At 37.3% G+C, this 72,089-nt stretch overlaps 1 non-coding gene across 1 annotated transcript; it reads left to right on the top strand.

Annotated features, from left to right (window-relative positions):
* Window positions 1-38,069: 38,069 nt before the first annotated feature.
* TRNAA-UGC (transfer RNA alanine (anticodon UGC)) lies at window positions 38,070-38,145 on the top strand. Its single transcript has one exon. It is a non-coding gene; the product is annotated as a tRNA-Ala (tRNA).
* Window positions 38,146-72,089: the final 33,944 nt, after the last annotated feature.

Below are 72,089 nucleotides of genomic sequence, written 5' to 3'. Positions count from 1 at the left end.
AGTTTAATTTTTTTAGAATTTGCAATGATCTGAATGAGAATCTAAACTATCATTTTTTTTCTAAGCATAGGAGGTTGGGCTAATGATGACAGAGGACCTTTTAAACCTGTGACTTCTCATTTATTCTTGATACTGTACTTTCTCTTTCTTGGTTCCATCTTTCACATTAAATATCCAGTTTTAAATTCTGTTGTCTAATTGATTTAATGATTAAGGAAATGTTCTTGATATTCAGGCTAAATTTTTCTTCCTAATTTATTCCCATTACTCCTGGTTAAGTCTCAAATAACTAGGATTGATGAGGCACTGAGAACTAATTAATTGATCGCTATAGCATCATGGTTTTCCAACTCCACAGTGAATTCTCTTAGTTTTAGAAACACTTTTAACAGTAAACTTCATTGTAAAGCTGTTTATTTGTTGTTATTTCTGGGTGTTTTTTACAGAGAAGTTAAGTTTAACACTTTCCCCCCAAAGACCATACATGTAACCATAAACAAAGAAAAAGCTCAACTTTTAGACATTTTCACTTGTTCTTCTATAGCAGGGTTTATCATATTTGCAGAGAAGGCTTTCAAATCTTAGTGACTATCAGGGAACCACATTCTGGGTGACACCAAATGGGTTCCCGTTGAGTGTCAAATGACTCTCAGGGAGCATGCTGCCCACTCCTGGATCCAAAGCTCACTCAGTTGCTTCTTTCTCTGAATTATTCTTGCACTCTGCATTGTAACATTGAATATAGCCCTGAACAGTTTTCCTTGGAAAATTTTACAGCCCCAATGTAATTAAAGCTCCTTGAATGAGAATCTTGTGACATCTTCCATTTTCTAAGAACTTTGATAGAAAATGCAGTAAGTTCTTACTTAGTTAAGGACAAAGTGTATCTTGACTATCCAGAACAGTGACAGTAACTTAGATTCTAAAATAAAGAAAGATTCTATAACGGAAGTGGGGTGTGATGGTAATCTAGATGGTGAAATAAGATTTAGGCAAGCAGAGAAGTCAAGACAGGCTTTTTAAACCAAGGGCACAAACTGTGGCAATTCACTGAGGCATGGAATGTTAGGATAATTGCTGGTGATGAAACAATGTGTACGTGGGTGAGGCAGGCAGGGTCAAGTCACAGAGCATGTTGGGTGCCATTAATTAGAATTTAGATTTTATCTTGAACGAGATAGAAAGTTCATAATAGGAAGCTCTGTAATATTTGTTGTGGATAATAAAGAGATTTTATACTCGTGTTTCAAAGGAGTGGTTTGAATGGAAGAAAAACCATTGGATCTTTTATTTGCCACACATACTTGGTTTGCAAGTTGTTAGATTCCACATCCACACCGCTCGACTTTTCCCTGTTCAGATATTTTTAATGTACAATTTTGAATGAAGGTCTTGTGGGAACTCCAGCTCAGCCCGTTGCCCTCCTCCCTCCCCACACCAATGAAAATGAAGCATGACCGGGGAAAAATAACAAACAAAACAAAAGGATGTGGACTTGACAGTTCTGGTATGTACTATTCTGAGGCAGCTGTCTGGTAGCGATTATTAGGCATTGCTTCTCACATCTGTTTGACAGGTGAGACCATCTATCACTGCATTAAAGAAAGAGCTAACCTGAAAAAGGTGGACTAACTTGGGAATTTGACTGTTATTAATGTATGGATGGAAATGGGATATACTTTTATAATTTTCTTTTAAAATTGTATTTGTAAACTTAAAAAAAAATGGCTTCCTTTATTTTTTCTCTTAATAACTATTGTATAGTACTAAAGTCTGTCTTTTCAGCAGCCTTCTAGAATTTTAAGTGTTCTGTCTTCATTCTGATGAGATCTGGGAAATGTTGCCTAGTAAGATAATGCTTAACTCAGTGTTATATTAAAACATGACTGTGGCATTTCTACAATTACCTCAGAGCAGTGCCGAAAGCGTCCTTCCTTTCCCTGCTAATGAGCAGTTTGTGGGAAGTGAGCAGGGACAAGGTTATTCAATAATGTTTTGTGTGTAGCATTTGTTGACCATTGTGGGATTTACCATGATACACTCTAAAATTATTGGTTCGTAACTATATTAATAAAGAAAAATATCTTTTTTTCCCTCCTAGGAGTCCTGTTGGAATGGCTATATGTTCTTTTATGGCTGTTAATTTAGTTTTGAATTAGAGAGTTGCCAATGTTCCACCCTTTCTTTCCCTCCACTCTTTCAGACTGCTTACAGATATGGGAGGAGAGGGGAGAAAGAAGGCATTCAGGGAGAGAGAGGTGGAGGGTGACAGGTGGGGTTGGAAGAAGAGAGGAGGGAAAGGAGGAAAAAGAAGGAAACAAAAAATAAGAGGAGAGAAGAAAAAAAAAACAAGAAAAGAATTTCTCTTGTTCCTCTTCCAATATTTCAGTTTACAGAGCACACATTCCTAGAGCAGTACCTTGAGAGCATTAGAGGAATAAAGGTTGACTTACTGGTTACTTAACAAGAAAATTCAAACTAACTCATGGCCTCTGAGACACTTTGAGACAGCAGCTGTAAAGAAAAGTAATAGGACTAAAATACATTGGGCACGTGGTTGTAACTTTCATTTGTATGAAGGTAAAGTGTATGCATGATTTATATCCTTTTTGATTAGCACCTTGAGATATATATGTGGACATGTGTAGGCATCATATATTTACAGCTCTGTTTCAGCAGTCATCTGGCATCTAAACTACCTTTTGAAATATTGCATAAGGCCAAGGAAACAATTCTAAAGTTGGTACTAATAGAAATTAAAAGGTAAAGGAAATGGAAGAAGGCAGTTTACCACAAAGACATCAAATTTTATTTTAATTTCTCAGCCTGAATTTTAACACAAAATACAAATCTTCCCTGACAAGATATGCTAAATAATATATCATCTCAACTTGTAAGTTATTAACTGAGCTTTTTTTTTTCTGAGACAGATATCACCTCAGTAACTCTTCCAAATGCATTTACTTTATTTTAAAGGTTGATCTTTCCATTATTAATGCTACACTGAATCCCAGAACCGTTTATGGTGAAATGTGCTACTCCAAAAATCCTGTAAGTGCATCTGCAATGGTCACTGATGTTTCAACTCATTCCAAAATATACTGTAAATTTTTGGAAGATTTTTTTATCTTACAGTATATTCTATTCTCTGCAGACTATTAGAATCTAGTTTATTAACTCTCTGGAAGTTGAAAGCTATGCTTGAATAAAGTGCTACCAATACAGGTGAGGCAAAAGTAGGTTTACAGCTATTTGTATGGAAAATAATGCAGTGATTAATAAATAATAATACAAGAATAAACTGTGTGTTTCTCATACTGACAACTGTAAACCCACTTTTGCTCCACACAGTATTTGTCAGGATTGACTTAAATGATGTGTTTTATGAGATAAACAGCACAATGTCAGACTCTGAATATCTTACATCAGTAATGATTCTGGTGGAGGTAGTATGGACAGGTTTTAATGAGAAAAATTTATTTGCTCTTTAAATACATACAATATATCTCCTCTAGTACTTGCATCGCCCCCACTAAAATTAGGAAATTTTACTTAAGTAAGGCTTTAATTTATCCCACAAATGATTTTACAACTTACCCACCGGTAAAGATGTAGGAAGAAGTGGTGTAGAAAACCTCAGCTGGGATCCAAGAGACCTGAATTCAAGTACAATATGTTTCTCTTACGGGCAGGACAATTTAGGCTAGTCAGTTAAGCTCTTTGAGACTCAGTTGCCTTAAGTATAGAACAGGGAAGCTGAATGTGCTGGTCTTTACTTCAGGACTCTTTAAATTTAATTTAGAAATTTAATTTAATGTGATGACATTGATCAGTAAGAATATATAGGTTTCAGGTAAACATCTCCATAGCATTTGAACTGTTGATTGTATTGTGTGCCCATCACCCAAAGTCAAATCATTTTCTGTCACCATATAATTTGTCCCTCTTTACTTCCTTCCCCTCTAACTTTCTTCCCCAGGTAACCACTTCACTTATATCTATGTAAAAAGACTATTCATCTGTTTAGGCCATATGAGATTTAAAACTCTAAAAGAGCAACAAGGGAGTTGGTGGTGACTAAGGGAATCACGTGTATCTGCATAATATCAAGGCTAAGAAAACCAGGAAAGCAGATGGTGTTCATCTAAATTCCAGATTTGATCCTGGAACCATAATATGTAAGAGGACTGGTTTGGGAGCTCTTCTCCAGATCACCAGGATTAAATTTAAATTCATGTTTCTCATTTTACAGATGTGAAAGTGGAGTCCTAGAAAGAATAAGGGCTTTCAAGATCTTGCACATAAGTCAATGTTGATGAGGCCTTGAATCCAGACTGCCCTCGTCTGGATATTATTTGCAATCCATTTCCCTTTCTGCTCCCCTTTCAAAGCTTGTTCTAAGGAAAGAGCATCATGCCATTGTTTTAGATGCAGATGTAAATGACTGACGAGTCTTCGATTATTTTCCTATGGGCACAATAATGAAATTTGGTTACTGAGAGCAATAAACTGGGAGGGGGTCTATATTTGGAGAGCACACGAACACTTTTTTCCCAACATCTCTCAATTTGGCCCTCATGCGTTCTTAATAACCTTATCATAACTTTCCCCCTCTGCTTGCTGTTCCAGTAAAAATAGATATTTATTCAGGCATTAACTGAAAACTTTACAGGCCTTGATCTTTATGTTTCCAGAGTAAGAAGAGCAAGCTTTCATTTCTTTAACAAGCATTTATTGAGGATCTATTATCCCCATTTTGTTCCCCTCACCTGCGTTTTTCAGAAATAGACATTCCCTTAGGAGGGGTAAAATGTAAGCAATAATAGATTCTCACTCTGTGTGTGTGCATTCTAAATATCAGAAGATTATCCTAAAAGAAATGACATTATATCAATTTATTCTTCCCAATATATTACAATGAATGTTGAATTTAAATGGAAGAGTACAAAAGTGTGCATCTTAGGAATGTCAAGGTTCAGAAAGGATGTATAGCCCTGGCTGGCTTAGTGGTAGAGCATCAGCCTGGCATGCAGAAGTCCTGGGTTTGATTCCTGGTCAGGGCACACAAAAGAAGCGCCCATCTGCTTCTCCACCCCTCCCCCTATCACTTCTCTCTCTTGCTTTCTCTCTTCTCCTCCCTTCCTGGACATGGCTCAATTGGAGTGAGTTAGCCACAGGTGCTAAGAATGGTTCCACGGCCTCTGCCTCAGGCGCTAAAAAATGGCTCCAGTTGCAATGGAGCAAGGGCCCCAGATGGGCAGAGCATTGTCCCCTAGTGGGCTTTCTGGGTGGACCCTGGTCAGGGTACATGCAGGAGTCTGTCGCTGTCTCCCCTCCTCTCAGTAAATATATATATAAAAGTATGTATAAATATTCAATAAGCAAAAGAAAGCACAGACAGAGACTGTATCTAGAATATTTTCAAAGCCCACAGCCCGCAATCATTGTTACTGCAATATTTTGGTTCTGTTTCAAATGATTTTTCTACCTTGTATAATCATGGAACTGAATAAATGTTCAACATTAAGACAGTTACTGCCTTTCAGCTCCAGGATGGCTGTGTTTCAAAAGTGAAGGAAACTTGTGCTTCCTGGATAAAAGCAGGAATATAATGTGCTATAAATGAAACATTACCATTTTAGGCATAATTCCCAGGATGGCATTTAGCAATTAAAAAAGCAAAGCTAAACAAGCCCAGGAGATCAACATTTCCCTTTCTTCCCACCCAAGATGCTCAGCTATTGTGGACAAAGAACTATATAGAAGTCCCTACTGTCCTTATTGGCTCTCTTTGGAGTCTTTATATGCATTGCAGGCAGGAAGTGAGAGAATTATTTTTTTCCATTTCTATTAATCAATAGAGAGTCTAAATGAAGAGGTACAAATGACTCTTTCAAGGATTTGTCAAAACAAAATTCACTTCAGGAAAGATTTACTAATTTTTTCCTTTCAATTAAAAAATCTCTCTTGATATTTTCAAGCCTTTATCTTCTCTTCAAAGGGTACTCGTCCTGTACTTAGCTTTGCAAGGTGCATGGTTGAGTGAAAGATTACCTACATAGGAAAACAGAGTTAGGAAGATATACTTCTGGGAAAGCATGGTTTAGTAAAATAAACATTTCCCTAACTCAAAAAAAAAGAAAAAGAAACTCAACATTTTCAAAACCTTATATACCGGTAATTTCTCAGTGATGGATGAAAAATACTTTCCTCAGAGATTTACTTTCTTCTCTGTTTGGATGCAGGACTTTGCCATGAGACTTTTTTTTCCTCCCAAACATGGTTACCTTTAAATATTCAGTATTGAATTCTGCCTATTCTCTCTCCCAAATTTCATGGTTATGCACTCTTCGACTAGTTTGTAAAGTAACTGTACTTAAGAAAAGGTGAGCTCTCCTTTCCAGGGATTGCTGTAATATTCTCTAATTCTGTCAATATAATCAATCTGGGAACTTTAACCTTAAGGCCAAGTAATTGACAATTAGTGGCCTGTATTTAAAGAAAACACACTAGCAGAGAGATGACAATAATTTTTGTCATCAAAACAGGTACATTCGTTATAAGTATATGAACTTAAATTTTTCTTGAACATATTTAAGACTCTTTTATTTATAAATTTTGTCAGGAATAAGCAACAATAAAATAGAAGTATGTACTAAAGAAAGTCTTTCAAATGAAAATCTTGTTTTCCTTTTAACACTTTTGTTCTTCTTGCTGTCTATTAGACATCATAAATGTGAACTGGGTTTCAATGTTTCAAGTCCTAAGCTCAGGTGCTTCATCTGGTCTTTCCCCTGGAGGGCAGCAACCCACTAGGTTACGTACTAAAGGACACGTATGAGTGCTGCATACCCAGAGAAAGGCACATACAAATACTCCATTACAACTGTTACTTTAAAGTTAATACTTGTTATTTGTCTGTTGCTCTAAGGCTTAATGACGATTAGATTGAACAAAGCAGGCATAGGGAGGACATTGCATCCACTAAAACATTTGAATGATGCAAAAGCACAGAATCTTAAGTCTAGCTAGAACCATCCTGAATGACACTACAATGATGAATACATGCCACTACACATTTGTCAAATGCCCATATCACAGCACAAAGAATAAGACTTAATATATGCAATTAAAAAATTATTTAGGAGGTCAGAGGATTCTAGATGAGACACAATATATGACAAAAGAATCTAACTGCATTACATATGTATGAAATGACATCACCAAAGGGGCAGGAGGAAAAAGGTGCCGACAGTGACCCAGGTGAGGTGGTCCATCTAAGAGAGGACTACGTGCATTACAGTGGTTTCTGAGTAAGTGTCTGCATCAAAGTCACCTGTGCAACTCTTTAACTATATTTGGAAATAAATGTGAACCTATCCCCATTTTCAGAGATTCTGAGTGAGTAGATGTTCAGTGGGTCATTCATTAAAGAGGTCAATAAGTGTTAATTTAACAGGGGCCTATTGTTAGTCACATAGAGCTTAATAATTATATAAAATTGGGGTGAATTATGCAGAAAGATCTTCTATCTGTTTCTTCTCCCTTTTTATCTATGCTTCAACCAGGAATCTATGTGAGTTACACACCCCTTAAGGCCTAATTGACTTGTTTATGTAATTGCCCTTTTTCTTCTTTGAGTTCAAATTTTTATTATAGAAAATACCTTTCCGCTTATTCTGTCTTTTTTTTTTATTCTATCAAGGCAAATTTTTGCATTAAACTGTGATGGTTACAGAACAGAAAAATTATGCATGTTTTCAATTTTGTTCCAAAAATATATATAAAATAAAATTTGTGATACATAGGTACAGATTATTATAAATAATATATAAAAAACTGAAACATTCAAACAGACCAAGAATCGAGAATGGTTATAAATGTGATACATGTAGGACTTCATTTATAGTTTTAGAAATGGTGAAGTCATAAAGAAGGTCAGACCCCTGACCATGCAAACTTTACAAAGCCCCTCCCCATCCTGATTTTGGTGACTAATAATTATAGCTGTTTTCAGTGAAATTTAGATTATTTTAGTGATGAGGTTAGGGAGGAATTGGGAAATAACAGTTAAAAATCTTGTAATATTAGTCAGCATTTCTTCACAAGAAGTTTTTCTTTTTTTCCCTTCTGTTAGTCTTGAGATGGGGCTGTGTGAGGCAGCTGTGTTAGGCTTGCTTTAGGTTTACTGGCTGCAGGCACTTTGCTTGATTAGTGCATGAGCACGTGGCACAGGCACCTGTGCATAGCTGATATAAGGCAATGGGTACTTGTGGTTGAGAGAGATGAGAGATGGGAAATTGTGGATGGTAGGTTGCCTGCTTGCCACTGTGAGGGGCCATTCTTGCCGTTTGTCTGCCAGAGAAGAGACTTTCTCCTGCCTGCGTGCTTGTTAGCTGTTGTGAGACTTTATTAAACAGAATGGCCCAACCATTCCTGGCTCCTCAGTTTTTCTACTGTCTTCCCAAATCCAGTGTGGACCTGCCTAGCCTTAGCCACCAGCATTACATCTGGCATAATGGGCAGGATTCGGAGCAGATGGGTTTGGAGCTGCAGCCACCCTTGAGGGGTGGGGTAGAGGACTGGTCATGGTTATGGCTCCCCATGGCTGTCCTTCTGGGGATCGTGGGCTCGCTGTTTTTTACAGCCCTATGAGAGAAAAACCGAGAGCTCTGTGCAAGAGGTGGCCCGAGGTTGAGAGCTCCAGGGTGAGTGGTGGACCCAGCAGCATCAACAGCTTGAACTGAAGTGAACACTGGAGAAGGAGGCCGAACAGGTTCATGAGTTACAGTTTTCCCTGAGAGTTGAACATTGGCAGTGGCAGTTGTTGGAGGAACAACTGCGGATACAGCTTCAGGCCAAGAGCTGGTGCGCAGGATTTGAAGATGGAGCTGTGCCAGTGGCGTGGCTCTGAGTCAGCAGGAGCAGGCATTTCCAGCTTCTCTTCTGAGGATGAGGAGGCTCAGGATGGATGAAGCTGCTGTCCACACACTCAGAGCTTGGCCAGTGGTCATCCAGAAGGTAAAAACCCAGCTGCAAAGAGTAGCTACTGAATCTCTGTTAGGCTTGCTGTGATTGTGGGACATAGGAGTGGATGGCATTATGCTCTCTGGAGCAGAGGTGGAGAGGTTGGACACTGTTGCCACATGCTCCTCCTTGGGGCAGCACCTTCAGAACTGCCATGACAGCAAGAATGAGGGGTAAGGCCTGAGGCCCATGTGAACCTAGGTGCCTATAATGGACCTTTACCTTGGTGATTTGCATAGACAGCTAGGCTGTCTATCATGGACTGACTCTTGGACTGGCACCAGCTCCCTTGTTGAATGGACATGCCACCTTTGGAAAGTCTGAGAGACCCTGGTGGGGGGGCCATGGCACCTGTGGAGGCCCTCCTACACTGGGAAGCTGCTCTGCACCAAGGACACTTTTTGGTTTCAATGGACATGGCTCTGAGCTGTACAGAACCCCCCACCTACAATGGATGGCCTTGTTGGCACTATGGGGTGAGGAGTTGGAGGTGGGCCTCCCATTACCTCCCTGGGTAGAGTGTTCAGGGAGACATTGTAAAGGGCATACCTTTGTAATTGTCATTTTTGGCACCTATTGTGAGGTGAGCAACCCTAAAAGGGTGGAATGTGGGACAGCTCATGTTAGGCTTGCTTGAGGGTTTACCAGCTTCAGGCACTTTGCTTGATTAGTGTGTGAGCACATGGCAGAGGCACGTGTGCATAGCCTATATAAGTCTGTGGGTGCTTGTGCTCAAGGGAGATGAGAAATGGGGGATTATGGATGGCAGGTTGCCTGCCCACCACTGTGAGAGGTCATTCTTGCTGTTTGTGTGCCAGAGAAGAGGTTTTTCCCTGCCTGTGTGCTTGTTTGCTGTTGTGAGACTCTATTAAACAGAATGGCCCAACGCTTTCCGTCTCTGAAGTTTCTCTACTGTCTGCCTGAATCCAGTGTGGACCTGCCTGGCCTCAGCCACCAGCTTTACATGCTGAATGGTTTAAATTGGGGTTAGCCATCATGAAGTCAATTAAACCTCTGAAAACTCGGTGTCCAACTGGCCTATTATCTCTTCTGTGCTGTGGAGAGCATCCCTGTGGGGCCAAAGAAGAATTCTGATATTACCCCTGAATCCATCTCTGTACATGTATTTGTGTGATGGCCCTTATCTTCGTTAAATTGCTATAGAGCTGTTTCTGGTAAACAAACACATACTTCAACAAGCATATGCACATACTATATAGTAAAGAGTCACAAGTGTTTTATACTACACTTTAACATATAATATGGGAGTGGCTTTGGAAATCATCTATTCAGGAAATCTATTTTACAATGAGGCAATTGAAATTTTTGGAAGAAATACAGTTGCAATTCTTATTCCCATTAGAATATGGGAAGGCAGGGATTGAACTTCCAGTACAGATCTCTTCTGCCATGAAGCAATGTGTATGCAATTACATAGATGTATAGATACAAGGCTGTAGATATATATCTGAAACACAAAACTGTTTGGAAACAAATGTCCAAATCTATATAGTATATAACAAAACCTACTATTTCTAGCTTGAGTCTAAGTGGTTAGCTCTTTATTATTTTTCCATACTGAACACATATAGCCTATAAAAAAAAGGACACATTGGGCCAAAGCGGAATCTTGGGCCGCCCCAGCGCCTTGCAAAAGCCACGCACGGGGACGGAGCGAGACTCAATTCCAACGCTGCAACTTTTCCCTACGGTTGGGGGTTTCACTCAGAGCGTGAGACTGCTGGCCGGATATCCTGGTCTGTGCGCGCAGCCAGTGAGTGAGAGTTTTCTCCAAGCGCCCCGGAAGTGGGCACCCGCTTGTGTTACCGGACAGAGTGGCAGAGCCAGAGGTCTGTGAGTGGGTGGAAAGCCCGCCTGATTATGCTAGCAGCTCTGACTGACTGAGCCTTACCCAGAGCCCTGTGCTGAGTGGAAATAGAGTGGGGAGTTGCCAGCTCTTTGAGCCTCTTACTATCCAGGCAGAGGCAGCAGCATTAGTAGCTGGATTATCAGGCTACTAATTGAGGAAGGAAAGACTAGGAGAAAGGCTCCAGGAACACGGACTCTCTCACTGTCGGAGCCTATAAATGCTAATAGCCTCGACTGCCAACGAGACTAAAGCACAATACATGACATTGCCATAGAGACTTATCAACTGCAAACCTCCACCTGAGCGTGGCAAAGGGGCAAAACCCGGGGTACAGAGTCACCGACCAGGAAGAGGGAGAGAAAAGAAAAAGCAAGAAGATAACCTCTCAAAATCAAGAATAATCTGCAGACTTTATAACCTATCCCATTTTATTATATTTGTTCGTTTGTTTCTCTTATCTTCATTCTTGATACTTTTTTTTTCTTCCTCCAATTTGGCCGATTAACTCTCTGCCGGTCTTACTCTCTCCTCTCCTTGAACTACACTACCCATAAGTGTTACATCTCCCATTATCTTTTCTCTTCTCTTCCTTTCTCTCTATGAGGGTTGCACTCCAAAACCCTTAACTCTCTCTCTCTCTCTCTCCTTTCTTTTTTCTTCTTTTAGTGGTTCCCTCTTTTTTTTTCTCTCTCTCTCTTTCTTTTCTCCCTCTATATTAGTTTCTTCCTTTCTCCTTTACATCTCCTCTCATTCAAACCTCAATAACAAACAAATTATCTTATCTGGGACTCAAACTCATGTTTGTGGCATTTTGGGGGTTTTTACTTCACCTTTTTAACTCACTAGCAGTGCTCCCATCCCTGGCTCTCCATATTATCTAGTTCTTGTTCCACTAAATACAATAGTAATTTTTAAAATTGTCCCCCCATTTTTCCATTTTCCTCTTAATCCTCTCATCATAATTCTTGGACAACCAACACCTAAAAGCAAATCATTTTATTCTTGACCCAAATTTTTTCCTTATTTGCTTTTTGTGGGTCCATACGCTCTTTTTTTTCTTTTTTCTTTCTTTTTTTTTTTTTTTGCCCCTTTATTACTTTACCCCAATTCAGGCCCTCCATCACAGGCATTGTTTGTTATAATTCACAGTCCACCACAAGATTTTATCAAGAAAGAGGGGAGAGGAGAGGAGAGGAAAAAAGGAGGGGGGGAATAATTTCCTTTTTTTTTTTTTTTTTTTTTAAATTTTTATTTTATTTTATTTTTCTTTATTTCATTATTAATTTTTTTTTAAAAAAACAACTCTTTTCAATTTTTTTTTATTATTTTTTTAAACTTTTTATTCTTTATTAAATCTCATTAATACTATCAACAAAACCACCCTCAGATGCCATTAAGGAAGAGAAAATCGAATATCATGGATACAAAAGAAAGAGAGGTAACACAGCTAGATGAGGAAAAATCTATGGAGAAAAAATTTAATATATTGGAAACCTTGGAGCTAAATGACAGAGAATTCAAGATAGAAATCCTAAAAATCCTCCGAGATATACAAGGAAACACAGAAAGACAATTTAGGGAGCTCAGAAAACAACTCAATGAACACAAAGAATATATGTCCAAGGAAATTGAAACTATAAAAACAAATCAAACAGAGATGAAAAACTCAATTCACGAGCTGAAAAACGAAGTAACAAGCTTAGCTAATAGAACAGGTCAGATAGAAGAGAGGATTAGTGAAATAGAAGACAGCAACTTGAGGCACAACAGAGAGAAGAAGAAAGAGACTCAAAAATTAAAAAAAATGAGATAGCCCTACAAGAATTATCTGACTCCATCAAAAAGAATAACATAAGAATAATAGGTATATCAGAGGGAGAAGAGAGAGAAAATGGAATGGAGAACATACTCAAACAAATAATAGATGAGAACTTCCCAAGCCTGTGGAAAGAACTAAAGCCTCAAGTTCAAGAAGCAAACAGAACTCCAAGTTTTCTTAACCCCAACAAACCTACTCCAAGGCATATCATAATGAAATTGACACAAACCAACAGCAAAGAAAAAATTCTCAAGGCATCCAGGGAAAAGAAGAATACAACATATAAAGGAAGGCCCATTAGATTATCATCAGATTTCTCAGCAGAAACTCTACAAGCTAGAAGAGAGTGGACCCCAATATTTAAAGTCCTGAAAGAGAGGAACCTCAGCCACGAATACTATACCCATCAAAGCTATCCTTCAAATATGAAGGAGAAATAAAAACATTCACAGATACAGAAAAGATGAGGGAATTTATCATCAGAAAAACCCTCACTCCAGGAATTACTAAAGGGGGTTCTCCAATCAGATACAAAGAACAAAAAAAAACAGAGCCACAAGTAAAAGCTCCAAGAAGAACACAATAAAACCAAATTTAAACTGTGACAACAACAAAAAGAAAGAGGGGGAGAAGATGGAGATTAACAGTAGCAAAGGACGATGGAGTGCAAAAGTACTCACAAAATAGTTCGCTACAATGAACAGGGTAGGGACCCTTTTCATTATTCAAAGGTAACCACCATTGAAAAAACCACCACAGAAGCACATGAGATAAAAAAGATAGCAACAGTGGAAAGATGTATGGAATACAACCAAATAAAAACAAAAGATAGAAAAACAAAAGAGAAGGATCAAACAAGACACAAAACTAACAGAAAGCAAGATATAAAATGGCAATAGGGAACTCACAAGTATCAATAATTACACTAAATGTAAACGGATTAAACTCACCAATAAAAAGGCACAGAGTAGCAGAATGGATTAAAAAAGAAAATCCAACTGTATGCTGCCTACAGGAAACTCATCTAAGTAACAAGGATAAAAACAAATTCAAAGTGAAAGGCTGGAAAACAATACTCCAAGCAAATAACATCCAAAAAAAAGCAGGTGTAGCAATACTCATATCGGATAATGCTGACTACAAGACAGGAAAAGTACTCAGAGACAAAAATGGCCATTTCATAATGGCTAAGGGGACACTGAATCAAGAAGACATAACAATTCTTAATATATATGCACCAAACCAAGGAGCACCAAAATATATAAGACAGCTATTTATTGATCTTAAAACAAAAACTGACAAAAATACAATCATACTTGGAGACCTCAATACACCGCTGATGGCTCTAGATCGGTCATCCAAACAGAGAATCAACAAAGACATAGTGGCTTTAAACAAAACACTAGAGCACCTGGATAGGATAGACATCTACAGGACATTTCATCCCAAAGTGACTGAGTATACATTTTTCTCCAGTGTACATGGATCATTCTCAAGAATTGACCATATGTTGGGCCACAAAAACAACATCAGCAAATTCAGAAAAATTGAAGTTGTACCAAGCATATTTTCTGATCATAAAGCCTTGAAACTAGAATTCAACTGCAAAAAAAAGGAAAAAAATCCCCCAAAAATGTGGAAACTAAACAACATACTTTTAAAAAATGAATGGGTCAAAGAAGAAATAAGTGCAGAGATCAAAAGATATATACAGACTAATGAAAATGACAATACGACATATCAGAATCTATGGGATGCAGCAAAAGCAGTGATAAGAGGGAAGTTCATATCACTTCAGGCATATATGAACAAACAAGAGAGAGCCCAAGTGAACCACTTAACTTCCCACCTTAAGGAACTAGAAAAAGAAGAACAAAGACAACCCAAAACCAGCCGAAGAAAGGAGATAATAAAAATCAGAGCAGAAATAAATGAATTAGAGAACAGAAAAACTATAGAAAAAATTAATAGAACAAGGAGCTGGTTCTTTGAAAAGATCAACAAAATTGACAAACCCTTGGCAAGACTTACCAAGGAAAAAAGAGAAAGAACTCATATAAACAAAATCCAAAATGAAAGAGGAGAAATCACCACGGACACTGTAGATATACAAAGAATTATTGTAGAATACTATGAAAAACTTTATGCCACTAAATTCAACAACCTAGAAGAAATGGATAAATTCCTAGAACAATACAACCTTCCTAGACTGAGTCAAGAAGAAGCAGAAAGCCTAAACAGACCTATCAGTAGAGAAGAAATAGAAAAAACCATTAAAAACCTCCCCAAAAATAAAAGTCCAGGCCCTGACGGCTATACCAGCGAATTTTATCAAACATTCAAAGAAGACTTGGTTCCTATTCTACTCAAACTCTTCCAAAAAATTGAAGAAGAAGCAATACTTCCAAACACATTTTACGAAGCCAACATAACCCTCATACCAAAACCAGGCAAGGATGGCACAAAAAAAGAAAACTACAGACCAATATCTCTAATGAATACAGATGCTAAAATACTAAACAAAATACTAGCAAATCGAATACAACAACATATTAAAAAATAATACATCATGATCAAGTGGGATTCATCCCAGAATCTCAAGGATGGTTCAACATACGTAAAACGGTTAATGTAATACACCATATCAACAAAACAAAGAACAAAAACCACATGATCTTATCAATAGACGCAGAAAAGGCTTTTGATAAAATACAACACAATTTTATGTTTAAGACTCTCAATAAAATGGGTATAGAAGGAAAATATCTCAACATGATAAAGGCCATATATGATAAACCATCAGCTAACATCATATTAAATGGCACTAAACTGAAGGCTTTCCCCCTTAAATCAGGAAGAAGACAGGGTTGTCCACTCTCTCCACTCTTATTTAATGTGGTACTAGAGGTTCTAGCCAGAGCAATCAGACAAGACAAAGAAATAAAAGGCATCCATATCGGAAAAGAAGAAGTAAAGGTATCACTTTTTGCAGATGATATGATACTATACATCGAAAACCCCAAAGAATCCACAAAAAGACTACTAGAAACAATAAGCCAATACAGTAAGGTCGCAGGATACAAAATTAACATACAGAAGTCAATAGCCTTTCTATATGCCAACAATGAAACAACTGAGAAGGAACTCAAAAGAATAATCCCCTTCACGATTGCAACAAAAAAAATAAAATACTTAGGAATAAACATAACAAAGAATGTAAAGGACTTATATAATGAAAACTATAAACCATTGTTAAGGGAAATCGAAAAAGATATAATGAGATGGAAGAATATACCTTGTTCTTGGCTAGGAAGAATAAATATAATCAAGATGGCTATATTACCCAAAGCAATATACAAATTTAATGCAATTCCCATCAAACTTCCAATGACATTTTTTAAAGAAATAGAGCAAAAAATCATCAGATTTATATGGAACTATAAAAAACCCCGAATAGCCAAAGCAATCCTAAAGAAAAAGAATGAAGCTGGGGGCATTTCAATACCTGACTTCAGACTCTATTATAGGGCCACGACAATCAAAACAGCATGGTATTGGCAGAAAAATAGACACTCAGACCAATGGAACAGAATAGAAAGTCCAGAAATAAAACCACATATATATAGTCAAATAATTTTTGATAAAGGGGCCAACAACACACAATGGAGAAAAGAAAGCCTCTTCAATAAATGGTGCTGGGAAAACTGGAAAGCCACATGCAAAAGAATGAAACTGGACTACAGTCTCTCCCCCTGTACAAAAATTAACTCAAAATGGATCAAAGATCTAAACATAAGACCTGAAACAATTAAGTACATAGAAGAAGACATAGGTACTCAACTCAGGGACCTGGGTTTTAAAGAGCATTTTATGAATTTGACTCCAATGGCAAGAGAAGTGAAGGCAAAAATTAATGAATGGGACTACATCAGACTAAGAAGTTTTTGCTCAGCAAGAGAAACTGATAACAAAATAAACAGAAAGCCAACTAAATGGGAAATGATTTTTTCAAACGACAGCTCAGATAAGGGCCTAATATCCAAAATATACAAAGAACTCATAAAACTCAACAACAAACAAACAAACAATCCAATAAAAAAATGGGAAGAGGATATGAATAGACACTTCTCCCAGGAAGAAATACAAATGGCCAACAGATATATGAAAAGATGCTCATCTTCTTTAGCTATTAGAGAAATGCAAATCAAAACGGCAATGAGATACCACCTCACACCTGTTCGATTAGCTGTTATTAGCAAGTCAGGTAACAGCAAATGTTGGAGAGGCTGTGGAGAAAAAGGAACCCTCATACACTGTTGGTGGGAATGTAAAGTAGTACAACCATTATGGAAGAAAGTATGGTGGTTCCTCAAAAAACTGAAAATAGAACTACCTTATGACCCAGCAATCCCTCTACTGGGTATATATCCCAAAAACTCAGAAACATTGATACGTAAAGACACATGCAGCCCCATGTTTATTGCAGCATTGTTCACAGTGGCCAGGACATGGAAACAACCAAAAAGCCCATCAATAGATGACTGGATAAAGAAGATGTGGCACATATACACTATGGAATACTACTCAGCCATAAGAAATGATGACATCGGAACATTTACAGCAAAATGGTGGGATCTTGATAACATGATACGAAGCGAAATAAGTAAATCAGAAAAAAACAGGAACTGTATTATTCCATACGTAGGTGGGACATAATAGTGAAACTAAGAGACATTTATAAGAGTGTGGTGGTTACGGGGGGGGGAGGGGGGAATGGGAGAGGGATAGGGGGTGGGGAGGGGCACAAAGAAAACAAGATAGAAGGTGACAGAGGACAATCTGACTTTGGGTGGTGGGTATGCAACATAATTGAACGACAAGATAACCTGGACTTGTTATCTTTGAATATATGTATCCTGATTTATTGATGTCACCCCATTAAAAAAATAAAATTATATAAAAAAAAAAAAAAAAGCACACACTTAGAAGGCCAGATAATTCTGATTACTTAATGTCATAACTGATAAAATGAAGCTTTAATAAATGTCTTAATGTCATACATTTTGTGTAATAAGACTATAACCTTTATAGTATCTACTAGAGTTTTGTGCATGGATATTGCTTAGTAAATCTGTTAGTTAATTGAAGGGATGAAATACAGGCGTCTCTCAGTTTATTGTAAAAGAGTGAAAAATTTCTCTCATTCACAGATTTATATGAAGTTGCATTGGACAATTGCATCTTTATGTGTTTAAAGAAAAAGTAAAAAAGTATATTGTAATGAATGCCTACTAAGTGCCAATCACTTTATGTCCATTAGCTAATTTAATCCTTAGCATATCCTTATACCATAAAAATATAACCTCTATTTATAACTGAAAATATGAGTCTTAAATTAAAAAGAAGAAGCATGTTGAGGGTTGGAACCAAATTCTGATTGACCACAAAACCTACCCATATCTCATACTATAGTGAAATCTGTGATGTATTAAAGCGGCTCCATGATATGCTTTTCCTATAGCTATTTTCAAATGTCTTAAGTCAGTGGTAGTCAACCTGGTCACTACTGCCCACTAGTGGTATTCCAGCTTTCATGGTGGGTGGTAGCGGAGCAACCAAAGATAAATTTAACTATAGTAAGTTGTTCTATAAAGATTTATTCTGCAAAATTTAGTGAAAATCCAACATAAAGTACTTGGTAAGTAATTATTATTATATGCTTTAACTTGCTGTAACTCTGCTTTATAAATTTGATAAAGTTACTTCCCTACTTTATAGATAAATCACCATTACTGTGGAACCAGTGGGCAGTTAGAAAATTTTACTACTAACAGAGATACAAAAGTGGGCTTTACGTATAAAAAGTTTGACTACCCCTGGTCTAGGTTCTTCAGTGGGTCATAAGAAGAAGGTAAAGAAAGCAGAGTTAAATTTCCTGCTGACAAGATTTTCAATCCAAATGGTGCATGCCATTCTTTCTTTGTATAACTTCCCAGTGCATCCCAATTCTATAAACTCTATTCATCTCAGGGCATATGGAAAGAGTTTTATGTTTTAAACAATTAGACTTGACAGTGCTATTGTTTCTTTCTTATTTAATATCCCTCAGCTCTGGAGACCAGCCAGAATCTGTATTCTTTCTCCAGATTTAATTCTTATACCTCGTACATATCACTTAGTTGTCAGGAGACAGCAACTTAATGGCATTTGTTCCTGCTGCTTAGGAGCATCTGGGTTATGTCACTTTTTAGATGGTCTGTTTAGCTCAGAGGGAATAAAGTTCTTTGTCTAATTATCTTTCAGGGGCCCTATATTGTTCTGTAAATGTCATGAGATGATAAAGTTTCAATATATTAATTTATTTCTGCTCAAAGGAGGAAGGCAGTTATAAATATGGGAAAAGCAAAAGATGAGGGTATTGGAGAGGAGAAACTAACGAAGTCCTACTTACTGTGTATTAACTTGCTGCTTTGGCAAGTCTAAAACTCTGAGGGAAATGGAAACATGGGCTATGGAGTGTGCAAAACATGCATCTCCACATTTTGTGTCATTTCATTTCAACTAAACTAATTCAATTCTAACTAATTGAACTCAATTCAGTTCAGCTCAATTCAACAAATATAATTCTTTGAGCACCTCTTGAAGAGCAGATATTGTCCTTGATGCTGAAACAACTTAGGTTTCCTTAAGGTTCTATATGTCCAGGCAAAACAGAACGAATAGTGTGGAGAGCTTTGAGAAAGTCACTTCATCTCTCTGGGTCTCAGTTTCCTCATCTGTTAAATGACTATCTCTCCCAGTGATTCACATTTCATGACATTCCTTATGGGAAGGCCGTTTTCATTGAAAGAGCACTTGCTATGATTGATGATTTATATTTTATATATATTTTTTTAATTTTTATAATTTCTATAAGCTGAACTGACAATATATGCTGGGAAGCAAGATCCCAAATGCTCCTTTGGTGATTGATTTTTTAGCCCTGGCTTTGCTCTGCTTTGCTCTTATTTAGCTGTTTGAACAGCTTTCGGGGGCTCACCTGAGAGGTCAGAGTAACTGACCTCTCTTTTTACCATGTATTCCTAATGAGACTGTATATAACCTCAGATGTCCATGTTCATATTTTGCTAGGAGTAAGCAATCAAATCAGAGGGAATTTTTGTTTTTGTTGCTCAATCTGTTATTTTTTTTATGTCCAAAGTGCTATCCTGGTATGGTTTGAAAAAATTGACCACATACATATGCAACTCTAGTGCCCTTTCTGCATGTGTATTTCCCATCTGCTTGGCATTAGGCTTTGCCATGTGACCTACTTTAGCCAATATAATGTTAGGAGAAATTCAATGTGCCACCTTGGGATGGGAGCGTGAAGGAAAGTAGTGTTCCTTTTCTATCATGAGACCAGTACTGTTCCTGGGCCTGGGGTATCCACAGTGGTGGGATTAAAATAATTTAACAACCAGTTCTCTGCCCTAATGCTCATTTTAAGTATAAAAATATATATATACCAAAAAGTAGTTTATTATTTCATGCATTTAATTCTTAAATAAGAATAAAAGAGGTACACAAAACTAGATTATGTTATGTGTTTTAAAATGTTAATGAAAAAATAGTAAATAACACCTGACAGAAAACAATCAGACTATTATTTAAGATATTTCCATATTGCTTCTTGATTGGCGTCCTCACTTGCAATTTGTTTCACACATAGATGGAATGAACATTCTTTTGGGTGCTTAGAATATACCGTTGTGCAGATGAATGTTAAAAATCAGTAAGGAATGTAAATTTGTGATTTCCACATTGGCTGCCCAAGTGCCCATCTTAGAGAGAACCCTGATTACTAGTGCCATTTTAACAACCAGTTCGCTGAACTCAACAAAAAAGTAGGTATCAGTTCTGCCGAGCCGTTGCGAACTGGCTGAATCCCACAATGGATATCCATCAGTCTGGGATTTATTGTGAAAATACTGTGTAACTATCTTGTCACTAATTGTATTGTGATCAAGGACTAATCTTTTATCAGTGTAACATGCTGAGATTTCTTTTTCATTGCATTATAATTCTTACCACCCTGAGTACACTGTGCTTTCTACTGAGAAATACAGTGGCAAGCAAAGTGAATCTATTCTTTATGGATATTTCAGCAAGATGTAAAAGTAACGTATGATGCATATTATAGTACAGGAAGTATGCAGTGCATCATATATTGGGGGAAGCAAACCTGGCCCTGGTGTCATAGATGGCCATCTCGATAATATGCATTTAAGCTGACAGTTTATAAATTAACAGGACTGAAAATGGCCAAGGGCCAAGAAGACGAAGAGAGAGTAGCAAACAGAAAGAAAACCACAGGCCAACGCATGCAGGAGAAAAGGTTACGGAAAATTTGAGGAACTCACTGAAGAGCCTGGCTGCAAGATGGCATAAAGAGAAAACTGAGAAGGACGTGGCTGCTGAGATAACATCAATGATAATAACATGGAGCATTCATTAGCTTTGTCCTAAGTGCTTTACATACATTTCCTTCACAATTATTATCACCATTTTATAGAAGAAGAAATTGAGCCAGAGAGAGGTTTAATAACTCGCCTGTAGCCACACAGCAGGAATGAGAGTTTTTCTGAAAGGCAATAGAAAATCACTGACTGGTGTTACACAGGGGAGCCTCATTATCACAGTCACATTTTAGAAAGATCATCTGGTGGCACTAGGGTCCTAACTCAGAATCCTGCTCTGGTTGGAAACAGTGTGAGGCTCAACCTCTGCTGCTCTCACCAATCTGCCTCCGCTGACTCAGGCAGTTGGCAGGAGGGAAGGTGATACCTGAGCACTGCAGAAAGGCCACTTTTTAAACAGGACTTTAAAAAAAAATTAATAAACTTTATTATTTTTTAAATAAAAAATTATGGAATACATTTAAAATTTGCAAGTCATCCTTACCCAGGAGCTTATGCTAAGCTTTGTATCATTGTATTTATTTATTTTTAATTTAGAAATAATTTTTAATTTTAACTTATAGTATTGACATGGTTTGAAGTGTCCCAGTCAATATAACACTTTCTACACACTGCATCATGCCCCATGCAAAGTTTCTTTCCACCTCCATTCCTCCCCTTTGCCCCCCCATCCCTACCTCTACCCCCCGTTCCCTCTGGCTACTGCTACCCTATTATCTGTATCTATGTGTTATATATTTACATATATATAATTTTGGCTAACCTTTCACCTTCTCTGATCCCATCTCCTCATCCCCCTTTCCCCTTGATAGCTGTCCATATGCTCCCTGTGGCCCTGCCTCTGTTTCTATTTTTTTCCCCTCCTTTTATTGTGTTCAGTAGATTCTACATATAAGTGAGATCATATGGTGTTTGTCTTTTTTTTTTTGCCTGGCCTATTTCACTTAGCATAATAATCTCCAGGTCCATCCATGCTGTTACAAAAAGTAAGGTTTTCTTCTTTTTTGTGACTATGTAGTATTCCATTGTTTAAATGTACCACAGCTTTTTTATCCACTCATCCACTGAAAGACACTTGGGCTGTTTCTAGATCTTGGCTACAGCAAACAATGTTGTAATAAACATGAGGGTGAATATCTTCTTTTGAATTAATGTTTTGGGATTCTTACATATTCCCAGAAGTGGGATAGCTGGGTCATACGGCAGTTTCATTTTTAATTTCTTGAGGAATCTCCATATTGTTTTCCACAGTGGCTGCACCAGTCTGCATTCCCACCAGCAGTGCAGGAGGGTTCCCTTTTCTCCACATCCTCACCAGCACTTATTGTTTGTTGATTTGTATGTAATGAAAGCCACTTTGGTAGGTGTGAAGTGATATCTCATTGTGGTTTTAATTTGCATTTCTCTGATGATTGGTGACACTGAACATTTTTTCATATGCCTATTTAGAGAAGTGTCTATTCAGGTCCTTTGCCTATTTTTAATTGGATTGTCTTCTTTCCTGGTGTGGGGTTTTATAAGTTCTTTATAAATTTTGGTTATTAACCCCTTATCAGAAGTATGATCGAATATGTTCTCCCATTGAATGGGTTGTCTTTTTATTTTGTTAATGGTGTCTTTTGTTGTTCAAAAGCTTTTTAATGTGATATAGTCCCATTTGTTTATTTTGTCTTTTATTTGTCTTGCCTGCAGAGATATATCAGCAAAAATATTGCTATGAGAGATGTCTGACAGTCTACTGTCTGTTTTCTTCCAAGATTTTTATGGTTTGTGACTTACATTTAAGTCCTTTGCCCATTTTGAGTTTATTTTTGTGAATGGTATAAGTTGGTAGTCATTTCATTTTTTTTTTTTTTTTTTTTGCATATACCATATTTTTCACTCCATAAGATGCACTTTTTTTCCCCCAAAAGTGGAGGGGAAAATGCCTGTGTGTCTTATGGAGCAAAATATACAGTATTTTTTTAAAATATTTTAACACACAATTTGGTTCAGAATATTTTTTTCTTATTTTCCTCCTTAAAATCCTAGGTGTGTCTTATGGTCAGATGTGTCTTATGGAGCGAAAAATACTGTACCTGCCCAATTTTCCTAACATCATTTATTAGAGCCTGTCTTACTCCATTGCATACTCTTGCCTCCTTTGTCAAATATTAATTGACCATAAAGGCATGGGTTTATTTCTGGGTTCTCTGTTCATTTCCATTGATCTGCATGCCTGTACTTGTGCCAGTACCAAGCTGTTGTGATTATAATGGCCTTGTAGTATAGCTTGATATCAAGAATTGTGATACCTTCCACTTTGTTCTTTATTTTCAACATTGCTGAGGCTTTTTTTAAGTGAGAGGAGAAGAGAGAAAGAGAGAGAGACAGACTTCTGCATGTGTCCCAACTGGAATCTACTCAGTCACCCCCATCTGGGGCCAATGCCTGGATCAACTGAGCTATCCTCAATGCCCCAGGGCTGATGCTTGAACTAATCGATCCACTGACTGCAAAAGGGGAAGGGAGAAGAAGAATAGGGAAGGGAAAAGAAGCAGATATTCACTTCTCAATTGTACACTGACAGGGAATCAAACCTGGGATGTCTGATAGAGCAGGGCTGATGTTCTGTCCACTGAGCCAACTGGCCAGGGCCTATTTGGGTTCTTTTTTGGTTCCACGTAATTTTTGGAATATTTGTTTTAGATATGTGAAGTATACCATTGGTATTTTAATAACAATTGCATTGAGTCTATAATTGCTTTGGTTAGTATGGACATTTTAATGATGTTAGTTCTTCCTATCCATGAACACAGTATATGCTTCCATGTGTTTGTATCTTCCTCGATTTCCTTTTTCAAAATCTTATCATTTTTCAGGTATAAGTCTTTTACCTCTTTGGTTAAATTTATTTCTAGGTACTTTCTTTTTTTTTTGCCATAGTAAATGGGATTATTGCCTTAATTTCTCTTACTGACAGTTTATTCTTGTTGTAGAAAAATGCCAGGGATTTCTGAATATTAATTTAATATTAATTTTATATGCTGCCACCTTGCCAAATTCATTTATCATCTCTAGTAGTTTTTGGCTGAGGCTTTAGGGTTTTCTATGTACAGTCATCAGCAAATAATGACAGTTCTATTTCTTCTTTTCCAATTTTATTTCTTCTTCTTGTCTGATTGCTGTGGCTAGGACTTCCAGTACTATGTTGAATAAGAGCAGTGAAAGGAGGATACTCCTGTCTTATTTCTGATCTTAAGGGGATTGCTTTTAATTTTTGCCCATTGAATATGATGTTGGCTGTCCATTTGTCATATATGGCCTTTATAAAATTGAGACATGTTTCCTATATTCTCATTTTGCTGAGAGTTTTTTTCAGAGCATTTTTTTATTGTGCACTTCTTTTATTTTTTTTTAATTTATTATTTTAATTTGTGTTTACACAGATTCGAGTGTCCCACCGAATATATCTCTCCCCACTGCCTGAGAGTTTTTTTTTTATTTCTTTTTTTTTTTTTTTTGTATTTTTCTGAAGCTGGAAACGGGGAGAGACAGACAGACACCCGCATGCGCCCGACCGGGATCCACCCGGCACGCCCACCAGGGGCGATGCTCTGCCCACCAGGGGGCGTCGCTCTGCGCCGACCAGAGCCACTCTAGTGCCTGGGGCAGAGGCCAAGGAGCCATCCCCAGTGCCCGGGCCATCCTTGCTCCAATGGAGCCTTGGCTGCGGGAGGGGAAGAGAGAGACAGAGAGGAAGGAGGGGGGGTGGAGAAGCAAATGGGCGCTTCTCCTATGTGCCCTGGCCGGGAATCGAACCCAGGTCCCCCGCACGCCAGGCCAACGCTCTACCGCTGAGCCAACCGGCCAGGGCCTGAGAGTTTTGATTATAAATAGGTGATGAATTTTATCAAATGCTTTTTCTGCATTTATTGAAATGATCAGGTGATTTCTATCCTTCATTTTGTTTATGTGATGAATCAGCTCTTGGTTTCACTGATCTTTTAAATTTTTTTTAACCTCTCTGTCATTTATTTCCCCTCTGATCTTTATTATTTCCTTTCTTTTACTTCTTATGGGCTTTTTTTTTTTTTTTTTTGGTTGCTCTTTTTCTAGTTCTTTTAGGTACAGAATTAGATTGTTTATTTGAGCTTTTTCTTGCTTCTTAAAGTGCTAACCATAGAAAGCAGAATTCACCTCTGCTGGGTTTGGTGCCTGACAAGCTCTCCCTTGGGATATGCTGCTAGTAATATTTGTTGAATCCTTCTCTGATGTTGGCTGTAGCTGGCCACTAGATGTGTTGATTCTGGGCCTCTTAAAAGGGAACCTAGTACAGACTAGTGTAAGACACTGCCCATGACTGGCCCTCAGAAACCTTTTGGAGCTATAAGCAACCCAGAGCTTGTGGCTGCCTCTGGTGGGTTTAAGTGCACATGGAAGCATCTAGCTGCATACCTAGGCTTTTACCAGCACATGTCTGGGGGCAAGTCAGCAAAAAACCCAAGTTTCTCTGAGATCTACTTCCTGCTGCCTGCCTCTGTCTGCTGGCTGCTGGGAGCTAACCAGGTATCAGGAAAGGAGACTGGTGTGGTTCTTGCCCCAGGTCCATCTGCCTTGAGCTTATTCACAGATCTCAGTAGGGTGTGGCCACTAGGTATCTAGTGGGTGTGGCCTCTGAAACCCAGAGATTTGTTCTGACCACAGTCCGGACAGTTTCCACTGAATCTTCCGTGAGGCAGAAACACCAGTCACATTCTCAGGAAAGTGGGGAAAATAGCTCTGGCCTCAATGTCAGACAACTGAGTCATGGCAACCCCCTGTCTTTTCGACCTCCTGCTTTCTAGCCAAGGCTGCTTACATGGCCCAGTCTCCATAGGGCGGGGCAAGAGAGAGTCCTGAGAGTGGAGCAGTTGATTTTCTCCAGGCTGATGCCGCACAGAAGGGACTGTTCCACCCAAGAAAGATGCAGACTGGAGTATTGGAGAATGACTCAGCACAGGGGTTCTGGTAACCATCCCCCACCATTTCTCTCCCAGGCCACTTATTTCACACTCTATCCTGCTTCTAGTCCTCTCAGCCATTCCTTTGCCAGAGCCCAGGTTAAGTGGCTATGAATGAGATTTTCTGAATTGTCCCTTTAAGAGGGTTCCTGCTTCTCTCAGTTCGGTCTCTTTCTCACAGACAGAAATCTCACCTCTTTTAACCACCAAATGCTATGTGGGTCCTCTTCTAGGCCCTGATGCTCTAGGCTGGGGCACCAAGCTTTGGGCTTATGACCTATATTGTTCAAGGAAAATGTCCACCTTTCAGGGAAAATGTCCCTGCAGCTGAAAAACGCCCTCATAACTGAGTTATCCCTTGAGACCCCCAACGGCCACTTACTTCTGGGAGTGGGGGAAGAACTTTTAGCATCTACGCTTTTCCTACCAGTCTCAATGTGGCTTCTTTTGTGATCCTTGGTTATAGACTCCTCTTCATTTAGTCTTGTGTTATTTTTTTCAGAATGATTGTTCTTAAATTTAGTTATAACTCCAGTTGTGTCCTGGTAGGAGGTGAGTGGAACATCCATTTGCCTATTCTGTCACCATCCTGGATCCCAACTATTGTTGCATTTATTATATGTGCTGGCAAAATGAGTACAGAAAAGTTCAAGTTTTGAAGAAGTAGGGGTGATATATGCAAGAAAAATGTGGGTCTCAAGAGCATTTATATTTGAGCAGTAGTTTTAAACAATATAAATATAATAAATTGATCCTCAAATGAGTTTTTGTACCCAATTCAAATAGTGGATATAACATTACATCCATAATTTGAGCATTTCAATTTACTTTTGACTGTAAAATAGATACTATAGTGAGTAAATTTAAGGCAAAGCCAATATCTTTAAGTAGATTTAGTTTGTGGTTTATGTATTCTTTCCTCCTTGTTTACTGAGGCTGAATAATAGTGATCATAATTTGTGTTTCTCTTTGTCATAAATAGAGAGATGTATTGAGCAAGAGAGGAAAAGAGTCCTTCATAGATAACAGTGACATTCCCGACAGTTGTTTCCTATGGGTTGTTTGGTATCCATCAGAAGCCTCTGGAGACCTGGGCTTGACTGAAAAGGTCCCCAAGTCAAGAAGCTAGGGACTGTGATTAGCATGAGTGCTATTCATATCTTTGTAGAATGCCTTCTGTTTCATCAGAATTCAAAAGAACATGTGTAGGTAATTTTGACTTTTATAGTTTGCTTCCTATACCCTCCTCTCTGCACTATCCCCAGACCCCTAACTCTTTCTCCTTCCCTTCTTTTTTCTTCTTCCCCTTCCCTACTTGCTCCCTTGATTAGTCTTTTTCCTCTTTCAAAAGTGAGTGTTTGCAGAAAATAACATACCAGAAATGAGCTGACTGCCAATATGCATAAGAAGACTTATTGCAACAGAGAAAAGGATGTTATTAGACATCGTGCATATTAATCTTTTCGTTTTGTCCATAAAGACTCTGATTTGGCTGTTTTAATTTATGTGCTTTTAAGGAGATGCAGTTGGATTAGGACAGGAGATTTAGGGGGTGATAGAGATTTACAGCTCAAGTGCCCAGCAATACAGGTCTGCTCTGCTATTGTGGCTTCTCGTGCACTGCCACAGGCACTGCGTCCTTTGAGGTGCCATTCTGAAGGGCTGGCTTGGCAGCAGTTTTTAATGCCACTCTTTCCAAACAAACTGCCCGGCCAGAAAAGTTGTCAGAAAAGATCAGTGTAGGTTTAGGAATGGTTTTTTGAAGTTTTCCTGAAATAACCAATAATGAGTTGCTGGCTTTGATAGCTCTTTTTATAGATCTTGCAGCAGCTGGATCAAAGTCTAATGAAGATGTTTTCCTCTGACAATGGCGAGCCTGCACATTTCTCTCCTATTTCTTGAGTGCACAAATGCATTTCATTTGGGAACATGAAAGGCATATTTAGTGACAACTGATGGTTCTTTGTTTTTTAATTCCCAATAATGTCTTCAGTAAGTGATTTTGTTAACATTTTTGCATTATACAATAGGTGACACAGGAAGATAATCGGTGTGCTGTAAGCAATTAAAGAGTTTATATCCAACTTGTTCTGCGTATTAAATGGATTCATTCGGCATAGAATCACATTAGCATCTTTACAGTGAAATGATTGTAGAAATAGGTTATTCACGGTGCCTGTGCATCTTCCTTCTGCTGCAATAAGACTTATCTTCAAGATTGGAGAAAAGGAATGAGCCATTTTTCTCCCCTTGGAACTGTAAACAGAAGTAAAACTATTAATAGTTGCTGTAGCTAATCCCAAAAAGCTGCAACTGAGAGATTAAATAATGTCGTGAACAGAGAAAGCTGGGATGAAGGGAGGGGGCAGTGGGAGGTGAGTTCCCTAATCACTGAGCTGCATTAGACAAGGACAAACTGAAGGACTTCAGCTGATCATAGGATTGACAATTGGTATAACAGGGGATTCCTATTTTCAGCACAGTAAATATCACTTCATCTATTTCCTGAGAACTGTTCTAATGAGAAGATTTATGTTGTATTTCTTAAGTAGTAGTCAAGATGATTTTTAATGTGGTTTGGATGCCATGGAGATGGAGCTGAACTTAAAGGGGACAAATAGAGTTTGTGAGCAAAACTCTGTGTTTTATAATTTTAAAAGAGGAGAACTGAGAGGCCTTTTGGGTAAATTCATAATTTGAGACTAGAACCCCATTTTTATTGCCACATTGATTGTATGATAACAATAAAAATTGGAATGTAATTTAATCTTGTAACCAGCATATAAGAAATGATTAAATATCCCCAAGTTTTATTCCTACTAACACTCCTGGACTTTTGTTCATCCTCCTCAGTGAATACATGTAGACTGAGAGGCCTTATGAGTCAGCAGCTCTGCTAAGGAGTATCATCACATCTCTTCAAATCTTTACACAGACGATGAGGTTGGTATTATCAATACAATCCAGAGCTACTTACTCAACATCATCATTATCACTTGGAAACTTATAGAAATGCAAATTCTCTGACCCTATACCAGATTTAAGACATCAGAAACTAGAAGGCTGGGCCCCAGGAATTTTAACAAGCCTTCTGGGTAATTTTTATGCCCACTACAGTTTGAAAAGCAAAGGTTCATAGTTTAGAAATCTGAAGCACAGAGTATTTGGGTGATATGGTAAGATAACATACCAGTGGAGAAACAGAATTAAATTTTGACTTAGAATTTCTTATTATATGTCAAGCTGGGATATTTTATGGGATAATCGATATACTTGGTCATCCCTTCCTGGGATCAGGAGCACAGTTGTCTCTGAAAATGGTCACTTATTTGGGTTTGTGACTGAAGATGGATGGAATCTATGACTGATTTCAGCTATTGTTTCTCTGACGGAATATAAATTCTATTGTCCCTGTCAGTGCCCCTAGCTTTTGATAGAGGCTGGACTGGCCTTCCTTCTTGTGTGCTAAGAGACAGGAAAAACTCACACAAGGACTGGCAGGTGGGCCAAAGGATGAGAGTGAGAGGCACTCATCTATTTTACTCACTGAAATACCACAGCACCGAATGTTGACAATCTCTCAACATTCTTATACATCTTAAACTCTGGGAGAAAGACTAGACCCTGGGATGTTTCAAAGTGACTCAAATTGTTTGTGATTGCAGATTGCTAAGAATCAGCAGTGACTTGACGTAGATCAAGGAATTTATTGGGTGCATGAGAATACAGACCAGCACTTGGGGAAAATGTTTGTTGATATCTGACCCTATTGACTCATTCTCCATGCTGCAATAATTAGCTTAGGCCTTTGATATTCAGACTGCGTGGGGCAAGGAGCTGGATGCTCATTAGGTATGACTACTTCCTATTATCATTTCAGTTTATCTTTACCTATTTTCTTACCCTTTTTCTTGAGAGCAGTTGGAACTCATGGCCCAGAGTTGAAACAATTTATTCACTCAATAAAGTCAGGCTTTCAAAACAAAATTAATGCTGTTATGTGGCAGCTAATATCATGACTAAAGGGTTTCAAAGAGGGAACATATTAGAGAAAAGTACCTCTAGCATCAAACAGACTGAAGTTCCTGTCCTGGGTCTATCACTTGCTAGTTTGTATGAACTTGGGCTTGTTACTTATAACTTCTATATTGTAGTCTCCTTCTGTAAAATAAGGAGTTTTTTATATTTTACAGTGATTACGTGACCATACATTCAGTTTGGCAGGACCATCTAGTTTTATACTTGATTTGATATAATTATGTATAGCATTCCCTTTCATTTTGAAAGTGTCCTGATTTGAATGACAAATTATATAGTCACACTAATTCAATAAGATACTGTGTATAATGTGTCGTATTTCATTGGTATTCGGTAAACAAGAGCTGTTACTTGAAATATTACATCTGGAAGCCAGTGATATCATCTCACTAAGCCAGACTTTGTTTTCCTCCCAAGAAAATGAATGTTGAAACACTCAGGGCTGTGCCTGTCTGTGCAGGAGGGTCTGACGAGCTGTGCTTCCCTGTGCCCCTCCTTTGACAAGAGCCTGGGGTAAAACTCACCAGTCACTTCTGCAGAATCAAGTGTTACTGTCACCAAAGTGTAATTGGTCCACTGGTGTAGTGTTTGAAACTTCTAGTACTCATTTTTTTAAATTTTATTTAGAAAATTAAATTTAATAGGGTGACATTGATCAATAAGAGTACATATTCAATGCAAGATTTTCTAAATCTCTGAAGTAAAGGTGGGCATTATTACTCCCATATCATAAATAAAAATCCCATATTCAGAGAAGTTAAGAAACCTTTTTAAAGTCAAACATTTGATAAGAGGAGAAGCTAGGAGTTAAACTCTTATTTTTCTGTCTCCTTGGCTCTTTCCATAACAATGCTCCTTCAATGCCAGTAATGAGGAAGAATTCTAATGTCACATGAAATGAGTAATACTGATTAGTTTAATATCATTTTTGGCTTCCTGTCTCTGACAGGTGCAATAAAAACACTCTGTCTCAAGGAGGGAGAATATTTCTCAACCTGCTACTTCTTTGATCTTAATGTTTTTCCCATATGCGCATGGTGGATACAGCTTTCCATAGATCATTAAGCATCCCGGATGTTAATTGTTGGTCTCCTGCTGCCTCCACCAAACATCCCAAATTAAGATTATTAGAAAGCAAAAGGTTTGATCTGGCCTTGGTGTGGTAGACACTAATGGAGGAAATGAGAGAAAGAGGTGAAAAAGAAAGAGAGGCAGGAGCTGTCAGATCAGAACCATCTCTGCATGAACAGGTGGAGACTTATTAGAGAAACTCATTTCTTCCCACTTCCCAAACCATTTTAGGTTAATTTTGACCTGCATTAGGTGGATAAAGATAAATGTGAATTTTAAATTATATTTAATCTTCATTAAAGTAATTATCTCTCTTAATGAAAAATTTGCTGGGTTGTGGTTGTGCAATGGAGTATAAAATCCTAAGTGAACAAAATCAATTTCATTTTCAGGCTAGCTTTTCTGTCCATTAATAAACAAGGCACAGAAATACATTTGCTCAGGGCCACGCAGCTTGCTCATAGCTCAGGCCAAGCCAATGCCACTTACAGAGGCGGAAAAGTTGGCTCTGTTTCTGACCTTTCATTTTTCCACCTAAAGAAGAACCTTCACTCTAAAGACATTTGATGAGTTTTCATATGGGACTCTTTACTGAGCTCAGCAGTGAGACCACTGTGGGCAATCACTCACATCCAAACGGCTGCTCTAATGGAGTAGTGCTTTTGTGTGTGGTGTATTTCATCTAAGTGCTCTGGTTTATTAATCACATAAGTATGAATTAAATTCTGGCATGCTTATGTTTCCTAATGTATGAAAATTGCTTATTTATTTCCATGCTGTTACAATGGAAAGAAACAGACTGGTTCTAAATAGCAGTGTACTGTAGTGTGGAGCAATTAAATGAGTTATGCATGCCCTTCAGAAAGAGGAGGCTGGGGATCTGGTGCCAGCTAGTCCTCACAGTGGCTGGCAAAGTGGAAAAGGACATGTCATGGAGGAACAGAGATCTGTCCATATTTCAGTGCAAACATGTGAGCCTATTATTGTAGTTAAGTCTTAAAATTTAGTTCATATGAACTTTTGATTGGTTTAATTGAAACTTGAAGAACAACAACAAAAAAAAGAGCTGAAAAGAGCATCACCCATGGGAAAATAAGAATTAATAGCATTGATGACAAATTTTGTCTTTATGTCTCTTTCTTTTATGCTACCACTCTCCCTTAAAATTTAATAGCAGATGTAAAACCATATTGTCCACGTACTCCCAACCCTGCTGGTAGAGGCAGCTGGAGTGCAGTGTGAGAGCAGCTCTACACTCCCCCCACCAATGAGTATGAATTTCCACATACTGAGATTCATTAAATTACATAGTGCTTGCTATGTGCACTGTTTGAAGTGCACTATGAGGTTCTGTTTGAAGTGCTTCTTTATGTAATGCTCATAACAACCCTATGAAATAATTACCCTTCCCATTCTCATATTACATATGAGAAAACTTAGGCCCAGAGGGCTTAAATGAAATGCCTAAAGTTACATAGCTGGTAAGTAGTAGAGCCAGATTCAAAAGTGGGCAAACCGCCTCTAGAGTCCATACTCTTAACTGCCATGCCTCCTTGATTCTATCATTTTTATGTGACCAAATTCACATCAGTGAACCCCTCAGAACTTTGGTTCCTAGTAAAATGGCAGAGGTAACATTTACCAAGCTCCTACTTAGGTGCCATTTTAGGCTATTTATAGATATAATCTCATTTGACCCTCACCATCGCCTGTAAGTAAAGCCAATTCTCTCCATTTTACATGAGAAAACTGGCTCAAAGATATTTTATAGCTCCAAGGTGGCTAGGAGTTTAAGGGATGGAGCAAAGTTTCAGACTCAGATTTGCTTATTCTAAAGATTGTATTTCTTTCATTGAGTTATGCTACAGGGTTCTGAGGGGGTCATATGACACAATGGATGTAAAAGCAACTAATATTTCCTGTCATATTTAACCCCAACAAAAGTTGACATGGCAAGTACTTGACAAATTGGGATGTTGCTATTGTTGGTACCTCAGTCTGTTGGTAGTAGAGGAAGGTATTCTTAATGGGAAGATGTGCCCTTTAAGAGGCTAATTTATTAACAGCCAATAGTATGTTTACTGTACTTAACACTATGAGACTTTAGTTCAAAAAATTTTGAAATAGAAAAGATGGATCTAAATTGCTTAATTACAAAATGATAGACCATGTTCCTCCTAATTTTCTCCTAAACACATGTCTTCAGTAATTGTCGAGCTAGATAGGCAAATTGTTTTTTGAAATCTTTGTTTCAGGTTGAGAAAATAACACAGAACTATATAAAAGACACTGCAACAAACACTATGTACTCACTACTCAAGAGGTGTACATTATAGGCAATACTGGTTTTAGATAATTTAAAAAAGAAAACTACAGATAAATTCCTCATATCAAGCATGGTACCTTTCCTCTTTCCTCCCTTGTTTTCTTCTATTCAGCGGCCATTATGAATTTTGTGAATATACAATCCAGATATTTTACTTTTTAATTAATATGTATGTGACCACAAACAATGGATGGCATTATTTTAAGTATTTCCATAAATAGGAATGTACTTCAACTTGTTGTTTTCATAATAAATCTCATGGTTAGCGAGATTTAGCCATTTCAATACAAAGACCTCTAGTTTATTCACTAATTGCCAGATAGTATTTTATTCTCTGAATGTCATTTTTATTTTATAAAAATCCAAAAATTAAGAACACATTATTAATTATAGCACAAAGAAAGAAACTAAATAGTAATTTCAGTAGTTCTGCTCAACATTATGAGATTCTACTCTTTCTTGTAAAAAGTACTATACATCTTATTTTGGGGTTTGAATATATCTTTAATTTTAATCTTAAGTATTTTATCTTTCATTTTTTATTTTGGAGCAGACAAAGCACTCAAAACATAAACTAACAGAATCATATTTATTAGTAGTCTACTCTCCTTTTCTTTCTCGACATCAGTTGACAAATAGTTTTATTCTTATTACACAGAAAAAAAAATCAAAAGAAAAGTCACCAAAAAGTGGGAGGAACCCTCTTTACTTTGTTACTAAAGATACTTATTTGTGTTGCATATATACTTAGTCCTTCTCTAAACTCCATATAAATTCACTTTTTGATATAGGAATTTGAGAAGCTGAAAATTTATTCTAGGTGTGGGATGACCTACACTATAGAGTAGTTAAGGATGATTGGTGGATTATTTTTTAATAGTTATACTTTTAATTCAAAATTGAATTAAAGTTAAAAAATAAATTACAGAGACATGCCATTCTCTCTGTCCAAGATAAGTTGTTCAATAGAATGAGAAACAAATCCAAGTCATTTCTGGATGTTCTGGTCCTCTACTAGAATTAACACTTTATATATTAAGAGTTCTATTGCCCATCTCTGCTTTCCTCTACCAATAAGGATTCTCACAATTATGGAAAAAGCTCTTTTTTATCTTAAAAGAAATAACTTATTTTTTGTTTCCATCACATGTAGTACTGTAATGCATCTCTTTTTTCCCGTTAGAAAGCTGGATATAAAGGGAAACACCTCATCTTTATTATTCTCTTTTTCAGCAAATGTTCACATCCTCATTAAAACTCTACAAACATGACAACACCTGCATCGGGACACCTGCTTCTGTTTGTGTGACACAAACAAATTGCTCTCAGAGATGACATTGGAATCACTATAGAACATCTGAAGTTTTGAAGGGTTATTGATCTGGTTTATTTTGAAAAGGGGTTTGCTTGCCTTGTTGGAATTTAGGTCTTGATATTTGAATTTCTAATAATTTAAGAAAAATAGCTTAGATTAAAGGTGAAAATAAAATTTTCATTAAAACACTGAATAATTTATCAATGATTAAGAGTGATTTTCAAAAATGATCTAGATATTTTAGCCATTCTCTTTTTGGAAGTTTCCAAACACCTGGATTCTGGAACCAGAACTGTTAAGCTCAAATGGCTTTGCCATTTATTAGCTGTGTGGCCTTGAGCGATTTATTTAACCCCTCTGTGCCTTGCTTTCCTCATCTGTAAAATGAGATTTGAGATTATAGTACTTTATTATAGTCATGGCATGTGTTTTATAAATTAATATATACAAAATACTTTAAAAATTCTTATAGTTAACACAGTCACAGTAAATAAAGTGTTTTTATTTTTTTTAAAAAAATAATCTATGATGTGTTAAGCTTTATTCTAGGCACTAAGGATATATTGGTGAACATGATAGAACTGTTATCTGTTGTCAAAGAACTCTCATTCTAGTGGGGAAAACAGAAATAAAACAAATAATTAAGATAAAATAACATTCATAATTCCTAATACTAAAATTAAAATTGCCAACTAAATGTTTATTTTGAGGTTGAAAAAATATATATAAGAGCTTCTTTTTAGTTGTATCACAAATTTTCAGAACTGTACAGTTCAGCCAGGGGCCATCTAAAAAGTATTGATAATGGTTTCAGAACCTGATCTTAATACTGTACATGACAAACTCTTATATTGGAAAATCATGTATTTATCTTTTTCCACCCCTCTTTTATGGCTACGGACCACTCTCCTTGTAAGTATTTTCTCTTAGACTACTTACTTTGATCAATCTTAATTTGACAATTTATATATAAGGAAGGTCACTTGCTTCCCAATTTTCCAGGGCAGTAGGCTGCAGTAGATGAGAGCTGATGTAATCTCATTAGCTATTATGTTCTATCTTGTATTATGCTTGATTCCTTCAGGTATAGATCATAAGCGATTAGCCCAAAAGTTATGGAAATGGAATTTCTTCAAGAATATATTAAACATATAAAAATAGATTACTAAAATATGATGAAGTCATTTACTTTGCCTATTGTACAAATGGTGGACTCACAAGACCCAAAATGATAATACTTCTGAATCTACAGTTTATTGTCAGAAAAGGGCACACAATAGCATATTCTACCAGAATAGCAGTAAGGATATTAATTGCAGTTAAAGGCTGCTTCACAGCAAAGGATTTGGAGAGGCCGGTAGTAGGCTTCTGCTATTCTCTGGCAGCAGGACCATATCACATGTGCCTTCCCTCTGAGATCAGGACAAGTTGCCTGTGCACAGAATACCTCAGAACCAGGAAGTCCAAGATCAAGCCCCAAGTAAGACTCTCACACTATTGCTGGTTATGTAGGTAAATTATTGCTATATGATGATCAGACCCAATATCAGAGTCTGCTGGGATTCCCATAGAAACTGGGTGCAAACCATCTATCTTGCTCTAATTAATAAAGAATGCTAACTGGCTGATATTATTTTGCCCCCATATTTTCTCTAAAACAACACTTCTAAAAACTATACTTCATGCCTTGACCAGATGTTAGTGTCATGCATGTACAGTGTGTCTGTAAAGTCATGGTGCACTTTTGACCGGTCAGAGGAAAGCAACAAAAGACGATAGAAATGTGAAATCTGCACCAAATAAAAGGAAAACTCTCCCAGTTTCATACCTATTCAGTGCAGTTTGATGTGGGCTCACGCACAGATTTTTTAAGGCTCCTTATGTAGCTATCCTGTATAGTGTCTACAGACTCGTCACTGACTGATGGCCTGCCAGAACGGGGTTTCTCCACCAAACTGCTGGTTTCCTTCAACTGCTTATCCCACCGAGTAATGTTATTCCTATGTGGTGGTGCTTCATTATAAATGCGCCGATATTCACGTTGCACTTTGGTCATGGATTCAAATTTAGCGAGCTACAGAACACACTAAACTTTCCTCTGTACTGTCCACATCTTGACTGGCTTGGCCGTGGGCTGCTTCCCTGTATACACGGTGTTACGTCATCATCTGCGCATGTGCACATGCTGCCACATCATCCTACAGAAACTGGGAGGGTTTTTCTTTTATTTGGTGCAGATTTTACATTTCTATCGTCTTTTATTGTTTTCCTGTGACCGGTCAAAAGTGCACCATGACTTTACGGAAACACTGTATTTCAGAAAAAGAGCTCAGGCCAATTCCAGGCCTGCTGGAATTAACCCTCTTAATACATCTATTTCCTTTTATTTTAAATTGAATTTACTGGGGTGACATTGGTTCATAAAACCATACAGATTTCAAATATACAACTCAACAAAACATCATCTGCACACTATATCATATGCCATAGCCTCAAGCAAAGTCTATTTTAATGAGTTAAATTAAATCCCTTCCAGATTCCAAAGTTGTTTCTATATTTAGTATACAAACAATTACTACATATCTCTGAGTAAAAGTATTGTATAAAATATAAATATAGCTCTGTTTTGTGAAATATGGACAATAGAAGTACCAGCTGGTGGATTTCAACTGATCTTTATTGAAATTCTTAAACAGGATATTTAGGAATTTGGGAAGACTTAGAGAAAGCACTGACCTCCAGACATTATTGAGGGGTCATGGGAACAAGTCAAACCATAGAAATAAATTTTATTTTCTGATATCTAAATAATACAGAAAACTTCTTTATTTTTAATTTGCAATGCAGAGACATAGAGTTTGGGGTATGTTTGTGGGTAAGATAGAGGAATATATTGATAATACCAACAAATGGGACATATCTGATAGGAAAAGTGTGCCTGAATTGTTCTTGTTAACAAATTGAAGCTAACTTGGTAGAGTTCTGTAAAGGCATGCCACATAAGACTCAACAAGAAACAAATATGGAAGAGGTAGTTAATATACTCCACAAATGCAGAGATGAAGATAAGCTATACACTGGTCTAAAATGATTAAAAATGAACTTAGTTGGCATTAATCTTTTTAACAATAGCTACTACAGGGTATAAAAGTAACTTTGCAGGCCCTGGCTGGTTGGCTCAGTGGTAGAGCGTCGGCCTTGCGTGCAGAAGTCCCGGGTTCGATTCCCGGCCAGGGCACACAGGAGAAGCGCCCATCTGCTTCTCCACCCCTCCCCCTCTCCTTTCTCTCTGTCTCTCTCTTCCCCTCCCGCAGCCGAGGCTCCATTGGAGCAAAGATGGCCCGGGCACTGGGGATGGCTCCTTGGCTTCTGCCCCAGGCGGTAGAGTGGCTCTGGTTGCAACAGAGCGACGCCCCGGAGGGGCAGAGCATCGCCCCCTGGTGGGCATGCCGGGTGGATCCCAGTCGGGCGCATGCGGGAGTCTGTCTGTCCCCATTTCTAGCTTCAGAAAAATACAAAAAAAAAAAAAAAAAAGTAACTTTGCAGTCATTCGTATAGAAAATAATACAATAATTAATAAATAATGATACAAGAATAAACTGTTTTGAGTACTCACAATTGTACATCTATATTTGCCACACCCTGTATTTATCAAGTACTTACTAAAATGCCAGACCTCTTGTTAGGCCTTTATAAATATTAAGTCACTGTGTCCTCAGAACCTGATTATGAGAGGTATTCTAATTGCCTCTGGCATCTGGAAGTGTTCATTAAGGCTCAGGTTGCTTAAAAAATGTGCTGGAGGTTACAGAGCTCGTGAGTAATGAAGACAGGTTTTATACTCAGGCAATTTGATTCTAAATCTCATAGGTCTCAGTTGAATTCAAGGGAAGATTTAGGGAGACTTGATTGATAAGCTTAACAAAATATTTTAAATATATAACATGCTCACTATAAGCCCTAAGAAACAGCTCTACAGCTCTAGAAAAACAGGTTGTATTAATCTCTCTTCTTCTCTTTTCTCCATTCATTCAAATTACGAGTATACAGTCTGGTTCTGGTGATGTTTCTTTGTAGAAAAACTTTTGATAGCTGTCTATTGCTTACATAAATTACTTTGCTCAACTCTCATTTTAGCCTCAACTTACGTTACTCTTCCCACATTACACACTTAGCACACAAACTTGCCCTAGATATTTCTATTCCCTTAAAAATTAAACTATTGGAGGCCCTGGCTGGTTGGCTCAGTGGTAGAGCGTCGGCCTGGCATGCAGAAGTCCTGGGTTTGATTCCCGGCCAGGGCACACAGGAGAAGCGCCCATCTGCTTCTCCACCCCTCCCCCTCTCCTTCCTCTCTGTCTCTCTCTTCCCCTCCCGCAGCCGAGGCTCCACTGGAGCAAAGATGGCCCCGGCGCTGGGGATGGCTCCTTGGCCTCTGCCCCAGGCGCTAGAGTGGCTCTGGTTGCTATAGAGCGACGCCCGGGAGGGGCAGAGCATCGCCCCCTGGTGGGCAGAGCGTCGCTCCCTGGTGGGCGTGCCGGGTGGATCCCGGTCGGGCGCATGCGGGAGTCTGTCTGACTGTCTCTCCCTGTTTCCGGCTTCAGAAAAATACAGAAAAAAAAAATTAAACTATTGGAATCTTGTCCTTCTTTAAAGTCCCAGGTCAAATGTTTTCTCCTCCATGGTAGTGAGGTCACGAGAACCTCATAACAAGAGTAGTAACTGTCATGATTATTACGTATTAATTACTTATATATCAAAGGATACCACACATTGTTTTTGTTTTTCTTCTTTTAGTTCAGTCACCCACTGAGTCTCAGTCCTGCTTTCTCTTGAAGGAAATGAACTCCCATATGCTGATCTTTTATACAAAACTGCATAAAGCATGAACACAATCTATCTAAGGCTGTTTCAAGAAAGCCACCCTTGAAAAGATTATATTTATGCTGTCATAATTCTTCTCCAGAGTGCTACAGCTGTGTGGTGTGATGTCCTCCGGGTTTCAGAAGTGGGATGCACTGAAGATCTCAAAAGCCTACCAAAGTTGTTAACAACCTGTTCCTAGACGTTCCCCACAAGCATTCCCCCCCCCCAAGAAGTTTCTTAACCTTGGCTCTGCTGTCCCTGTCCCTATAAATTATTTTTGCCCTTTACTTATATGCTTCAGAACATGTAGTTACCCATAAAGTAACATGATGCCTTTTTTTTTTTCTTAGATAAAACGTTTTATCTCAATTTCAGGAATAGATGTGATTCTTCTGCTTCTTACTGCAACACCCACCAGGGATTGTCTTTAGATTTAACTAGACATTCAGAGTCACCAGACTCTCAGAGAATATCTTTCACATCAGTCTAATCAGAAGGTGTAGGTCAAAACCACATCTGGAGTCCCTGTAGCAGTCTATAGAGCAGTCTATACTGCTGCTCATGGTCAACTTATTTATCAATACAAGGAAATGCAATCTACCTTGGACAGCTGCCTTGGCTAAAAGCCTCATGCCAGAGCCAGGATCTCTTGTAACATCTCCAGGAGTGTAACTTCCAGAGTACCCACAAGGATTAGACCAGAGTCACCACATTCAGAGAAGCCCAAAGATTGGCATCACATCGGGGATTTGTAGTTCTTCCAGGTTAGATCAATCTGTGTTTCAGAAACCATCTTTTTATTGTTGTTGTTGTTGTTATAATCAATGCTATCTAATATCATAGCTGACAAGTACCTTCTTTATGCATTTCCAAGGAAGCAACTGGGAAGTGAACCAAAGATCAGACCATCACCTAGAAGGAGATAGTTTTTAATCCTTCACCTAAACTTAAGAACATTATAAATTCTATTTTTTTGGGTTGATTGCTAGGAAGTTTGAAGCTTTGTGAGGAGAAGGCAAGGTTCAAAAGTGAGGTGTTTATGATCACCTTGCATTAATTTGCTTAGATGATATTTAGAAAATTGTGGCTAAAACTTACATTTTTTGAGGTAGTGTAAAAGGAGTTGCACAATTTAAAGAAACTCTTTGAAAGATAAATATTGTATCTTCTCTAATTATAACAGGTTTTTTGAACATGACCACAAGTCAAATCACTTTAATTATGCTATGTCATGGAATCTTCACAATGATCAGACGTAACCCTATTTTATTAATGAGACATTAAAACTCACAGAGACCAAACCATTTGTCTAATTCCCATGGAAAAACCACACACATTATGAAACAGTTGATTTAAGGTACTCTCTCTTGAACTTACCAATAAGTATACATGGTTATTCAAAAGCTGTAAAATTCAAAAGCTGTACAATTTTGTCTTATTTTTTATTTAACATTATATAATAAACATTCCCAATAATTTCACTTAGCTTTACCATTCATCATTTACAAATAATCTGCATATTGTTCTAACACATTGAAATTAAGTAATTTACTTAACAATACTCTTTTCTTACACATATATTTTATTTTCAACATTTTATTTCCATAGTTAATATTTCCAGGACATTTTCTTGTATGTAAATTTATTATTTTTTGGCTCTTCCGTTATTATTTTTATTATTTGCAATTTATTCTGTTGTAATGCAAAGAAAACTATCATCTCTCCTGAGACCTGATAAACAGTAGCACATTATATTCTGCTCATTTTAGTATGGTTTGAGTGCTTATACTATTTAATTGTTAACTCCATATGGAGATTATGTTACTTTTCAGAGAAAGATCTACATCAAATTTGTTCTTTTTCATATTGCTCAGCTCTATATTTAAAATAATTATTTTCTACTTGTTTTTAAAAGTACAATTATAATAGTGTTCTTATATATGGTTGGACCAGTTTCTGATCTCTCTCCTCTGATCTTGAATGGCATATCCATTTGGACAGTAGTGACATGGAGTTTTAATTATTGTTTCTTCTAACATTCCATTATCTAAGATACTCCTTCCCTTTTCCCTTACATACTGATGATGTTACTTCAGCATATTGCTTGATATTTTCATTTGTTTATTTTTCAAAATAAATTTCATAATCATCTGGCTAATTTCCATACACATACACAAAAACTTTGATGAAATTTTAATTGGATTTATTAACTCTATAAATTAACTAGACTAAACAAGTTTACAACTTTAGTATTTTTTAAAAAATAACTTTCTTAATCTTTATTTTGTATTTTTAAAAATATATGTAATTGTTATTTTTAAAAGATATTTATTTATTCATTTTAGCAAGAGAAGGAAGAGAGAGAAAGGGGGAGGAGCAGGAAGCATTAATTCCCATATGTACCCTGACCAGACAAGCCCAGGATTTCAAATCACAGACCTCAATGTTCCAGGTCAATGCTTTATCCATTGAGCCACCACAGATCAGGCTTTTAGTCTTTTTCTTAAATTGGGTTTTACATTTCCCTCTCTCTCTCTCTCTCTCTCTTTGGTCATTCTAAATGAAACATTTATTTTTTTATTTGCTTAATCTGGTTATACCAAAGAACCAAGTATAATTTTTTGGTGTAATTATCTTGCATTAATGCATTTATTTTTTGTTATTTCAAAGATGTTAGCATTTCAAAAACAATTTTCATGTATAAAATAATTATTTTTTAGTTTTCTAATACTTAAGTGATAATATTCATGTTCATCCTTACTGAATTTCCCAAAAGTCTCCAAGTAACATACTTGGAGTAATAAAAACATACTTATTTTGTCCTTGATATATATCATATACTTTAAAAGTAAAAAAAAACCATAAAATAAAAAAAATAAAAGTGAATGAGGGATGCATATTCTTTGCTCATTAAAAAAATATATTTTTAAATAATGTAAATGAAATTTAATCATTGATTCTATTTTATTGTAAGAAAAGAGGCTCCTTAACAAAAGATGAATTATCCTATTCTATTTTTTATATATTTATTAAAAGAGCAAAAATTATCAAATATATTTTGAAAAAATTATATGAATGCTTTAGCCTATTTATATCATATATTATCAAATATATTTTGAAAAATTATATGAATGTTTTAGCCTATTTATATCATATATTACAGTTATAGATTCCCTAATGTCGAGCTACTATGCTTAGTATTCTGAGTTAATATTCCTGATATAATATAACTTTGTCAAGATATAAGAAAAGGATTTTTTTTGTGTGTGTGTGACAGACAGAGAGAGACACAGAGAAGGGTAGATAGGAACAGATAGATGAGAAGCATCCATTCTTTGTTGCAATATCTTAGTTTCTCATTGATTGCTTTTTCATATGTGCCTTGACCAGGGGGCTATAGCAGACTGAGTGACCCCTTGCTCAAGCTAGCAAACTTAGGTTCAAGCTGGTGAGCCTTGCTCAAACCAGATGAGCCCATGCTTAAGCCGGCGACCTCGGGGTTTTGAACCTGGGTCCTATGTGTCTGAGTCCGACACTCTATCTACTGTGCCACCACCTGGTCTGGCAAGAAAAGCATTTTAAAGAGTTGTTTTCTGTTTTAGACAACTGAGTAAATTTACAGATAGGTGACCAGGATGATGAAAGATGTGGCAATTACATAGAATGAGAATTAGAATATTTAGCCTGGAGAAGAGCATACTAAAACTATGTCTTACAGGGGTAAGAATGGTGGTTGAATTTTAAGTTTAAAAGCTTTATATCTGAAAGGATTATTTTTGAATCGAAATTTTCTGGGAGGGAAGAACTAAATAAGAACTTCAGAAAATAAATATTTAAAAGCATATTTAATGTTAGTTACAGAGCTTTAATATTAAAATGTTCTGATCTGTAAACAAGTGAGCCTTGTCATCAGTATAAATATTAAAACAGACACTGGATGACCTTCGCACTATAGCAAAGCTGTGGCATTGGTTGGTCAGAGCAGGGGTTGTTCTGGGTGATCTTTGAAGTACTTCCTAATTGCAAAACTATGACTCTGCATTCCTCTGTTTGAAGCACAGGTTATGCTACCTTATATTTATTCTATAAATAATTTTTTAAACTGATATAATAGGCAGAATTCTAAGATATCTGTCCAGATTTTTTGTTCTTGGTATATTTTTGGAGGAGAGTAGAAAATCCAAGCTAACCTAGACCTTTTACTAGTAAGACACTGTAGAGCTCTGCAAAAGATCAGAGGGAGGAAAAAGTCTCAGGAACTTAGATATCTGAGCAGAGAAAATAATTTAAAATAAGGAAAAGAATGAGGACTAAAGTAGTCTTAAAGAGGCTCCTGGAAAGATACTTTCCAAACTAATGACAACCATATTTTAACCGGAAGTAAGCATTTCAGTAGAAGAGAAGATAGAAGTTAAAGTCAATTCAGATTTTGGGACCAGAAACTATAAAATAGTGTGGGTAGTCACTGATCATGGAGAAGGGAATGGTAAATGGGTAAATAAAGAATTCTGACTCCAAATTCATGAAGATCTAAATCCTGTTTTAGGAAGTATTGTTTTGCCTGCTTTAACAAGGTTGTGATGGCTGATAAGCAAAAAGTGAAGCCAAGTATTTATTGTTTTTATACACAGGTATTAATATACATTTTATTATAAGACAATGTAAAAATAAAATATCTGTACATTCTATTTTTTAAAGAGTACCTGTGAAAAGTGTTGAGTGGTACAAGGCTGCTTCCTTCAGTTATTCAAGCCTGTTTGACAAATAACCACAGGAACTTAAAATAAAGCTCTCAAATCATCTAATAAAAGCTCCATCAGAAGTTTTGCTCTCTTGGAGGTATCTGGGAAAATATTTCTATAATTTTCTATAAGAGCTTGTTGGTTTTTAAAGTCTGGAGACTTGTCTGAGGTGCCACAGGATGAGTTGATCTTAGCATCTGCCAGCCAGCACCTTAAAGTGTATACAGAGGCTTTAAGTTTGTTCAATAGGTCCAGACAATCTCAACAACACATTGCTCTCTACAGGTTGACTCATTGAAGTGGCTCTGGCTATGGGAACAGTGGTCTGAAGGTATATTTGAATGACCAAGGATGAGGAGGGATTTTGGGACCTGAGATTGCCCAGCTTCAGTTGCGGGTCCACCAGTGGGCATGTCCTCTCCATTGGTTACTTCTTCCACCAGACTTCAGGATGTTTTCAGAGATAGAACCATCACAATGCTATACTAGAACTAGTTAAAATGACTACCATTAATCGAATCTTGAGATTGGAAGTATTCATTCTTTCTTTTTACTATTGTTTCTTTCCTGTCCTGGACATAAATACCGTGTGGCTGCAGTGACTCTAGATTACCCATATGGCTTGTTATGGCCAACAGAAACTGGGCAGAAGGGGAAGTGCATGAGGTCTGAGCAGATTGTCTCCGGCATTCTGGCACTTTTGCTATCACAATGACAGGAGCATGCCTGAGGTAGGCATTGTTCTTGCATCCTGCATCCAGGATGGACAGTCACTGAGCAGATCTGAGCCCACACTGCTGCTGGAACCGAGCACAGCTTTACTGGCCAGGTTAGCTCAAACCCATTCAGCAGAGCCGCCAACAACATGAAGATTTCTAAAAAACAAACGTTTCCTGTTGAAAATCAGAGATTTTAGCTTAGCTAAAGCTTCTATATTTAAACAAAACCTGACTAATAACACGTCTAATTTTTTAGGCATTATGCATTTTAACCCTACAAAAATATCATAATAAACTATTATCCTATAACAATATTATAATTATTAATTACATTTTTATAATAATTATTATTTATATTATTATTTTATAATTATTATTATGATCAACATTATAGTAATAGCAATATATCAATATTATAAATGTAAAAATAGACTCAGAAAGATTAAAAAATTAACCTGTGACATGCAGATAATCAGTGGTTTAACTGACACTGGAATCTGAATCATGTCTGAATCCAACAGCAGTAGTCTTTCTACTTCTTCCAATATAATAAAGAAGGGAGACATAATGACTTTTCCTTGTGGCTATTAAAATGGCATGCTCAAATATGCTCAAATATGCTGTGAGGACCAGAAGTTTTTCTATTTTTGAAAAAGAGATTTTACTTTTTTGAATCAAACAGCACTTTCTGAGTATGGCTTATACATATAAAGTTGCGTGCAAATGCATAAATTTTGGCTCCTGATGAATTATGAAATAAAAATGTACATTGAAGTTACTTTAAAAATGCAATCCATGTTAGAGAATAATGTGTGGCAACCATATGCAATAAGTGGAGATGAGATGAGAACATCATTCTGTTACACTTACATTAACTCTAATCACATTTTGTAGCTGATGCTCTTATGAGGGCTGCCAACTAACATTTTAGGTAAATGAAGAGCTAGGATATATATAGCCTTCAGAAACCAAGCACCTCTCCTGTCAAATAGGTAATTACAGAGGCTATGACTCCATTAGGAAAATGGTGGCAAATCAATGTAAACCCTAAGAGCTCAGATCTTTTGTAATTGATTGAGAGATTCAGTGACTTCAATGCAATTGCGTTTCAAATGTAAGAAGCCAATATTTGGCCAGATGGCTGCCATGAATTCCGGAGGGAGTTTATGAATTTTAATGAGAGCAATAGCTGCACAATTTGAGTCACAGTGCTAATACTGAATGAAATATGCAGATCAATATCGAAATTGCAACTTGGACTATCAAAGCTTTCATTTGTTGTATCCTGATACTCATATTTATTTCTGCAGGTATGCAATTGCTTATCATACAAGGTTTGGAGGAACTTGTTAATGCAAATCACAATTGATATTTGGAATTATAGCCTATTTCTTATTTCTGCTGAGATGAATTACTGCATAGTTTAGGATAATTAGGAGACTCTTTTTTAGAAGTGTCCAGTTTCTGCAAACAAGAGAATTTTATGTTTATTCACTCAACTGTTTCTGCAAGGTTAATATGAATAAGATGCAGGAATTGAGGATAATTTATAGATGAACCAGACATGGTTATGAAATGTGTCCTAGAAGAACTTAAAAATCTAATAAAGGTAGAGAGAGAAATATTTTTTAAATAATTATAATCCAAGGTTGGAAGTGATACATATCATAAGAGAGGCACATGTAATAAAGTTGTAATATTGTTCTATAACTAGGTTAATTTATTGTAGATAATTACATAAATACTAATAAGGGTAGAGACTTTTACTTCTGGTAATATCACTCTAGGTTATTCTAACATTTCCGATAAAAATAATAAGAACAGCTGGATAACATTTTTAAAAACATGCACTTGAAGAGATAGAAGAGCAAAAAATGTACTGAGGGATTATGGAGCCAAGAGCTGGATGAAGACGTATGTAGAGAGAAGAGAGCAGCATTCTGGTTGCTTATGTTTTCAGATTATTAGAGAGATGGTAAAAATGCTGAGACATACTTTTGACAGTCTTGTAAGGTGAAGAGGATGAAAGTTGGAGTCCAGGGTTTGTCAAAAGTAGGGGCCACAGTAGAAAACCCTCACTCTGTGTGTTAGGTTTGGATCCTGAAGGGCCATGTATTCCAGGAGTAAGAATAACTGGGAATCTGCTTAGTCCAGTCTTGAGTCAAGTGGGAAGCCTAGAAAAATTCAACCTCTATGAGCAGATTAAGGTAATTTCTGGCACTTCAAGCTACCTGGCTCAAGCAACAACAACAACAACAAAAATTGTTTCTGGAGCAAGATAGTGTCATTGGAAAGTTACTTATTTCTATAAATACAATGTCCACCACATGGTAAAGATTGACCAGGCACACTGAGAGACAAGCTGACATGAATCAGACTATGCAGAATTTTGTTCAAGGAAATAAAAGGCAAACTTGAAAATTTGTAACAAAGTTGAAAATGATAGAAAAACGATGGAGAAATTCTACAAAGAAGAAAAAAAAAAGCACTAAAAACATGTTTCTAACAGATTCAAGTCTGTTAAATCTCTGAAGCTATGATTTTATTTAAACTCTCTCAGCAGTCTTAAGAGATAGATGACATTGTACCATACAGATGGAAAAACAAAATGGCTAAAATGAGTTTAAGGTCACACAGCTGGGAAGTAGCAGAGTCAGATTACAAACCTTGATTTGACTGACTTGACCTGGAGCTCATAAGTCTGTGTGTGAAAGCTTAAGCTCCTTTGAAGAGAAATTGCTTCTCACTGTTAGATTCCAAGTGATGTTGCCAATGGCTAAATCTTCTGCTCCAACTACTGACATTCATAGTTCGGGAAGAAATGATGGTCTTATTCTGTTGGTGTTATTCTCAGCCATGACAAATTGGACCTTCTACATGTACAGTTTCTTAGATTTATCCACAAAGTTCACTGTTCCACTTGCATATGTCTGGCATGGCAGTGCAGGGCAGTGGGTCTCAACTAATGAAAACTTCCATTTCTCTTTTCTTTCTTTGACTGCAGAGAGCAGCCAATCCCCTTGTCATATTTCAGGAGGTTGGTAGCTCTTGCCTCCCATTAGGTCCTCTGTAGTATTGGTCCTTTCCCTCTAAGAAAGTGGTGCCCCCACTCTTTATGCAAATTGCCCCTGCCCCCACTGCCAGTCAGAGTTTGGATCACCAGCAGGATGTCAAGAGACACAGACTTGGCCAAGCTAAGAAAAAAATATTGTTTCATACTTTTCTCCAGGGTGATGGGCACCAAAATGCCTTAGAATTTTGTAACTAATGCCACCTAAGTGATTCTTCCACAAAAAAGAAAAATAAAGATTTATTCAGAGGTCATTCAGTGGTTCTAGTTCCAGATATCCAAGTTGCTGATATTTTTAGTTCACACCTCTTGTTTTTCAAAAAATGTTACCCTCACTAGTCACTCCACCATATATCACAAGGAATAAGGCTCTGTTCTAACGTAAATAAGTTCCAATGACATCTGTTGTGTTTGACTTAGAATTCAATAAAGCACAATAAGACCACACTGTCCAGGCCATGCTAATCAGTGTTCTACTGTGCTAGCCACACACATCTGATTCTCTCCCGCTACGTATGTCATGTTACACAAATGCCATTAAAAATGACATGGAGCAAAGTCAGGGACATAGGGACTAGAGTCCACATTAGAAGTATTGATTCTCAGAACTGGACATGTTCAGGTGGAGAGGTATAGATAAAAGGAGCAGGGTGGCTCCCGGTTATGATAGGAGGACTTGCAGGTGGTATGTGGAGGCAGGTTGTAGCTGGATATGAATAGATTTGAGGTAATATGCAAAGGGGATGTCCAATATTAGAACTAGACTGTCTCAGGAGCCATGAGCTCTCTCAGTAAAAGTGTTTAAACACTAAGCAATTAACTACCTGTTAAGGTTAGGGTTCTTGCAATATGGGTGTAATCATGTGTGGACCTGTCTTAGAAGTCAACAGCTACTATGTGTTTCCATAAGAAATGTGTCCTGAGCTGTAATCTGTTAATGTGCAACTCTTAGACCGGAGTCCACTTGTAAGTGAGAATTGCTTATATGAAATCTGTTTCCTATTATTAGGAAAATGTGAAGCATTAAAAAAAATAACTGTATGTTATGCTATAGCACTGACTCAGGAAAGAAATCTAAGGCTGTACTGGTATTCTATTTGCTCAATAAAGAACATGGAATCTGAATTGATTTCTTTATTTCTCTGTCCTTCTTAGACCAGTGTCCTTATTTTTTGTTAGTTCTCTAGCTAAACTGTAGACTTGTCATGATATGCCATGTGCATTCTCTAAGAACTCACTTTGCAGTTGAGTCAATATATGACATGGCACAGACCAGTTTAACTGAGAATGTATTAAGAAAGCAAATATGCTGAAAGGCATTGTTTTCTGAAAACTGGGATTTAGTAAACAAGGCTTTCACTTACCAAAGTAAGTAATTTAATAATATGAAAGGTGGAAGAGCTCTGAGCTCTCTGATTCCTGTTTTTCTGATCTGTTTGGCGTTGCAAGTTAGAGACGTGTGGCTTTCTAATCAGTTTTTATCTCAATAATCTCTGGTTTCTAAAACAGCAGTAACAGAACTAACTGGAAAGAAAAGAATTCCCCTGAGAACTATTTCAATTTGTAAACCTTAGGTAAGCAGTTTAGCATGAGGATCTTCAATTCTGGAGGAATCATATCAGGGTTTAATAAACCTAAGCCACAAAGGAGACAGATCTGCAAGATTTTATTTGAAGGCAAAAGTGAAGACAATGGGGGAAAGTAGACCTCGGGTAGAATAAAAATCCATTCCTGTTTTTTTGGGTTTTTTTTTTTTTTTTTAACTAATGACAGCTTTAAAGAATACTTCACCCTAGGGTGTTTTCTTTGCCTATGCCCCAGGACCTGAACTCCTTAGATCTTAATCACATGGTTCTGAATAGGTGGATTTGCACAATGGGAGAGTAATTCTCTTTTTCCAGGACAAAGGAAAAAGTTAGATATGAAAATGTGGGTTTCTTTGACTGTATTGCCCAATTCCTTTACTTCTCTTGATTGAAAGATCCATATTTTACATTTGTAATATGCAAAGCACAAAGATTTCAGATCAAAATTTCCCAGTGGCTTACAATATTTCTTGAGTCTGATCACTAGGTACTTCTTCCCCCTTTGAAATTTCCACCATTTATAGTCTTGCTCTGAATGTTACAAGCTCTGGAATGACTGCCTTTATACTCAGGTTTCAGATACATCCTTTTCTACTTATATATGCATTAAGCAATACAAGTAATTCTGAATCTTGGCAAAGGTCCCCTTTTAAAATTATTTCCCAGAAGTAAAGTATAAATAAGACAGCGGAGAAGGTTGGGAGAGAGAGAGTGAGCAGGGTGATGGATACATCCAAAGGAAAGAATTAAAGTTATAAAAGGTAAATTGTTATTTAGTTGGATTTTGGGGATTAATTCAGTATTGTTCAGGTTGTTGACCACAGCATTGACTTAATTTTCAGCAACTCTGTCAGCTGGGATCCTACATTTTATAAACAATTTACGGTGAAAACTATTTCCTTTGGGATAGTTTTTGCAGGCTCCAGGAGTGATTAGATTCAGGGATTTTTTTTAAGGTTCATCTGTACAAATGAGGCAAGATAAAGTGGCAGGAATATATGAAGCTCAATATGAAAAACGACCCTAGGTTTGAAGCACAGGATGGTCTTCTACAAAAGTTTTTATGTTTGTGAATTTATAACTGCTCCCGAGAAGACTAGTGAACCCCCATTTAATCACTTAAATGCTTTTAAAAATGTCTCTTTTTTATATTTTGGTATAAGTTTAGTAGTTTGAAACCACTGTTGAATTCTTGTGACATGCCAGCTGACATGCTAAGCACTTTTACATGAATTACATCATTTAATCCACATAAGAGATAATCATTTAATCACATGTGGTAGGTTCCATTATGATTTTGATTTAATAGATGAAGTCACTAAAACATGGAGAAGCTAAGTTGCTTCTGATCACAGAGAAAGTGCTCATACAGCTGGTTCATTGAATAGCAAGGCAGTCTAATTTCCCAACTTGTGCACTAATCACTCTGCTCCATTGTCTCTTGATCAATGATAAGGGATAATGGGAAGGTTAAGTTATATATTATATATCTTTTTATATGTATATAGTATATACATACATAAATAATATAATCAGTTTTTATTTTCATATTCTCTGTCAAAGCTTATGACACCTTTTGGAACATGCTTTCTCTTTCTTATTGATCGGCTATGTGCCCTTTATAATAAAACTAGACAAATAGATGTTGTCCAGATCTCCCTTCTGGCAAGCGTGTTTTATAAGCTTCATTCAGGGTCTCTCTTTAGAGGACTTATATTCTCTTCCCTTTATTTCCAGGGGCTTTATCAGTTCTATCTCTGGCAGAAACTAGAAGGAACACAAATAAAAACAACTCTTAATTTTGGGATCACTTGTCTATGAACTAAGAATAGGCTGCTTTGGGCTCATGTTTTGGTTTTAGTGTGTATGTGTGTATATAGGCATATGCATTTTTACAGAGCAAACATTCTGAGTATTTTTTTGGTTCCAGACACATTCAAGCAGTATATAGCATGTTTGCCTTTCTTCAAGAAGCTCTTCGATAAATATCCAACCTCTTCATTATATGGAATTCTGTTGAACAATATAAGCTCAAAACATAATTTCAATTTCCAGCCTTATATCTAAATTCTTTCTAGAGGATTTTGTCCCCTCATATGACCCCAGCTTTCCAATCTTTTATGTCCCAAAATTTTTATTTATTTATTTTTTTAGTTTGAATTTCTTAGTCTTTATTTTCATTTAATGATGCTCTCTTTCCCATAATTTAATACTGTTCTTTGAGTCTTTTCTTCCTTTCTTTTTCTCTTGGTAACTCCTACTTTTTTTATTTCGAAGGAGGGGGAGGAGCATGAAACATCAACTTCCATATGTGCCTTGACCAGGCCAGCCCAGGGTTTCAAACTGGTGACCTAAGCATTCCAGGTCAACGTGCCACCACAAGTCATTTTCCAATGCTTGGAAAATCTCTTTTTAACAGAGCCTTCTACCATTTTGCTTCTACTAGCTTTGCCCAGACTAGGCTGGATGGCTGCCCCTCTCTAGGCCCACAGTGTCTTGGATATGAAGAATAGCCAACTGTAGTAGCTATTCTTCTGCCATTTGAGTTATCTGTCCACATGTCTGATTCCTCCTTCATACTTTTAGCTTCCTCATTACATCACACTGTTTTTCTAATCTCCACAGTCCCAGAGCACAGACGAGTGACACATGGTTGGAACTGGTGAATATTTATTGAATTAATAAATGTTTAAAGGCACAGTTCTCATACCTCCTCAGTCTCTTTTCCTCAGAAGTCCTTCTTTACTGACCTCCTATGACAAACACAAACTGTACTATTCACTTGGGACTTCACCATATGTTGCTCTTGGAATCTCCCTTAGATTACTCATATATAAACCTATGATGTTATTTTATATTTTATATGTTCTCAACTAAATTTTTAATGCCTTGGGGGTAAGAGGAAGATTTTTATAATTTTGGGTATCCTCAGAGAACTCAAAATACTCCTTTTTATATATTACCTTCTTTGAAAACGTGGGATCAGAACTATTTTAAAAAGCACTTAGGAAGCTGTAAGAGCTCCCTCCAAAGAACGGATTTCACTGCCTTGCCTCTCACTCTTCACTTACTCAAACATTGGGTTCATTGTGTCCTAATAGAAACGTCAGAGAAGCCCTTTCATTTCTCAACAGAATCACAGGAAACTCACAGTGAGAGAAGATTGAAGTTGACCTTTTCTTATAGAAAGATAAAATACAGTGACTGGAAATCTTTGTTTTTGAGCTTCAGTCTCCTTGTCTGTAAACTTGGTGTAATAGATATTTTCCTGATATAGTTGTGGTGAAGGGTAAAAGAGATAATGTATGCAAAGAATGTGATAGTGCTAGGGATATGTTGAGTTATCATTAAATGTTACCCATTATTATTGTGACCATTCACTGTGGGCACAATTATTTGGAGGTGTTCTATAAAAAATAGCAACTTGGAGCTTATTTAGTTGGTTTATCCATTCTTTTTACAGATGACGAGAAACATATAGTGCTGCCTATGTTCGGGGACTGTTCTAAGTGCTTCACATATATCAACTCATTGAAACCTTTCAACAACCCTAGAAAGTACATTTCATTATTATTTCCATTTCAGAGATAAACCATTAACACACAAGAAATTGCCCAGTCACACAGCTAATAAGTGACACAGTTGAGATTTGAGCCCATGCTTTTTGGTTACAGAGTCCATACATTTAATAATAATAAGATTAAGGACCCCTTATAGAAATATCTGTTCTGGGAACTGAGGTTAGAGACATAAGTACAACCCTGCCTTAATGACTTTCAAAGACTAGGGCAGTGGTTCTCAAAGTGTGCACCAGGGGGCACTGGTGCGCCCTAGATTTCCATGTGCGTCCTATGGTATTCCAGAGAAATATGTGCCTGTTGGGGACCAAATAACCAACAGGGTTTTTGGAGTTTAGATTTTTGTGGGACAGAGGTGTGGGGAATTGGCTGTAAGCTGACAGTCTGCCCTACATCCCACCTCACTTGCCTGATTAGGTTGCAAAAGAATGTTAAGCTGTGGTGCAGGATTGTTTACACTACCCCCCATGTTCCCTGGAAAGACTGGAGGCAAGTTTCTTCTATCCTTTGTTTGGTGTACAGTTATGATGATATGTATGGTGGGGGTTTTCTGCACTCTACACAATTAAGAGTAAAAAGAGAGGAATTCTTTAATGTATTGATGAGGAAATGAGAGTTTGCCTTTCAAATATATGCCCAAACATTGAACACATCACTAGGACACATCAGGCTCATGTTTCTCATAAACACAAGAATGAAAAAACTTAACACATTTGTGCTGGGACCTGCCAAATTTACTAAATCTTACTAAGAATGTATCTATATATAAAAAGATAACTTTTTTGTCATTTCTTAATTTTTTTTTATTTTATTTTATTTTATTTTATTTATTTGTGATTTTTTTTTGTATTTTTCTGAAGTTGGAAACGGGGAGGCAGTCAGACAGACTCCCGCATGCACCCGACTGGGATCCACCCTGCATGCCCACCAGGGGGCAATGCTCTGCCCATCTGGGGCGTCGCTCTGCTGCAACCAGAACCATTCTAGCACCTGAAGCAGAGGCCACAGAGCCATCCTCAGTGCCTGGGCCAACTGTGCTCCAATGGAGCCTTGACTGCAGGAGGGGAAGAGAGAGACAGAAGGAAGGAGAGAGGGAGGGGTGGAGAAGTAGATGGGAGCTTCTGTGTGCCCTGGCTGGGAATCGAACCTGGGACTCCCGCACACCAGTCCGATGCTCTACCACTGAGCCAACCAGCCAGGGCCTATTTGTGATTTTTTTAAGGTCAGTCATTTTTTTAATTGATTTTAATTCATTGTGTTTACATAGTTACAAGTGTTCACTTGAATATATCTCCCTCTCTCCACCCCATGTGCTCCTTGATACCCCCTTTACCCCCTCCCACCACCAACTTTCCACCTTCCCTCCATGATTTACTATCCTGCTCTCTATCTCTCTGTGTTATATGTATATACTTTCACTAATGTCTTTTTTAATTGATTTTAATTTATTGTGTTTACACAGATTCTAGTGTTGACCAAATGCATCCACCCTCCCCCTGTATTCCCCTCAACATCTCTATTTTGCCCCTCCCCATTATACCCTCCCCCCTTCCCTTCAGGTTTATCCCATTCTATCATCCTTTATCTCTCTGTCCTCTTTTCCTCTGGTCCTTTTGATCTCTCTTCTGTCTCAATTCCGTTCCTCAGTTCACATTGTTCATTGGATTCCTCAAATGAGTGAGGTCATATGATATTTTTCTTTTTCTGCATGGCTTATTTTACTTAACATAATAGTTTCCAGGACCATCCATGTTGTCACAAAAGGTAAGATTTCCTCCTTTTTCATGGCCCCATAGTATTTCATTGTATATATGTAACACTGATTTTTAATCCACTCATCCACTGATGGACACTTGGGCTGTTTCCAAATCTTTGCTATTGTGAACAATACTGCCATAAACATGGGGGTGCATTTCTCCTTTTGAAACAGTGCTATGGTGTTCTTGGAGTATATTCCTAAAAGTGGGATAGCTGAGTCAAAAGCAGTTCCATTTTTAATGTTTTGAGGAATCTCAATACTGTTTTCCACAGTGGCTACACTAGTCTGCATTCCCACTAGCAGTACAGGAGGGTTCCCTTTCCTCCACATCCTCACCAGCACTTATTCTGTGTTGTTTTGTTATGAGCGCCATTCTAACTGGTGTGAGGTGATATCTCATTGTGATTTCAATTTGCATTTCTCTAATGATTAGTGATGCTGAGCATCTTTTCATATGCCTATTGGCCATCTGTATGTCCTCTTTGGAGAAGTGTCTAATTTATTTCTTTTGCCCATTATTTGATTGGATTGTTTGTCTTCCTGGTGTTGAGTTTTACAAGTTCTTTATAAATTTTGGTTATTAACCCCTTATTAGACATATTGTAGAATATGTTCTCTCATTGTGTAGTTTGCCTTTTTATTCTGTTCTTATTGTCTTTAGCTGTGCAAAAGCTTTTTAGTTTGATATACTCCCACTGGTTTTTCCTGTCTTTTATTTCACTTGCCGGTGGAGATAAATCAGCAAATATATTGCTGTGAGTGATGTTGAAGAGCTTACTGCTTACATTTTCTTCTAAGATGTTTATGATTTCAAGGCTTACATTTAAGTCTTTTATCCATTTTGAATTTATTTTTGTGAATGGTGTAAGTTAGTGGTCTAGTTTCATTTCTTTGCAAGTAGCTGTCCAATTTTCCCAACACTGTTTGTTGAAGAGGCTGTCTTTACTCCATTGTATGCTCTTACCTCCTTTGTCAAATATCAGTTGTCCATAAATGTGTGGGTTTATTTCTGGGTTCTCTGTTCTGTTCCATTGATGTATATGCCAGTACCAAGCTGTTTTGAGTACATTGGCCTTGTAGTATAGCTTGATATCAGGAAGTGTGATATCTCCCACTTTATTCTTCCTTTTCAAGATTTCTGAAGCTATTTGTGTTCTTTTTTGGTTCCATATAAATTTTTGGAATATATGTTCTATATCTTTGAAGTTTGTCATTGGTATTTTAAATGGTATTGCATTGAATTTATAAATTGCCTTGGGTGATATAGACATTTTAATGATGTTTATTCTTCCTAACCATTAGCATGGTATATGCTTCCACTTGTTTGTATCTTCCTTGATTTCTTTTATCAAGGTTTTATAATTTTCAGAGTACAAGTCTTTAATCTCCCTGGTTAAATTTACTCCTGGTACTTTATTTTTTTAGTTGCAATAGTGAAGGGGATTGTTTCCTTAATTTCCCTTTCTGATGATTCATTGTTGGTGTATAAAAATGTCTCTGATTTCTGAGTATTAATTTTATATTCTGCCCCCTTGCTGTATTCATATCGGGTCCAGTAATTTTTGGACTGAGTTTTTAGGGTTTTCTATATACAATATCACATTATCTGCAAATAATTATAGTTCTTTTCTAATTAGGATGCCTTTTTTTTTTTTTTCTTGTCTGATTGCTGTGGCTAGGACTTCCAGGACTATGTTGGAAAAGAGTGGTTAAAGGGGGCACCCTGCCTTGTTCCTGATCTTAAAGGGATTGCATTTCATTTTTGCCCATTGAGTATGATGTTGGCTGTGGGTTTGTCACAGATGGCCTTTATCATGTTGAGTTATATTCCCTGTATTCTCACTTTGCTGAGAGTTTTGATCAGGAATGGGTGCTGGATTTTATCAAATGCTTTTTCTGCATCTATTGATATTATCATGTGGTTTTTCTCCTTCTTTCTGTTTATGTGATGAATCACATTGATTGATTTGCGAATATTGTACCAACCTTGCTTTTCCAAATACATCTCACTTGATCATGGTGTATGAATTTTTTCATATATTGCTGGATCCAGTTGGCTAATATTTTGTTGAGGATTTTACCATCTGGATTCATCAGGTATATTGGCCTATAATTCTCTTTCTTTGTGTTGCCTTTGCCTGGTTTTGGAATCAGAATTATGCTCACCTCATATAAGGAGCTTCGAAGTCTTTCTTCCTCTTGAATTTTTGAAATAGCATGAGAAGAATAGGAGTTAGTTCTTCTTTGAATATTTGGTAGGATTCACTTTTTTTTTTTTTTTTTTTTTGGTATTTTTCTGAAGCTGGAAACGGGGAGAGACAGTCAGACAGACTCCCGCATGCGCCCGACCGGGATCCACCCGGCACGCCCACCAGGGGTGACGCTCTGCCCACCAGGGGGCGATGCTCTGCCCCTCTGGGGCGTCACTCTGCCACGACCAGAGCCACTCTAGCGCCTGGGGCAGAGGCCAAGGAGCCATCCCCAGCGCCCGGGCCATCTTTGCTCCAATGGAGCCTTGGCTGCGGGAGGAGAAGAGAGAGACAGAGAGGAAGGAGGGGGGGTGGAGAAGCAGATGGGTGCTTCTCCTATGTGCCCTGGCCGGGAATCGAACCCGGGTCCCCCGCACGCCAGGCCGACGCTCTACCGCTGAGCCAACCGGCCAGGGCCAGGATTCACTTTTGAAGCCATCGGGCCCCGGGCTTTTGTTTGTAGGGAGTTTTGATAACTGTTTCAATCTCATTTGTTATAATTGGTCTGTTTAGGTTTTCTAATTCTTCCAGATTGATTTTTAAAATATTATGTTTCAAGGAATTTGTCCATTTCACCTAGGTTGTTTTATTTTTTGGCATACAGTTCTTCATAGTATTTTATTACAATCCTTTGTTTTTCTGTTGTGTCAGTTGTTAATTCTACACTTTCATTTCTAATTTTATTTATTTGAGTCCTCTTTCTTTTTTTATTGGTGAGTGGTTAAAAGTACATCAATCTTGTTTACCTTTTGAAAGAACCAGCTCCTTGTTTCATTGATCCTCTGTATTGTTTCTTTAGCTACTATGTCATTTATTTCCACTCTGATCTTTATTATTTCCTTCCTTCTACTATATTTGGGCTTTACATGCTGTTCTTTTTCTAGTTCTTTTAGATGCAGGGTTAAGTTGTTTATTTGAGCTTTTTCTAGCTTCTTAAGGTATGCCTGTAATGCTATGAATTTCCCTCTCAGTACTGCTTTTGCTGTGTCCCATAAATTTTGAGTTGTTGTATGCTCATTATCATTCGTTTCTAGAAATTTTTTTATTTCTTTTTTGAACTCATTGTTAACCCATTCATTATTTAATAACATGCTATTTAGTTTCCAAGTGTTTGAGTATTTTTCAGCTTTCTGTTGTAATTGATTTCTAGTTTCATGCCATTGTGATCAGAGAAGATACCCGATATGATTTCTATCTTCTTAAATTTATTAAGACTTGTTTTGTGTTCTAATACATGATCTATCCTAGAGAATGTATCATGAGCATTTGAAAAGAGTGTATATTCTGCTGCTTTAGGGTGAAAAGTTCTGAAGATATCTATTAAATCAAGTTGATCTTGTGTGTCTTTTAAATCTGCTGTTTTTTTTTTTAATTTTCTTTCTTATGGATCTATCTAGTGATATTAGTGGGGTATTGAAATCCCCTACTATTATAGTGTTGCTGTTGATCGCGCCCTTTGTATCTATCAAAGTCTGCTTTCTATATTTAGGTGCTCCTATATTATGTGTATAGATATTTATAATGGTTATATCTTCCTGTTGGATTAGTCTGTTTATCATTATGTAATGACTTTCTTTATCTCTTACTGTAGCCTTTTTTTAAAGTCAATATTGCCTGATATAAGTTTAGCTACCCCAGCTTTTTTAAATTTTCAATTTGCATGAAATATTTTTTTCATCCTTTTACTTTCAGTCAATGTGCATCTTTTGTTTTAAGGTGTGTCTCTTGTAGACAGCATATGTATGGGTCCTGTTTTCTTATTCACGCAGCCACCCTTTGTCTTTTGATTGGATCATTTAATCTATTTACATTTAAGGTTATTATTGATATGTAGTTTTTTATTGCCATTTTATTCATTAAAGCTCTATTTCTCTTTTGCTATATTCTTTTCCCCCTTTGATCTGTTTACAGCAGGCCTCTTAACATTTCTGGCAGCATTGGTTTGGTTGTAATGAATTCCTTGAGTTTTTCTTTGTCTGAGAAGCTTTTTATTTCTCCTTCAATTTTAAATGATAGCCTTGCTGGATAAAGTAGTCTTGGTTGTAGGTTCTTGTTCTGCATTACTTTGAATATTTCTTGCCATCCCCTTATGGTCTCAAGTGTTTCTGTTGAGAAGTCAGATATCATTATTATGAAAGCTCTTTTGTAGGTGATAGCCTTTTATTCTCTAGCAACTTTTAGTATTTTCTCTTTATCATTTAGCTTTGGTATTTTTATTATGGTGTGTCTTGGTGTAGATTTCTTTGGGTTTCTCTTTAATGGAATTCTCTGTGCTTCTTGAACTTGTGTGACTTTTTCCTGTATCAATTTAGGGAAGTTTTCAGCTATGATTTGATTGAACAAAGTCTTTATCTCTTGTTCTTTCTCTTCTTCTTCAGGATCCCCTATGGTGCAGATGTTATTTCTCTTCATGTTGTCACAGAGCTCTCTTAGAGTTTCCTCAGACTTTTTGAGTCCCTTTTCTTTTTGCTGCTTTGCTTCCATGCCTTTGTTTATGTTGTCCTCTAACTCACTGATTCGATCTTCAGGTTCATCCATCCTGATTTTAATTCTTCCCATTGTGGTCATCATTTCTGATATAGTATTTGTCATTTCTGACTGATTCTTTTTTATTATTTCAATGTCCTTTTTTATACTTGCTATCTCTTTATTTAGTTGTTTGTTATGACCATCTATTGTTGTTTTAAGATCTTTGAGCATCCTAACAATAATTATTTTAAACTCTGCATCTGGTAATTTGGTTATATCTGACTCATTCAGGTCATTTTCTGGGTATTTCTCTTGATTCATTTGGGGTACAATTCTCTGCCTTCCCATTTTGTGTGTATAAGAAAGGTATGGCCACTGGAGTCCAATTGGTGTGGCCTCTGTGTTCCCTAGGTATGGTCTGTCTGCAGGCCTGTCATCTCCTGTGCTGCTGCCTTGGGCGTTCAGATATGGATGTTACCTGTGCTGACCAGCTGCGGCTGTTGCTGTGTTTTCTGCCTCTCCTCCATGGGAAGGGCTGTATTCACGTGCCTGGGTCTAAAAGCCTTGGCTGGCCTTGGCTTTGCCCCACCCCCATGAGTGGAGCTGCGTGCCATGCCCGGGGCCGCAAGCCTCGGCATCTCAGGCTCTGTGGGGCTGCATGCCTGTACTCAGCCACGGGTCTCTGCATTTCCCAGGCTTTCACCTTTCCCCTGTAGGCAGGATTGCAAGTGGGCCTGCTACCAGCTGGACAGCTTTGGTGCACTTCTTCCGCTCCTGCTGAGCAAGACTGAGCTCACATCAGGCCTCAGTCATGGCCAGCCCGGCTTTTGCCCCCACCAACTGGACTGTGCTTCTGCTTCCCACCGCCTCCCACCCTGTGGCGAGCCCTCTGCAGTGTGGGTGGGAATGCTGCAGTTCAGACCCTAGCACTCAATACTGTATTCCTGAAGGCTCCCTTCTTCTAAGTGATTCTGGTCTGAGTGCCACGGAAGAGCTTGTTTGGCTGGCATCCTGCTTCCCTTTGCTGTTATTGCTGGTTCCAGGGGAAATATTCACTTCAGATTTGGGGAGTGACTCAGCATAAGGGTTAGGGTGGTTTCCCTCAAAATGTTTCTCCCTGTGACTTCTAGATTACACTCTCTTCCTGCTATTCTGGTCCTCTCCTCTCTCTCCATCCCCTGGAGCCCTGGGTGAGTGGTTGTGAAAGAGGTTTTTTGCCTGGTCCCTTTAAGAACAATCTTGGGCCTGAGAAATTTGTCTCTTTCTCACAAACACTATCCTGACTTGTTTTGCAGCTAAATACTGTCCATACACTTCTTCTAGGCTCTGGGGCTGCAGGCTGGGGCTTTCTTCCTGGGGCTCAGGACTCTCCCCTCTCTGCTAAACACACTTCCCACTATGCGAGTCTTTCCATGCTGCTTCACTCCCAGGAGCTGGTCAGCCCTCTTCGTGTTTCTGCTTTTCCTACCAGTCTCAGTGTGGCTTCTTCAGTGTTCCTTGGTTAAAGAGTCCTCTTAGTTTAGTCAAAGTTGGTTTTTCCAGATGATGGTTCTTAAAATTAAGTTGTAATCCACTTTGGTTCTGGGAGGTGTTAGTTGGTACTTCCGGCTACTCCATCATCATCTTGTCATCTCTTTTTTTATTTTTTTAAATGTTTTTTAATGTCAGAATAAATTTAATTTTGTCATATTTATTTTATTTATTTATTTATTTTGTGACAGAGACAGAGAAAGTCAGAGATAGGGACAGACAGGAAGGGAGAGAGATGAGAAGCATCAATTCTTCATTGTGGCACCTTAGTTGTTCATTGACTGCTTTCCCCATATGTACCCTGACCTGGGGGCTGCAGCAGAATAAGTGACCTCTTACTTCTTCCAGCCACCTTGGGCTCAAGCTGGTGAGCATTGTCCAAACCAGATGAGCCTGTGCTCAAGCTGGCGACCTTGCTGTCTCAAACCCTGGTTTTCCACATCCCAGTACGACACTCTTTCCACTGTGCCACCACCCAGTCAGTCTAATTTTGTCGTATTTATTTTGTTTAATTACCATAAAAGCATGCTTGGACTTTATACGGTTTTCTTTAATATTTGACTTAATTATTATAACATATTTCTCAGAATTTGTATATAGTGTGCCTACAATTATTTGTAGGATTTTAAATGTGTTCCAACTTCAAAAAGTTTAAAAACCACTGGCCTAGAGTGTGAGACAAACTAGTATGCAATTACTAATGAATATAACAGGGGCTAGTTAGTATAGGGGCTAGTTAGTGTGATCTGATGTTCTAGTTTGCTTGGCATACCAATAGTTGACACCTGTCACCCAGCATAATTATCAAAAATGTGTTATTTTTTTCAGTCAGCATTGGGTTGGGTGGATGGTGACGTATATGGTCTCTATTATCTCTATTAGGGTATACATAATGGGTTCTGGGATCTGAAAATGGGTAGACCTGATTGTTTGGGACAGGGCTTCATCTGACTGAGTCTTATAGAATGAGACATTTGTCAGGTAGGAGAGAAACATTTAAAGAAAAATAAAAGGGTTTATGAGTGAGAGAGTGCTGGGCATTTTCAGAAAAAGGCAATAGATTGGGGCTGTTATGGTGGAGTGCTCCTTCTCAAACCTGGCTGCACATTACAGCCACCTGGGGCACAGGCAAGCTCCCCATGCTCAGGCTGCAGAAATTAAATCAAAATCTTAGGAGCTGAATTGTAAAACTCTCCAGATGATGACAATGGGGGTTCAGAACATTGGAGTAGAAAAGAGGTAATGGGTGGGTGGCAGAGGGTTACTAGGCAAAGACCAGGTCATGGAGGAATATGGTCAAGACCCAAGGTGCTCCTACTTGTTCCTGAATGTTCAGTCTTTCTGCAGAGACTCATCTGGTTGGAACAGGTGTGGTGAGGCCCTTTCAATCCTGACTTTTTTGTTGCAACAGCAACATGAGTTGATAAGTTGTGAGTAGTAGCTTTGACCTTCTATTTACAACCTTTGAAAAGGGAATATTGTAGAATTAATACAGCTTACAAAAGTTTTCTCCATGGCCCAGAAAACCTTTCAGCAATGTTAACAATGGCAAGAAATTTTAAACATGTGCGGCAGACCTTGCTTTTATATAATAACTGTGAGCATGAAAACACCTTAGGACAATTCTTTATGTGAAAATAAAAACCTCTAAAAGTATATTATATATTTAAAATTTGTTCACTGATATCTGTGAAGAAAATGGAAGGTTAATTAGCTTTTCTTGTCTTTTAGCTATTAACTAGTCTAGCTAATTGTTTAGAAAGTGAAATCTGCTAATTTTCAAGACTGATTTATACATAAGGTGAAATTAGAAGTGTTTATCATATTGTCCACACATTCCATTGCAGAGATACTGTCTGTTTTGGAGTTGTTATGGGTAATACCTAGTGAATATGTATCTGCCCTTCAGGATGGCAATGGAGTTGATGATGAGATAAATTAACTCAACTAGACAAAGAGATTTTACTGAGCCAGGTAAAAGGAACCTCTGTATCGGGCTGTGTGTTAGGTAGCTCTTCTCTGGCTCTGCCCCTCTCACTGCGTGTTGCAATGTGTCCTCAGTGTAACCAGAGTCTTCATGACCACCTGGACCCTGCCACCACCACTTCTGGAAAACTCTTTGGTTATTTGTGACCCTGGAATTTTCAACCTAAGCAGTCCTAAGCCTGCTTCCAGCGCTGATACAAATTTTCCTTCTGGGAAAGACTACCATACTGTTGGTGGGCACACCAGTGGGCTTACTAGATGGTCTTAGGGATGCTGTTTGTGAGAGTAAGGGAGTGAACTTAAAGCTTGGGTGTGAGGATTAGAGTATCCACATGCATTCATGTCCCCTCACCATGTAGAAAAGAGTCCTGGGGTGGGGAATAAATAAAGAGAACTGACTATCATGTCCTGGCGCAAGACTGCAAAGGGTTTGGGGATTATAAAGTTAAATCTAGCCTTCCACATTATTATTATTATTATTATTATTATTATTATTATTTTAATTTAGAAAATTAAATTTAACAGAGTGACATTGATCAATAAGAGTATGTAGATTTCAGGTAAACATCTTGATAGCATTTGAACTGTTGATTGTGTTGTGTACCCATCACCCAAAGTCAAATCACTCTCTGTCACAGTATACTTGTCCTTCTTTACTCCTCTCCCCCACAACCTCCTCCACCTCCATTCCCTGGTAAACACTTCACTCTTATCTGTGTGCATGAGTCTCAGTTTTATATCCCACCAATGTAAGAAGCGATATAGTCCTTAGCTTTTTCTAATTTACTTACTTAACTCGGTATAATGTCTTCAGGTTCATCCATGTTGTCATAAGTGGCAGTATGTCATCATTTCTTATGGCTGAGTAGTATTCTATTGTATATATATACCACTTCTTCTTTATCCAATCTTCAATTGAAAGACACTTTGGTTGTTGCTATGTATTTGGCCACTGTGAATAAAGCTGCAATGAACATGGAGGTGCATGTTCTTTTAGATACCAATGTTTCTGAACTTTGGGGGTAGATACCCAGTAGAGAAATTGCTGGGGCACAGTTAGTTCTATTCTTAGTTTTTTGAGGAGCCACCATGATTTCTTCAATAATGGTTGTACCAGTTTAAATTCCCATCAGCAGTGAATGAGGTTTTCTTTTTCTCCACAGCCTATTCAGCACTTGTTATTACCTGTCTTGTTGATAATAGCCAATCTAACAGGTGTCAGGTGGTATCTCGTAGTTTTGATTTGCATTTCTCGGACAGCTAGAGAAGAACATTTTTTTATATATGGCCATTTGTATGTCTTCATGAGAGAACTGACTGTTCAGGTCCTCTTCTCATTTTTTAATTGCATTGTTTGCTGTTTGTTGCTGAGCTTTGTGAGTTCTTTATATATTTTGCATATTAACCCATTATCAGGGCTATTGTTTGTGAATATTACCTCACATTTGTTTGGCTATTTGTTTTGTTATTGGTTTCCTTTGCTGTACAGAAACTTTTTAGTTTGCTATAGTCCCATTTATTTATTGTTGCCTTTGCTTCCCCTGCCGTTGGGGAACATCAAACTCATAAAATGTTCTTTACTTCCAAGGTTCGTAAGTTTAGTACCTGTAATGTATTGTTTCAGATCTTATATTTAGGTCTTTGATCCACTCTGAGTTGAGTTTTGTGCAGGGGGACAAGGTACAGTCAAGTGTCATTCTTTTGCCCATGTCTTTCCAATTTTCCCAGTACCATTTACTGAAGAGGCTCTTTTCTCCAATGTGTGTTTTTGGCTCCTTTATCAAGGATTATTGGCCCATATATGTGTGATTTTATTTCTGGGCTATCAGTACTGTTGCATTGTTATATATGTCTGATTTTCTGCCAATGCCATGCTGGTTTTTTTTTTGTTTTTTTGTTTTTATTGTGAGGCAGGTAGGCAGAGACAGACTCCCACATGTGCCCTGGCCATGATCCACACAGCATGCCCCTACCCAGCGATGCTTTACTCACCTGGGGTTGGTGCTCTGTTGCTAAGCAACCAAGTTATTATAGCACATTAAGGCAAAGCCAAGGAGCCATTCTCAGTGCCTGGGCCAACTTTGCTTAAACCATTTGAGCCATGGTTGTGGGAGAGGAAGGGAGAGAGAGAGAGAGAGAGATGAAGGAGGAGGAGTGGAGAAGCAGATGGTCTCTTCTGTGTGTCCTGACTAGGAATCAAACCTGGGACTTCCACACATTAGGCCAATGCTCTACTGCTGAGTCAACCAGCCAGGGCCACCATGCAGTTTTGATTATTGAGCTCTGTAGTATAATTTGAAGTCAGGTAGTGTGATACCTCCAGCTTCATTCTTTTTTCTCAGGATTGCCTTGGCTATTTGTTGTTTTTTTATGATTCTGTACAAAGCTGGTTATTTTTTGTTCTATTTCTTTAACAAATGACATTGGGATTTGAATGAGAATTGCATTAAGTTTGGTTTTGCTTTGAGTAATATGGTCATTTTAACTAGATTTATTCTTCCACTCCATGGGCATGGAATATTTTTTTATTTTATTATCTTTTTCAATTTCTTTCAAAAATGCTTTTAAATTTCAGTATATAGGTGCTTCACAAGCTTTGTTAAGTTTATTCCTAGATATTTATTTTCTGTTGTTGCTATTGTAAAAAGAATTGCTTTTTTCAGGTCATTTTCTGGTTTTATTGTTGGCCTATAGGGAAACAATAGACTTTTGTATATTGATTTTGTATCCTGTAACTTTACTGTATTGGTTCATTGTTTCTAATAGTTTTTCAGTCGAGTCTTTAGGATTTTCTATATGCAGGATCATGTCATCTGGAAAAAAGTGATACCTTTATTCCCCCCCCCCCCCAATATGGATGCCTTTTATTTCTTTCTCTTGCCTGGTTGCTTTGGCTAACACTTCCAGAACTATGTTGAATAAAAGTGGAGAGAGTGGGTGGTCTTGTCTTGTTCTTGATTTTAGAAGAAAAGCTTTCAGTTTTTCACCAATTAGTAAGATATTGGCTGATAGTTTGTCATATATGGCCTTAATTATGTTGAGGTACTTTCATTCTATACTCATTTTATTGAGTGTTTTAAACATAAACGGGTGTTGTATCTTATCAAATGCCTTCTCTGCATCTATTGACAGTATCATATAATTTTTGTACTTTATTTTGTTGAAATGGTGTATTACATTGATCAATTTACATATGTTGAACTATCTTTGTGTTCCTGGAATGAATCACACTTGATCATGATTATATTTTACTGTATTGTTGTATTTGATTCACTAGTATTTTGTTTAGAATTTTTGCATTTATATTCATTAGAAATATTGGTCTGTAATTTTCTTTTTTTATGTTGTCCTTGCCAGCTTTTGATATGAGGGTTGTGTTGGCTTCATAAAATGTGTTAGGGAGTATTGCTTCTTTATTTTTTGGAAGACCTTGAGAAGGATAGGTACCATATCTTCTTGGAGTGTTTGGTAGAACTCACCAGCATAGTTTTTGATAGTTGTTTCTATATTCTTCCTGTTTATGGGTCTATTTAGGTTTTCCACATCTTTGTGACTCAGTCTAGGAAGATTGTGTAGTTTTAGGTACTTATCCATATCTTCTAGATTGTTAAATATGGTAGCATATACTCATTCATAGTATTCTAGTATGATCCTCTGTATACCTATGATGTCTGTGGTAATTTCTGCTCTTTTATTTTGGATTTTTTTATATGAGTTCTTTCTCTTTTTTCCTTAGTGAGTCTACCAGGGGTTTGTCAAATTTATTGATTTTTTTCAAAGAACCAGCCCTTTGTTTTATTATTTTTTCTATAGTTTTTGTTTTTGTTGTTGTTCTCTATTTCATTTAGTTTTGCTCTAATTTTTACAAATTTTTTTTTCTACTGACTTTGGGTTGCCATTGTTCTTCTTTTTCTAGTTTTTAAAGATATGACATTAGTTTGTTTACTTGGAATCTCTCTTATTTCTTGATATAAACCTGTAATGGTATAAACTTTCTTCTTATTACTGCTTTTGCTGCATCCCAGAAATTTTGATGTTATATTGTCATTCTCATTTGTCTATATATATTTTTTTAATCTCTGCTTTTATTTCTTCTTTGACTCAGTCATTTTTTAGATGTATGTTGTTTAACTTCCACATATTTGTGGGGTTTTTTGAACTTTGTTTTTGCAGTTGAAATCTTATTTCAGAGTCTTATGGTCAGAAAATATGCTTGGTATAATTTCATTCTTCCTGAATTTGTTGATGTTAGTTTTGTGGTCCACCATATGGTCTACCTGTGAGAATGTTGCATGCACAGTGGAAAAGAATGCATAATCTGATATTCTGGGATAAAATGTTTTGTAAATATTTATTATGTCCGTTTGGTCTAGCATGTTATTTAAGATCCATATTTCTTTATTGATTTTCTGTTTGGATGATCTATCTTAAGCCATCAATAGTGTATTGAGATCTCCAATTATGATTATGTTTTTGATTGTTTCTATTTTTAAGTCAATTAGTAGATATCTTATATATTTTGGTGCTCCCCAATTTGGTGCATATATATTAAGAAGTGTTATATCTTCTTGATACAATGTCTCCCTTATCATTATGAAGTGTCCATCTTTGTTTCTTGTTATGTTTGTTGTCTTGATATGAGTATGGCTACACCTGCTCTTCCTTGGTTATTATTTGCTTGGAGAATCATTTTCCAACTTTTCACTTTGTGTCTACTTTTGTCCTTGAAGTTTAGATGTGTCTCTTGAAGGCACTATATGGTTGAGTATTGCTTTTTGATACAATCTGCTACTCTGTTCCTCTTTAGTGGTGAGTTCAGTCTATTTACATTTAGGGTAATTATTGATGCTTCAGGATTTACTATAGCCATTTTGTATTTTATTTTCTGGTAGCTCTGTGTCTCCTTTAATTTTTCTCTTTTGTGTTTCTGTCAGTTTTTGTTGTTGTTTGGTAGTATTCTATATGTCTTTGCCCTTTTTCTTCATTTTTTAAGCTACATGTTTCAGTAGTGGCTTTTTCATGAGTGGTTACTATTAGGTTATTAAGAGAAAAATTTTCATATGTACAAGTGTCTTTTGTGTTATGAATGCTTCTGCACTCTATCCTTCTTTGCTATTGCAGAATCTGCCATTTTATGGTATAGTTGTCACAGATTATCCTTATTTTTATTGTTACTTTGGAGCTTTTACTTGTAGTTTTGATTTGTTTTGTTCTTTGTATTTTGTTAAATAACCTTCTTGAGTTATTGCAGTGGGGGTTTTCTGGTGTTAAAGTCCCTCAGCTTCTGTTTGTCTGCAAAAGTTTTTATTTCTCCTTCATATTTGAAGGATAACTTTGATAGACACTGTATTCTTGGATGGTAATTCTTCTCTTTTAGCATTTTGAATATTTGGGTCCACTCTCTATTGGTTTGTGAGGCTTCTGTTGAGAAGTCTGATAATAACCTAATGGGCCTTCCTTTAGGAATATGACAATATTATATTCTTCTTTTTCTTATTTGCCTTAAGGATTCTTTCTTTGTCATTGATTTTTTGACAATTTTATTATTATGTGCCTTGGAGAAGGTCTTTTTGGGTTAAGGTAACTTGGAGTCCTGTTTTCTTCTTGGAGATGAGACTCTAACTCTTTCAATAGGCTTGGGAAGTTCTAATCAATTATTTGTTTGAATAGGCCCTCTACTCCCTTTTCCCTCCATTTTTCTTCTGATATACCCATTAATCTTATTTTGCTCTTTCTGATGTGGTCAGATAATTCTTATAGAGCTCTATCATTTTTTTAAGTTTGTGAGTCTCTCTCTTTTCATTTCTGAAGTATCTCTAGTTCCTTATCTTTGATGTCACTGATTCTCTCCTCTATCTTACCTGTTCTATTAGCTAGACTTGCTACCTCAGTTTTCAATTTGTGCATTGAGTTCTTCATCTCTGTTTTTAAAATTTTAATCTCCTTAGTGAGCTATTTTTTTCTGATCTCATTAATCTGCCTGTTGGTGTTTTCTTGCATCTCACTGAGTATTTTTACAACTTCAATTTTGAATTCTCCATTGTTTAACTCCAAGGTATTATGCAATTGAGATTTTTAAATTTTATTTCTGAAGTACATCTCTGTCTTGTACAGCTGTGGTATTCAATTTCTCCTTCTCTGATGGTATTTGAAAGTGGTATTGTTAACAACTTTAACAAAAAAACAAGGATAATTAAAAATATACAATGAAAAGTATAAAAATTATAGAAATGATGACAAGCAAAAATGAAAAACCACAAAAAGCAAAAAGCAATTACCAAAAAACAAACAAATAAAAATACCTACATAAAGGTATTTCTTTAAAAATAATAGAAATTAAAGAAAATAAAATTTAAAAGAGAAAAAATATTTTAATTTTGAGAGATTGTTCTGTTTTCTTCCAGTAAGTGGCTCTGTATTACAAGTTTTAGTTCTGTGAAATTCCTGGATTGACCTCTGCTGAGATGTTGCTGTTGTGGTGGTGTAGGTGAAGCTACAGTCATATTGGTGGATGGGGCAAGTTGTGAGGGCTTTATGGCTTTAGCAATGGAAATCTCAGGCCTCTGGACTCTCTTCCCCACATCTCTACAAACCAGAGGACCAGATAAGTGCACCTCTGCTCATCAAGGGAGAGAGTGTCCCTGGAGAGTTAGCTATGGGGTATGTCTCTGCCACTCTCTGTGCCCCTGCAATGTGATGGAAGTGGGAATGGGAGGCTGGCAGATACACTTTGTTTTTCTCTGTCTCTGCACTAAGTGTAGGCTGTCCAAAGGCTGGGGAACACCAGCCATGACCGCATGTTTTGCTGCCACTTTGATTTATTATCTCCCTCTCTGCCCCTAAGTCTCACTGCTACTCTTGGCAAAAAGAAACCCAGTCACTTCAGGTTTCTCCCCTCACTAAAACCCTAACAGAGAAAAACCCAGACAGTTTGGGCTTCTCTCCTCTCTGGAGCCCCTACAGACAAAACCTGAACAGTTCAGGTCTCTTCTCTCTCTGGAGCCAACCGTGAGTGTGTTTTATCTTTCACCCCCCTTCTAAACCCTTCCCACCTTTAGTTCATTTGGTGCACAAATCTTTCAGGCAAGCTTACAAGCCCAGTTTGAGTTGCTTTGCTGTACTACAATTGTTCAATTTGTTGAATTTCAAGGGGAGAGATCAAGAGTATCTCTCACACTGCCATTACTCTGACATAACCAATTCAGGTTATTATTAAAGTACTTTTGCCTGTGTAAGGTGATAGAAAGCATTTCACTTACATTTGTAAACTGTTTTAGAAGTTTATAGTATTTAAGGGTATGGGTTTCCATTTGGACTCTTGCCCAGGGCCTTTAAAAGTTAAGGAGAAGCCTAGAGCTAGGTCACATAAATGGTGCACAGAGAAACTTGGGTCACCTGAGTGGTGGGTGACAGCCTTCATACCTGCTTGTTTTTAATGAGCTGAACCTCATTTTTCCAATATTCTAAATAATACCAAATTAAACAGTTTATTCAACTATAGTCATAGCACTGATATAGTTGAGAAAAGCACCAAGCAAAATGTGTGATTAGGTCAGATCTTGGCATTGCAGAACCAGTTAGAAAGACCATACTTACAAATTAGCACTTTCTGGTGAATCTGCTAAAGAGTGGAGTCAATGGAAATTGAGTGCCTCCCAAGTGCCAGGCACTGTGTTAACCACTTTGCTTTTATATTTTTATTCCTTGCAAAGAAGGTACTATCATTTCCATTTTAAAGATGTAGAAACCTTTGTTTGGAAGATAAAACAACTTGCCTAGTATCTGCTATCAAATATCAGGGTTTATTTGTTGAACCTTAATCAAGATTCAGCTTCTTGAAATCATATTTGGGTTTTTTTTCTAACCCAGATTCCTCTTATCGGAGTAGGAGATAGCTTTTAAGGCAAAATTATGCTAACATGTTGAGTTTGACTTTTTCAAAATGACTTTATTTTATTTTTCTCATTTCATCTTCCACCCAGTTGTTTCTCTTTTTCTTCTTCCTCTTGCCCAAACTTTTAAGTAAATCACCCTAATTATAACTTTGTAAATGAAGCTCTAAATAAGCTATTTAAGTTTGTCCCTGTTAGATGGGACAACAGATTAGAAATCCAGTGCCACCTATGGTAGAAACGTGTTAGATTTTCACGCTAATGCCTCATGCATGTTTTATGCCTTAGATTAGCAGCTAATGTGGTCATTGATCATCTTGTGTCATATGAGCTACAAACCTGCTGCTTTGAGCTAATTCTTTTAAAAACTTCTTTCCGAATCAGTATTCAAAATCCAGACCAAGGTTTCTGGTTTGAAAATGAGGTCATATTCACTTTTGGTAAGGGTCAAAAACATTTTTCTATTTGGGCTCTTTGTAGATAATAAACAGGGTATAATGTATCATTGGAGCAAGTTATATTTGAGAAATTGCCAAAAGGAAAATAGTTCTTAAAATATAGATCTGGGAATCCTTTTATGTATCCTAAATAGCTTATTAATGTCCTATTTATAAGTAAAAATAATGTGTTAAAGTTATCATTTGAAAGGCTATTCAATTTGTGTGTGCATTACCTAAGCATTTATTCTATTAAGAGGGAAATAGAGAGCATTTTACTTCCAGTTATATAGCTTTGT

This window comes from Saccopteryx leptura, chromosome 2, assembly GCF_036850995.1.
Source record: "Saccopteryx leptura isolate mSacLep1 chromosome 2, mSacLep1_pri_phased_curated, whole genome shotgun sequence".
Lineage (NCBI taxonomy): Eukaryota > Metazoa > Chordata > Mammalia > Chiroptera > Emballonuridae > Saccopteryx > Saccopteryx leptura.
This window is presented reverse-complemented; position numbering and strand designations above follow the sequence as displayed.